This window comes from Quercus lobata, chromosome 11, assembly GCF_001633185.2.
Source record: "Quercus lobata isolate SW786 chromosome 11, ValleyOak3.0 Primary Assembly, whole genome shotgun sequence".
NCBI classification, from domain to species: Eukaryota; Viridiplantae; Streptophyta; class Magnoliopsida; order Fagales; family Fagaceae; genus Quercus; species Quercus lobata.
In genome coordinates, this window is record NC_044914.1 from 35,400,188 (window position 1) to 35,472,276 (window position 72,089).

At 34.3% G+C, this 72,089-nt stretch overlaps 4 protein-coding genes, 1 non-coding gene and 2 pseudogenes across 6 annotated transcripts; 5 read left to right on the forward strand and 2 right to left on the reverse strand.

Moving 5' to 3' along the window:
• The first annotated feature begins 630 nt into the window (after positions 1–630).
• TRNAE-CUC lies at positions 631–703 on the forward strand. The gene has a single exon. It is a non-coding gene; the product is annotated as a tRNA-Glu (tRNA).
• Positions 704–2,100: 1,397 nt separating this feature from the next.
• LOC115967911 (protein DJ-1 homolog C) lies at positions 2,101–8,054 on the reverse strand. Its single transcript, XM_031087068.1, has 8 exons — positions 7,666–8,054; positions 7,274–7,474; positions 5,798–5,947; positions 5,523–5,702; positions 4,388–4,465; positions 3,378–3,578; positions 2,676–2,813; positions 2,101–2,596 (listed from the first exon to the last, which is right to left on the reverse strand). Exons 1-8 carry the CDS (start codon positions 7,933–7,935, stop codon positions 2,387–2,389), a joined length of 1,428 nt encoding a protein of 475 aa, XP_030942928.1. The 5' UTR covers positions 7,936–8,054; the 3' UTR covers positions 2,101–2,386.
• A 13,074-nt stretch (positions 8,055–21,128) lies between these two features.
• LOC115967912 (methylcrotonoyl-CoA carboxylase beta chain, mitochondrial) lies at positions 21,129–27,209 on the forward strand. Its single transcript, XM_031087069.1, has 10 exons — positions 21,129–21,459; positions 21,530–21,649; positions 23,510–23,944; positions 24,169–24,259; positions 24,648–24,889; positions 24,982–25,146; positions 25,950–26,024; positions 26,315–26,446; positions 26,562–26,618; positions 26,730–27,209. The coding sequence occupies exons 1-10, from the start codon at positions 21,265–21,267 to the stop codon at positions 26,931–26,933; spliced, it is 1,716 nt and encodes a 571-aa protein (XP_030942929.1). The 5' UTR covers positions 21,129–21,264; the 3' UTR covers positions 26,934–27,209.
• Positions 27,210–36,556: 9,347 nt separating this feature from the next.
• LOC115966773 (protein FAR1-RELATED SEQUENCE 5-like) lies at positions 36,557–38,799 on the reverse strand. The gene is made up of 5 exons (XM_031085933.1): positions 37,638–38,799; positions 37,423–37,562; positions 37,046–37,129; positions 36,689–36,757; positions 36,557–36,586 (listed from the first exon to the last, which is right to left on the reverse strand). The coding sequence occupies exons 1-5, from the start codon at positions 38,797–38,799 to the stop codon at positions 36,557–36,559; spliced, it is 1,485 nt and encodes a 494-aa protein (XP_030941793.1).
• A 2,546-nt stretch (positions 38,800–41,345) lies between these two features.
• On the forward strand, positions 41,346–48,917 carry LOC115966774 (annotated as a pseudogene).
• A 1,495-nt stretch (positions 48,918–50,412) lies between these two features.
• On the forward strand, positions 50,413–52,213 carry LOC115967913 (scopoletin glucosyltransferase-like). The gene has a single exon (XM_031087070.1). The coding sequence runs from the start codon at positions 50,526–50,528 to the stop codon at positions 51,951–51,953; it is 1,428 nt and encodes a 475-aa protein (XP_030942930.1). The 5' UTR covers positions 50,413–50,525; the 3' UTR covers positions 51,954–52,213.
• A 1,439-nt stretch (positions 52,214–53,652) lies between these two features.
• LOC115967249 lies at positions 53,653–55,337 on the forward strand (annotated as a pseudogene). Its single transcript, XR_004086410.1, has one exon. The product of XR_004086410.1 is annotated as a scopoletin glucosyltransferase-like (transcript).
• The last annotated feature ends 16,752 nt before the right edge of the window (positions 55,338–72,089 follow it).

Consider the following 72,089-nt stretch of genomic DNA (forward strand, 5'->3'; position numbering starts at 1 on the left):
TCCCAACCAAGCACTCTTGCATCAACTAGTGGACACCCCTATGGCTCAAGTAAAGCCTTTTTAACCCAAAGCCCTATGGGGTCTCAGATTAGGCTCCCTCCACTGACCCTCCCCGGATTGCCCAAAGAAGAGACATTTGTGTTGAGTTTTATACTAGCCAAATTTGGGGTTATACCTAACCTAAAATTAACTAAATAATTTGAATGCATTTTTTTTTATCTGCATAATTGAATGTATTTATAGCGTGGTGAGGATTGTTCTATCATATACGTATCGATTTGTATGTGCTAATTCAAAAGAAAAACTAATAACAATGAGAAATGATATGTTCACAATATTTTCACAACAAATTATAAGCGGTAGGTTGTTACTGGTTGTTATTGTTGAGGCAAAAATGTAATCTTAGTGTTAGGTTCAAATTTGAACCAATAACAAGACTAACAATTAACCACTTATGATTTGTTATGAAAATATTGTGAACGTAGCACTTCTCAATAACAAATTGATATAAAAAAAACACCTGGGTTGGAAACTGCACCTTGGTAAGGTACAACGGATGCTAAAATGTAGAACCCCTTTTTGAGGATATGTAAGCATTAAATATAAAACACGTTGTGCAATGACCAAGTCTCCGTTGTAGTCTAGTTGGTTAGGATGCTCGGCTCTCACCCGAGTGACCCGGGTTCAAGTCCCGGCAACGGAAATATTTTTTTAACTCTTCCACTATGAAACCTCTTTGTAACATTGACATCCTTTTTGTTTCTCTAAAAAAAAAAAAAAAAAAAACATTGACATCCTTTTTAGCCTAGCTCACGCTAGCAAAATGAGATTTTATGCAAAAATTATTATTATTTTTGCATTTTTTTGAGTGCGAAGAGAGTGGATAGTGATTGTTATATGTAAAGAAAGAATGTAAGCTCATGTAGAGTAGTATAAAGCCTAAAATATAGCTAATAAAGCCCAAAAATCACTTATATCATATTATGAATTGGTCATGCAAAATGAGATTTTGCTATCATATATGTGCAAATATACAAGTCAATGAAGCTTATGCAAAACAATTTTGGGTAAATTACAAAGTTGGTCATATCCTTTATATCATATTTGAATTTGGTTTCTAACCTTTCAGTCAGGTCAATTTGGTACCTACTGTTATCTTTTAGATGGAAAAAACTGATGTGTCAAATGGAATAATATAAAATTTTTTTTCCATACCACATTAGCTAACAACTGCAATGCCACGTCAAATTTTTTTAATTTTTTTTAAATCAAATCAAATTTAAAAATGAGACATGTGAGATCCCACCAACCAAACACTATATATTCTCTTCTTTTTTTGCATCACCTCCTTTTTCATAGCTTAATCAGGCCCATCAAAAGCCTACCGTCCATGGATACTGACTCTAATATAGCCATACTTAGAATAATCGCTGCTACAAATACTAATGTTGCTTTTATTAGATTTGTTTGTAGCCCAGGCAGCTCAAACTCTTCTTTTTCCAATAGTTGCCATAAGGTATAATTGAGTGGTTTTCCACAATCAAATGGGCTTGGCAGATGCTGTACTACAAAGCTTGTTCACACTTCACATACATATCCTAGTATTTTGAACAAGTTTTCCTTGATCCGCCGCTCCGGTACAGCAAACCACCAAATGGAGAACCCAATCCATAAGCAAGTTACAAGAACAAATCTTAGGTCCTGGAGATTTGTTTTGTGGTGTAAGCTTTCCATGGTCCAATTGAACAGATAATGTTGCGATTGCTTCTTGCCATCCTAAACAATTTTTTCTCCACCCACACTTTTTTAAATCTCGCCCAAAGCAGTCGTTGACTCTTGAATCCATGATTAGTGATTTTGGGCAAGCAGGTCTCTCTCTCTTCTGGCGGCATTGGTGTCTCAGTTTTTTCTTTTTATTAAAATCTGGCATGGCCATACAACTGGCAGCTAATATGACATGGAAAATAATTTTTTATTATTTTTTTTAACACGTCAACTTTTTCCATCAAAAGGTTAAAGACTAAATTGAAATACGGTCTAAAGCTTTTAATCTCAATGCATTCTATTTGACATTAGACTAAAAATCGGAGTTTGAGAACAAATTCACAAAATTTGCAGATATTTGACATATAAATCATGACCAAAAAAGTATCTTATGTATTAGTTACATGCAACATCACTTTTACATGGTGACCAGTCTTCTAGTAAAGGATAAAGCAACCATGACTTCGTAGATGTTCTGTAGAGACTCTTTAACACTGAAATAGAGTAATGCACTTACGAAGAATTTTCTACTCGTGTTGATTTGAGTAGGGGATAAACTCTTCATTTCTTATGGCAGACATAAAAAGTTGCCTTCAACCACCAAAGATTTGACATAGATCCCCTAACTCCTTGGATACTCAAAAACAAGACCTTCTGCAACACTTCTTGCTCTTCCATAACCAAAAAGCTTGCCTACAATAGTCAACGCAAAATCTACTACTGTAGCAAGTCCCCTGCTTGTAATCAGTTTACCGTCAATGACCACTTTGGCACCATCCACTACTTTTGTAAGCGTGTCTACGACAGATGGATGGGCAGTAGCTCTTTTATCCTGTATCTTGGCAGAGGAATGGCAAAGCTTTAACACATGAAGGTTCAAAGCAGGATGATAACAATTGGTTTTGAATTACCTTCAGTAAACCCTGTCGTTGCAGGACTGTGGGGGAAGAGCAGACTGCTCCATATATTCTTCCAGCTGAATCTTGTTCTTTGATCAGCTTCTTGAGAATCTTAGATTTGTGTATCCGCTCAGCCCCAGCAGTTCCTCCCTGAAATTTTACAATAGAAAAATCTTAATGGGTGTAGTGTGGAAAAGAAACAATTTTATTTTTAAGAGTATATCACGCATAAAGAGTGAATTCTGACAACAAAGCATGGGTCAATAATAAGCAGAATAAACACTAAAATTTAAAAGAGACAAGGGGGTGATGGATGGGAAAAGGTGCATCATGTCAAAAGAAAAAAGAGAGGGAAAAATATACAAAAAATCTTAGTGCATACTGCATCTTGGGAAATGGAGCATACAGCCAACCAAATATAGAAGAGAAAATGAAGGTAGCAAGAATGAACCAAGTACCAATACGTTAACTTCAACATGGTGAATTATAATGAAGCCTGTGCTGACTCAACCAATTAATACAAAGAACTTCTAAGACTTCATATTTCATTTGATCTTGGCCACACAAAGATATAATCTATCTGACCAATACCGATTCTGAAGTGAAAATTCAAGATATTTAAAAAAAAAAAAAAAAAAAAAAAAAAAAACTACTATTAAGAAAGGAGCAAGAATGCTGCTTGTATTATCAAAAAGAGATGCTTGTTTATCTTACTGGAAGAATGATTATATCATATATTGACTCAGCAGCATCGCCGATTAACTTGTCAGCAACAATTTTTGTGCCTTGAGATGCCAAAATTTGCACAGATTTTTCAAGTGAAGCAATGATGACATCTACTTTTGCTCGCCGTAGAATATCTGCAATAGTTACTACTTCAATTGCTTCGGAGCCATTTGCAACTGGAATGAGGACCTGCATAACCATGAGTGATGAGAAAATATCCTACACACACACAATGAAAAAACATCCATAGGCGTTGGATGAACCTACATCAAGGGTGCAGGTATGCGTCAGTACATGTCAAGTGTAGATAAAACTTGTATCTAAACATATGCTACATAGCATGTAAAACATGAAGGGCAAGCAAAAGAACAAACAATGTGATAAAAAAAACTTTCAAGTCATGGCAATCAGTCTCAACCCTTATGTGCCCATCTTATTCAGCTAACAGATACAACGAGGAAAGCAACTCCTTAGCAGCATATTTATATGATTAAAAAAAAAAAAAAACCTATTGAAGTTTTCTGGGGTAAGAACCATAATGGAAAGATAATAATTCTGTGTTGAAAATTTCTTCCCTAATCACAGATCTGTTGCTAACCGTTCCTTTAAAGAGGGAAACGAGGATTGTAACTTACTAGTGCTGTTAATAGTTGAGAGTTCAGACTACAAAGTACCCATTGACTGCAATTATCAAATGACTTACTGCTTTCCCATAAAAGGTTTTTGAATTATTTCTAGAAATACTTTATGCCAAGAAATGATCATTTGGAGGTTAACAATGGCAAGGAAATGATAAATAAGAACTATAAGCAGAATTTAAGTATCTCCTTTTGTTCATCCATAAAAGAAAGGGACATTATCTATTAGAATATAGAAGAATCAATGTAGTAGTAGGAGGTAGAAGAGTAGTAGTAAATAAATAGAAAAAAATCATTAACCAAGTCGCACATCTGAACACAAAAGGCTTTCTCAATTAAGGAAAAAGAGAAGCAACTTACACGAGGGGTGTGATCAACAGACCATTCAACTTTGTTGAACTCTTCCTTTGTTAGATTATCATCAGCAGAAGACACCAACTAATATAACAGAACCAGAGTGTTAGCTCAAGCAAATTAGGCAAAATATATAAGACAAACTCTGATGAGAGTGAAATGATAAATTTGTTATTCAACTACAAAGAAAAGAATGACATGTTTAGTTTTGGGATATCAGAAGTGTGGGGACTCAGCACATTCACCACTTTGCCTTCTTTTTACCTGTGTCTTGAATATACTTTACATCAAGATTTAGAATTTTGTACGTGAGTGTGTGTGTTACTTTAAAAACAAAAAAAAAACTATAACGTGTTGAACATCTCTCTCTTTACTATCAACAATAATGAGCCCATCAACCTTCAACGGTTTTGATGGAAAGAGGCCTTTGCGATTGTTTGATTTCTGTAGAATATCACCTTTTTCCTTACTAGTGTTATTAATGGGTATCTAAAATACTCCTTATTGTCCATTTTTCATTATGCTTTTGTTACTATGCATTTTCCATTTTGACCAAGCCATAAACAATCTTAGTGCAAGTTTTGGAGCAGTGGCAGAAGAGAGGGGAGAGTGGATAGAACATACTCCCTCTTCTCCCCCTATCCAAACTAGGGTTAGCACCACAGAGACACCCTAGTTGAATTCTTTTATGCTTCTGATCCATATTTCAGAATCCAAAGAATTTAAAAAATGCAAGTATCTTGAACCTCAATTAAGCCAAGCGTCTGAAAAAGGGACACCTTCAACCTCTACAGTACTTATCCTTTGGTATGCTAATTTACAGTATAAATATATAATTTAATCAAATGAGATCTGGTAAGTTGCATAATGTATTCAAATCCTGCTAGACTCTCTCTCAAGCAAAAATTGCTCTTTTATTTTTTATACTATTGATTACCATCTATATGAATCTACCTTTACCGCTTCAGCAGATTGTATCAGAGAGAAAGATTGCATCAATTGCATGACAATCCACATGCTTTGTTACAGAAAATAGAAAAAACTCTAACTTGTATCATGAAATTCCTTCCATGACAAATGTGAAAATAACCATCAAAGGATAAAGTCTAAGCTGCAAACCCAACTAGAGTAGAGGCCTTACCAACCCTTGTCCAACCTCTTTGGCAATTGACTCTCCAAACAGCTGCTCCACCAAGGAAAGAGAAAACTCAAAAGTAGTTCCGGGACCACGGCTTGTTGTAAGCTCTCCTGAAACTTGAATACTAGATTTAACAGCCCAGAAGGTTGGAAGCTTGTCCATGAATGCAGGGTGACAGGTCGTCTTGCAGGACAAACTACACCACAATTAGCCAACCATGATACATTTATATGCATGTATCCATTAAATTTCAATCAAAATCAACCCAAGGTAGCCACCTGCTTTTTCTTCAGAAGACCCCAAGGCTTCAGCGTGACTGCAGGGGCAGCACAGATAGCCCCATATAGCCTTTTTTCCTCAGCTTGTTTGCTCATTATTTTCTGCAGAACTTCACAGTCTCTTAACCGTGCCGAGCCGGGCATTCCTCCCTTAAAACAATGCAGATTACATTAATCACCAAACAAATTAATTGTCAAACCTATTTGCACAACTTGTTAGTCTACAACCAGATTCCCACATAAATTGATTGATGGGTCAGTAAGGATGCAATTGAAGAATTATGATGCCAAACCCCCCGCTCAACCAAACTACATGAGGAGTATACAATGGAACACCCAAAAGAAAAGGAAAAAGAAAAAAGGAAAAAAAAAAAAAAAAAAAGTACAGGACTAACAATTTAACATACAAAATCAATATCATCAATGAAAGCTGATAAAATCGAAGAAGAAAAAGATGAACTAGCAGCCAACTCCCATGCGTGTAAAGACTGCAGGAACAAAGTACTACTGTGAGCTTATGGCCTTCAAAAGAGAGTGCTTTCCTTCTCTCCAAATAATTCACATTAAGCATAATGCAACAGCCCTCCAAATTTCAGACTTGACTTTTTTTCCTTTCCAAAACAATATTTCCAGCAAGCCAATTCAGTCACCGACTCACTGTCCTTGGCATTACCCAACTAATCCTGAATAAGCTCAAAATAGGCATCCATAAATCTGTAGCTACCACGCAATGAAGAAAAATATGATCCACAGACTCCCCATTAGATTTTCACATTCATCCCCAATGAATAAATAATTTACTTGCTTCCTCAAATTATCCTTTGTTAAAATTTTAGTTATTTTACCCTTTGATGCTGTCTAACAGTTCAATCAAAGATTGACATACAAGGTGTGCAACCCTCATGCGCTATTTCACATTACCCACCCCCCCCCCCCCCCTTTTTTTCTTTTTCTTTTTCTCAAAGCCTTATAGTAAGTGTTTACAAAAAAACTATGATTTTTAAAAAGGGACCAGATCATCCTATCCTCTTCAGATATAGGGAGGGTTCCATAGGTTCCCTCCATAAGGACCCCTCCCTATATCTGAACACCATCCACCCCATGAATTCCCATGTTTATTTTCTATCATTCTCCTCCAAGGGAATCTGTCTCCACCGCATAAAGCCACGACCATTTACCAAGTAAAGCTTGATTAACAACTAATTATCTCCTAACCCAATCCTTCAAGTTGGATAGATAGAAGTGCAAACAGAATTTCTATTAACTAAATGGAATTTAATCTCACATCTCATTGTTCATTTCATTTCAATAATGCCCTTGACTACAATTCTTGGCTTTAACACAGTGCCTTGTTTACCAAATGACTAAACTTTATCATGGCCACACGCAGCTACAATTCTTTGCTTCTAAACTATAATGAAAAGAACTTGTAATTTTTAAGGTTATGCAATAATTTAACAAGCATAAAATTTGTACCGGCAATGCGACCAGATCGAAAACTTGATCAGAACAAGTCGAGATGGAGGTATCAGCAACCAGTTTGGAACCGCTAGAAGCTTCAATCTGAAGCTGTGGCTCCACCGAGGCCACGGTCACATCCGCACCAGCTCGGCGTAGAACATCAACTATAATAACAGCTTCCATTTCCTCTGTACCAAATCCAATAGGAACCAGAACCTGCCCACACAAACACACGCAAATAACAAAACTTTAATCTTTCTAAAACAGTAAAGTTTCTCAGCTAAGCACTTAAGTTCCGTTTGGTTGCCGAGGAAATACAAAATTATATAAAGTTCATTTCTTTCATCATATTTCTCAGCAATTTAAACTTTTCTAACGAAATGGAGAAGTGGGTGTTGTAGAAAAACCTTCTTTGGAGGAAGAGTGGTGGTGGTTGTTGTTGTTGTTGAGATTGTGGGTGTTGGTATTGTTGGAGAGAGGGTTTTAGTGGGTTTTGAAGTGCGTTTTGGAGTGGAAGTTCGTTGGTGTTGGGAGGGCATGGATGCAAATGATAAGGAAGAAAAAGTAGTTGCAGAGGCAACCATTGGAGAGAGCTTGTGAGAAGAGAAGTTGAGAGGCGTTGGTGAGAGAAAAGACGAGAGAGACTCCATGGGAATGGATGCTTGTTTGCAAAGCATCAACTCCAACCCGCAGAACCAGACTGTTGTGACTTGTGAGAGATCCTTATCCGGGGTTTAGTTCGTTTTCAAACTCTTCGCTCTTTGAACATCTCACACCATTTCGTGGCCAAAATGGGAAACCAGCCATAATTTTCCCTAGTTAGAAATTCTTGTTTCCAAACTATATTATTTACTAGCATTTCTAATCTCTGCGACTCAATTTAAGACTCGAGATTTTGGCCTATAAATCAAGTCTCAGAGACTCGATTTTTATGGTCTAATCACGTCCAATGTGGCATATTTTTCTACATGGCGACCACATGAAAATCGAGTTTCTAAGACTTGATTTATAACCCTTATAAACAACAAATCAAAGACCAAAACATATCAGAGAAAAAAAAAAAAAAAACCAGAAACAGAAAGAGAGAAGAACACAGGCAGTGCGGCGGTGCACGACCCAGGCTAGGTAGCGCGCACCATGCGCGACCTAGGCTAGGCGGTGACCTAAGCCAGGCAGTGTGGTGCACGGCGACCTAGGCCAAGCAGTGCGCGACCGACCTAGGCAGCGCGCGGCTTGGGTTCTTCTCTGATGTTCTGGTTTTTTTTTTTTTTTTTTGATATGTTCTGGGCAGGTCTCCTATCTGATCTGAGTCTCTAGATTCTTTCTCCTTTTGATCTGATTGTTGCGTTTCTGGATTTCTTAAAAAAAAAATTTGTGTATTTCGGATTGTATGAGAGACTTGAGACTTAGAATTTTTTTAAAATTTTTTTGGTTTATAAATCGAGTCTTAGAGACTCGATTTCCAGGTAGGAAAAAAATGCCACCAGACAATGGAAATCGAGTCTTTGAGACTCGATTTATAGGCCAAAATCGAGTCTCAAAGACTCGAGATGCTAGTAAATAATATAGTTTGAGAACCAGAACTACTAACTATATAGTTAGAAAATTATAGCTAGTTATCCATTTCGGCCCCATTTCGTTTGCAAATAAAAAATGAGAGATTCTACGTCTATAACATTTTTATAACAAATCATAGGTGGTTAGTTGTTAGTGCATCCTCATCAGCTCTCTCATAAAAAATGCCATTTTGATACACTAAAAACCTACTTTATCATTTTAGCACATCATTTTACAATACCCCATTTATCATATGTTTTATTCTTTAATTTTATACATTAAAATAATATTTACTACACATTAAAATAATATATTTACCTAAAACCCGACAAATATACAAATGCACAGCTAGTGGCAATTGCCACCACCCAAGAACCAATAGCCACCACTACAACCACCGCTGCAAATTACAACCACAATCACCGGATCCTTCAACAAATTCCAAATCCAAAAACCTCAACCAAAAAAAAAAAAAAAAAAACTCAAAATCTTTAACAAAACCCCAACCTAACAGATCAATCAATGACCAAACTCAACCAACTATTGGCGGCGAAATTAGCAATGAGAGCTGTGGAGGACGACGAGCAAGGATCGGCGACTGCCCCTAGGTGAGTAGAGCTTCAGATCAACAAGCAGAGGTTCAGATTGGCGAGCTTCAATCGGCGAGCTCTACTTCAAATCAGAATCGCCTTCTTCTTCGTGACAAGAAAAGAAAGAGAGTGAGAAAAAAAAAAAGAGAGAGAGAGAGAGAGAAAGAGGCGTAGAGACGATAATACTGAAATGCAGAAGAGAGGAAGATAGTGAGAGATAAAAAAAATGAAAGTGAGAAAGAAATAGGAAGCAACGGAGAGATGGAGACTAGAAAGGAGAGAGAGAGAGAGTTGTGTTGCAGACGAAGAGAGATATGTGTTGGGAGGAGAGAGAAAAGTAAATAAAATAACCAAAAGAATTATAGCATTTATGTCCGTATGCTCTCATATTTGAGAGCGTACTGTAGCATGTCTCATAATTTTGAGACATTTAGCACATCTCATGAGGGGCTATTTTTGGTGTGCCAAATGCCAAATATTTGGCATTTAGCACACCTGATGAGAATGCTCTTATTGGTTTAAATTTCAAACTAACACTAAGATTACTTTTTTGCCCAACAATAACAACTAGTAATAATTTGCCACTTAGAATTTGTTGTAAAAATGTTGTAGACATATCATTTCTCATAACAAATAAAATAAAATGAAAAGAAAGCTAAAATAATACAATTGTTTTTAATTTTTTAATCAATGTTATACATCTCAAATAATTTTCTTTACTATCTTGAGTTTTTTTTTTTTAATGACTCAATAACTTTCTATTAATCAATTTACTTATAATACCTTATATTAAATGATAATAAATTATTAACTATTTTGTTTATAAAATATGTACAATTATGTTAAATTATACTTTCTAAATTTAACATGTTTTCAATTAAGTTATTTAATTTTTTTTTTTAATTTCGATTTTTTAACATTACCTTGTTTTTAGTTTCATCATTATGTCTAATTGCACATGCAATATGTATGCTCATTTTTTTTATAATTTTTTTATAATAAATTTCAAAACTATTATTTTTATGTGTGTGGATGTGTTGTTTTTATTTTTTACCACTATTTTCTTTTAAAAAAATTTCATCAACACATACATTAATTATGAATTCTATCCCTCATTAAAAACAACTTATTTTAGACACCATTTTCATGTGATCAAAGCATATAAAATAATATTGTTGTAGCTTAATCACTCCACCCTCAATTATTAAATTATCCAAAAGAAATATCAATCTATTTTCAATATAAATTTTCATATGAAATATTGGAGGAAATTAAAGATCTGCTTAATTAAATGTTCTATAGAAGTACTGAAAGCTGTTTATTGCAAACTTATAGATACTCCAACCTTCATATGAGGTATCCAATTTTGATCTTTTTGTTTGGCTATTCATCACCCTTCACTTTCTTAAAAATGATTTTAACCTATCAAAAAAGTAGAATTCAGTCATTAATGAGGTGAGTACACCACTTTTGATTCTTTGTAGATCACCCCGAATCCTAGTTCATCCTGAATTCTAGTAGTAGATTCAATAAACTAAATCCTCTTCTTCACTTTTATAATTACTCTCTTCCACCACTGCCACAAACACCATGGCTGCCACCACCACCACCACCACCACCCACAAAACCACCACAAAACCTACCATAAACCACCAACAACAAAAAGAAACCCCACCACCAAACCTACCATTACTGCACCGTCATCAACCCTAGCCACCACTGCCACCGCCAAGCTTACCACCCCACCACACACACCTCCACCAGCACCACCAGCAACCCACAAAAGCATCACCACCACCACCACCAAACCCACCTTAAACCACCCAAAAATTAAATAAAAAACCATCGCCAAACCCACCATTACTACACCGTCATCATCCGTGGCTCACAAAACCTACTCTCTCATGATGCAAGAAACCTACAAGTGGCGAAACACGCATGAACACAATTGCTTCTTACTTTTCAGAATTTTACCTAGTATGTTTTGTGCTTTAAATAGAAATGGTTAGGTGTGCTGTTTGCAAGTATAGGCGGAAACAGGAATGCAATGAAGGCTATAGGTTCGGTGAAATTTTTCCTGAGAATGACACGAATTTCAAAACAATGGCAGATGTTTAGGGTATAAATTGTGTGAAAAGACAAGTTCTTTCTATGGAGGCCCATGAAAGACTGGAGTTGGTTCACTTTTTGATGTTTGAAGTGAATCACAGATTAAGGGATCGGGTCCATGGTGTTCATGGCTATGTCCAACAGCTAGAGCAACAAGTGGCACAATTACAAGGTCGACTTCAACTTGGGCCAAATCCCTACCCATTTCCAGACTATTAGCCATTTCCAACCAAGTCCTCTGCCTCTACCTTTTGATGGTTAAAGGGCTGGGGTTGTGGGTCAATGTCATCCACTGTTACATCTGCCTCTTCCTCCTCTACCTCTGTTATCTTTGCTGCCTGTGCCACTGTTGCCTCAGCCTCCTCCACATCCTCAGCCTCTACCACTGGATGGTTAAAGGGCTGGGGCTGCGGGTCAATGTCATCCACTATTACATCTGCCACTTCCTCCTTTGTTACCTCCAGTGGCAAAGGCATAGGATATGGAGTTGAGACAACAGTGGCAGAGATAATAGAGGTAGAGGTAGCAGAGATAACAGAGGTAGAGGAGGAAGAGGCAGATGTAGCAGTGGATGACATTGACCCACAGCCCCAGCCCTTCAACCATCAAAAGGTAGAGGTAGAGGGGGTGGAGGAGGCTGAGGCACCAGTGACAGAGGTGGTTAAGGTAGAGGAGGAAGAGGCAAATGTAACAGTGGATGACATTGACCCACAACTTCAGCCCTTCTGTTTTGTTTGTTTCAACATTATTGTTTTCTAGAAAATGGTTCATTTTTCGAAAAGTTGTGAGAGATCGCGCCCCCAGCCCATTTTTGTAGGATATTGGGCTAAACCCACGTGAATGGGTGGAGTCGTGTTATTACCTCTCAAAATGAAGGTTCGACTAGTTATATTTTCCCCTCTAGATTAAGGGTTTTACAATGGAGTCGCTATTTATTTAATTATTGAGATAAATACGAAAACCAAAATTGAAAAATTCCTTATTTTATTAATTTGAAATTGAATTTACATTGATCATAGGAAATTACATGGCTTTGGTCCTAGATACAATCTAAGATAAAGTACATGACTTTGTTTCCTAGTTACAATCTAAAAATTGAAAATTACATGGATAAGCATTCGATTTACTAACCCTTGATCTAAGCTCAGAGGCTATGTTACAAGGTGGGAAGGTGTTAGGCACCCCACCTTTTCCGGCGAAACCGGTCTTCTAGACTATGGTGACTAACATTCATATTACATCATCCAATATGTTATCAATTTATTTGTATGTTGAATTTATTGTGTGTGCATGTAATAAACCCTAATTCCATTTATTAAGCATTTCATTTGAATTGAAAAATAAATTCTAGTGAATGTGTGTGGATGGTGATATCCTAGATTTAAGAATTTAAAAGAATTATTAAATAAACATATTTTTCATGTTTTTGATGTGGATTTAAGATCAAAACTAGTGTCATGTATGAACATGTGATGAACAGTCAAGAACATGTGAAGAACATATAAGAACAATTAAGAACATTCAAATATATTCAAAGGAATTTAAATGATTATTATCATACTTTAATCTTAAACTCTCATCATGAAAACACCAAAATTAGGGAAAATGATTATATCTTCATGCAAGATCCATATGGTGGAGGAGGAGACTCTTGAGGGAGGTCCTAAGAGTGGAGGAAAAGAAGAGTTAAGAGAGGAAGAATGAGTCTCACTCAATACCTTGAGTCTCAAGAAGACTAAGATATGACAAGATTACTCAACTTCTTAGAACTTAAGAGAGGAGAAAAGAGGGGGGTTTTCGTGTGTCTTTGGAATGAAGGAAAGGGAGGGTTTATATAGTAGTGGTGGAGGAAATATGAATGAAATGCCATTTAATGAGGGTTGAAAAAGAATATGAACTTAGACCTCATTTTAGTTTTGGGGAAAATCTGGTGCATTAAATGGAGAGATTGGTGGGACTGAGGAGTAAGCCAAAATTCTGTTTTCCCGTAGTTGTTATAACAGCCTGTAGAGCCAATTTCGAAAAATTATATTTGACTTAATTCTGATCGGAATTGTCTCATTCTTGTGCTCAAATTGAAGCCTTAAATGTCTAGTTTTTGGGAAAATTAATCTTATTCATAGATTTAAAATATTCTAAGAGATATCGATGAAATGGTGAGCAAATGTCATTTGTTAGAAAACAATTTCAGCACAATTAATATTAATAAGTCCCAAATTGGTTTCCAGTTAACATTAATAGGCTCCAATTACTCCCATTTCAGACCTAATTAGTTCCAAATTTACCTTAATTAAAAGATACTTGTACAAATTACTCATTAAATGATTAATGTTTAATTATCTAGTTAATTAGGTGTGTGCGATCCTACCATAAAATGTAGTTCTAACCAATCAAATTATGACACATCATCGTTCTCAAATTGATTATACTTTTAACCAATTGAAATCAATTATTCATAATCACATATAGTTGGACTCAATTTGTGATAGTGCATCTCGGCCATTAGAACTTGATTTGATGATAACTTTCAATCTGATGGTCCGATTAAGGTTATGACCAGTTGATTTGATCATTATAATATCAAGATCATTTTGGTGAAATGAGATTAATGATCTAGTGACTAGAATAAAGATGCATATTTCCAAGGAAAAAAATATCCTTTTACCCTTCAGGTGAGGTTAAATGCGGGTTGCAAAATGGGGTGTCAATAAAAGCATTTTCTAGAAAACTATTTCATTTTCCGGTGTTTGGTAACAACCTTGAAAATGAACTTAAGAATATTTTCTGGTGTTTGGTATGCAATTTTTTTATTTATATTTCTTGTATAATTTAAAACATGTACACATACACACACACATATATAAATTGATAGGGGAATATATTTTCAATAAGTACAAATAACAATAACTTTTAATTGTCTACTATTTTTACTAGTACACTAATTGTTTACAATGGTCAACTACAAGTTTTCAATATTACTCTAAATTATGTATTTATGTAATGTATCTGTATAATATATCATCATAGCATAATGTATCCGCCAACAAATGCAATTCCCCTAAACGATTATCATTTATTATATAACAATATTATAAAGGCGTAAATGCACTTTTAGTCCCTACATTTTTGACATTTTTTCATTTTAGTCCCTACATTTTGTTTTTTCCACTTTTAGTCCCTAAACCAATTAACGCGGAACATTTAAGTCCTTGAAACACTATTCCGTCACCAAACTACCGGAGAAACTGACAGATTAATAAAATAATAATAAAAATTCATTGTAGTACTGACATGTCAGCATATAAATTTAAAAAATTAATTTATTAATTTTAACTAAATAAAAAAAATAAAAACAAAATTAAAAGTATTTTGTTATTGTTAGCAACCTAAATCAGCCACCTAAATCACAAATCGGAGATAAAAAATTAGCAAAAGCCAGCCAGCTAGCCACCACAGCCCACCCACTCAGCCACTATCCACAAACCCACCCAGCCACCCACTACAACCCCCAAGCCATCCCAAAAACCTAGATCGTGAAGGAAAAAAAAAAAAACTCCACTCACTCTCACCGATTCCAGGTCAGAGATCTTAGTGACGGCATTTCTAGTGAAACCAGATCTGAGCAACGAGCGACGGAGCGGCGGTGACAAGGCTCACCTCGGCCCTTTCGCAGCAACTTCTTCGACGACAAAACGGGCCAAGATCTGATGGTGGTGCCACCAGAACGAAGGCGAAGGGTGTCGACGGAGTGGAGGTGAAGAGTGGTGAGGGGTGCTGGCGGAGTGGATCGAAGAGTGGCGTCATCGATGGGTGTTATCATTGGTTTGGGCAAGTGTGAGAGAGGATGAGTAAAGTATGAGAAAGGGGGAAAAAGAGTTGGGTATGAAAGACAGTCGGCTGTGATATTTTTGTAAAATACTTTATACTTGTTTTTCTAGTAAAATATTTTACAAGTTTTTACATACAAGGTTTTAGATTTTTTTTTCCAAATAACCTTACTTTGCTAACAATTTCGTTAGTTTACCGGAGAATTTTGGGGGGTTTTGGTTTGTTTTTCTTGTGGGTATCTGACCCGATTTTTTTTTTTTTTTTTTTTATTTTTTTTTTATATTTGTTTCCCAAGTAGATTAATGGGTTTGAAGGTTAAGGTTTACTTTGTTGGAGATCGGTTTGGTTGTTGGGTTTATGGGTTTGGTTATTTTATTGGAGATTTGGGTTTGGTTCTTTGTTGGAGATTGATTTTGCAGGAGATCTGTATTTTTGTGTTTGTTGGTTTTGTTCTCATTTGTAGATTGCTGTGTGTTTTGCATGTTTGGTTACTAAGAAAATGCAAGAAGAGAAACAAAAAAATTGATTTTTTAAATTTCTGGGCAAGGTTTGCTGGGAAGAAAATGAAGAACATGATTAAGGGGAAGAACACATGTTTTTATTCTGGGCAAGGTTTGAACATGATTTTTTAATTCTGTTTTTATTTTTTTTATTTAGTTAAAATTAATAAATTAATTTTTTAAATTTATATGCTGATGTGTCAATGCTATAGTGAATTTTTATTATTATTTTATTAATCTGTCAGTTTCTTCGGTAGTTTGGTGACGGAATAGTGTTTCAAGGATTTAAATGTTCTGCGTTAATTGGTTTAGGAACTAAAAGTGGAAAAAATAAAATGTAGGGACTAAAATGGAAAAAGGTCAAAATGTAGGGACTAAAAGTGCATTTACGCCTATTATAATTTACTGTAAATATTGTCCTATATAAAAGCAATTTAGAGCCATAGAGGCACTATATTTAAAAGTTTATTCTTTTACTTCATTCATTCATTCTTCTTTTTCTTCTTTTTGCACTTCTATATGCAAAAAGGAAGTAACTTCTTACTGAAATCCATTAAATCGAAAATTTCTTAGAGAAAAATAAAATCAAGCTTGAAATTCAAAACAAGGAATTGAAATTTTGGTAGAGAGGAATGAAATAATAAATGCTGCAAATCTATTCTCCTTTGCAAGTCGGAGCTATTGACCAATCAGTGAGGAAAAAAAAATATAATCAGAGAACTGTATTATAGAGGAGAAGAGAAACATGAAGAGAGAGAGAGAGAGAAAGAGAGAGAGAGAGAGAGATCTATGGGAAGAGGGGAGACCATAGCTAGTGATAGTGAGGGTGTGAGGACTAAGGAGAGAAAAAGTGAGAGAACTTATTATGAGAGAGAGAAGACGGCAAAAAATTATGTTTCCCACAGCTATAGATGAATATAATATTTATAGGAGATGCAACACATGAGAGAGAGATTGTTTTCCAAAAAATGTTTTTGGAATATAGCTATAAAAAATGTTTTTGGAAAATAGCTATAAAAAAATGTTTTCTGTTGACCAATTTTTTTTTGTGCTACCAAACACTGGAAAATGTGGAAAACTATCTTTACAGAACGTTTTCCAACGAAACAAACAGAACATTCAACCATCCAAAGGCAGAGGTAGAGGAGGTGGTGGAGGCTGAGGCAGTGGTGACAGAGGTGGCTGAGGTAACAGTGGTAGAGGAGGAAGAGACAGATGTAACAGGGGATGACATTGACTCGCAACTCTAGCCTTTCAACCATCCAGAGCTAGAGGCAGAGGAGGTGGAGGAGGCTGAGGCAACAAAGCATCTGCCAGTATATTGGGACTTGGGAGTAGGTATCCCAGGGTACGTATTGTGGACTAAAATGAAGGTGACCTGTTTGGAAGATAGATGATTTTGATTTTGATTTTGATTTTGATTTAACATTTAATTGGATATATTAACATTTTACCATTTTCTCTAGTAAAATTTGTATAAGCGGGCTAAGATGGTTGCTGACTTGCTGTGGTTATCATCTAGCATTTGGTGCTATGATGATCTAGTGTGATATGGTTTGGGGGTGCTGTATTAGTTTTACTTTTCTAGGGGTGGTTTTTAGTTGTATATTTTGTCTATCATCTCAGCAATTTTCATCCAGGAAATCACAAGACTTTGACCAAAAATCCTCAAACTATCACCGGAAATGAAATCCACCAGATTGTGGTGGTGGTAATTACTGATTTCCATTAAACTACAATAGTACTCTTAGCATTATGAAATATTTACAAGAGACTAGGAAATTCATGCTGGTTATAATTTCTGCTTTCCATTAAAGTACAATACCACTCTAGAGAATATACAAGAGACTAAGAAAATAATAAATTCTTTTCCCATTAATTTTTTTTTAAAATTTTTTATAAGTAAAATTTTCAGTTAAAGATTTGAAACACAAAACAGAACTTGTTATGTAACACATGGATGCCAGATGAATGTCCACTTATCCAAAAAAAAAAAAAAACCCATTAAAACTATCCCATTCCACTTTGGAAATTTGGAAAGTTTGTGACTTCAAAAACCTTTTTGCAATTTTACTTATTAAATTTGTATGTAAAAACATCAGTTATAGAAAAGTTGATAGAGAGAAATAGGAGCTGGATTATATGCAAAACACTTAAAATTTCAAGTGTAATAGGAGATGGCCTCTAAATCCTCTCTACAAAATTTTCACTCATTGAAAATGTTACCTCGGTGAAAAATTAGTCCTGATAAACGCAAGTGCTTTGAAAAGATTCAGAAGTTTCACATGCATACCTATTATGGTGTAAAAATACCTGTTGGTGCAAACACAATAATAATGGAAATAATACACAAAGAGAAACTGAATAGTACTTCTGAATATTATTAATATAAAGAAAGGAAATATACAACACTATTTGGACTGAGGCGCGACACTCGCTCTCTTTAAGGAGATTCAAGTCCTTGGTTGGCTAACTCTTGTAACCGGTGTAGACCTTCTCTGACTTGTCTCTCCCAGGATACAACAGCCCAACAAGTGTTGTATGGCTAGAACAATTAATTTTATATGTAGATAAGTGGAAATATGCTTGTACCAACTTATTAATAATGGAGATATGGTGGTACCAACTCATTATTCATAAAATGTGTTGATTGATGGTTATGAGGATGATTTCAATTGGATGTATTTTAATTGGATTTGTCTTGAATCTATTGTTCTTTCTTAGTTATTAATTTAATCGTCTTTTCACCCCCAAAAAAAAAGTTTTTATTATTATTTATTTTTATAAGTATTGAGAAGTTAAGAAACAATGGAACTCCCATCCTTTTTAAAAAAAATTAATTAAAACAAAACGAAATATAAATGATGAAATGACAAAAATGACCTCAAGAGGTGAGCTTATTACCCAAAGTGCCCTAAAGCCCATTCAATGTGCAGCAATCCATTTTTATTTTCCCCGGTGAATGATGATAATTTAATTTCATTGCTTTGGTGGTATTGAGTAATCAATTCATTTCCATTTTTGATACCTCCACTCTTCACCTCCCCCTTGCGCACGTATCTAACCCAATATCTGAGACAATTCATGTTAGCCCATTAATCACCACAATTAAAAAGAATAAAAAAGTCTCTCTCCTTTTCAATGTGGGATTAAACATTTTTCACAACTCTTCATCTTCCATATTCACTCCACATCTTTACATTTATTTTATAATATTTACTCATTTTAATTATTTAATATTAAAATGTTCCAACAATACCAAAACCTTATTTTATGTGAAACAGATTGTAAGAAAATTATCACAAGTGAAAAATGTTGACTTATTCTGTTTAACGATTCTTAAATATCTTTAATACTACAATTAGTTAAAAATAAATGAAAGTCAATATTTATAATGCGAAAGAAAGATATACATATTTTGAAAAAAAATAACCATATTGTATATTTTTTAAAAAATGAAACATGTAACAACAAAATACAAGAACTTAATGACAAAAGAAAATTTTCTATTACACAAACACGTAGGTAATGGAAGTAAAAATACGAAAAAAGATACACAAACATGGAATATTAAAAAAAAAAAAGAAAAAAAAAGTAATTATGAAAGAGAAATTCATGTAAAATATACCTTGAGGCTTGAAGACGAAAGGCATGTAGAAAAAAAAGAAAAGAAATGATTGAGAAAGGGTAAACCGCATAGAGGGTTTTTGTGTGGTGTATATATATATATATATATATATATATATATATATTAGGTCGGTTTGGTTTAAACCGTTTCACATTGCTAAGTAGATTTTGCTAAGTAGTGGTTTAAAACTCTCATTTTGACATAATAAATAAAGTGATAAAAAATGATGTGTAAAATTGTTGGACTACCAAAGCTTATGTGGTAAAATATTAGAAATTCAACTAATATACATACATAATATATATATATATATATATATAGATTATGTCTAATTTCCTCTGTCTTGTGAGTTTCAGTTAGATCAATTAGTAAAATCTCTTGTTGAATAAAAGATTTAGAGTTCAATTTCTTGATAATAAAGAGCAAGCTGAGGTTGAAACTCTCTCTTTTTTTTAAAAAAAAAGATCTTACAAAATACAAGAACTTAATGACAAAAAATATTTTCCATTACACAAACACATTGGTGATGGAAGTAAAAATACAAAAAAAGATACACAAATGAAGGAATATTTTAAAAAATGAAAAAAAAAAGTAAATACAAAAGAGAAATTCATGTAAAAGATATTTTGAGGCCTGAGGACGAAGGGATTGTAGAAAAAAAAAAGAATAGAAATGACAAAGAAAGGGTAAACCACATAGAGGTTTTTTTTTTTTTTTTTTTTTTTTTTTTTTTTTTTTGGTGATGTTATATATATATATATATATTATGTCTAATTTCTTTCATCGTATGGGTTTCTGTTAGCTCAATTAATAAAATCTTTTGTTGAATAAGAAATTTAAAATTTAATCTCTTGATAATAAAGAGCAAGCTAAGGTTGAAACTCACTTTTGAAAAAAAAAAAAAAGCTTTCATTGTCATTAAATTTTACTTTTTTAGTACTTTTCAAATTGAAATTAATTTTATTAACTTAATGGTGCACAATTATCAAGATAAACGAAAAAATTACATTGAAAATAAATAGAAGTTAAATAACAAAAAAGAAAAAAAAAACTTTATATGGCTAAAATAAAAACAAGTTAATTTTTTATTATAAGAAAGCAGAGGATACCATTTGCCATAAAGTCTTAAAATTCTAAAAGTAAATTTATAGCTCCATGAAGTAAAATAACATCTAAATTACACAAAATTAGAAGTTTGTATTAAGAAAATGATGATGAAGAAAGGCTCTCTAATGTCAAAGATTTTTTTTTTCAAAGAATATTATAGTTCAATTGTACTTATAACTCAATAGATTTAATGTAAGAGAAAGATTTGAATTTTAGATATTTCCATTAAAAAATACATCAGATACTAGATGAGTAATAAAAATTTTAGAAACTGTTGTGAACTTAAAAAAAAAAAAATGTTAAATTGTGTTATTATTATTTTTTAGCTGTATATATGCTAAATTGTGTTAGATTTTTTTTTTTTTTGGTTGAATATATGTTAAATTGTGTTAGAACTTAGAAACTTAGAAGTTGTTCATTAGAAGTTGGAACCCACTTCTTTATCATAAACCCAAAACACATGGGACAAATTGATATACATAATTGAAGAAATCTCTCTGAGAAATCGTTCAAAGGACTTTATTTGCCATTTTTATTATTATTATTATTATAGTATTTTTAATATGGGCAAAGCTGCCTAATTCTGATTCTGATGCAGAACGGATAGGATAGGATAGACACAACACATCAGCTCTTAGAGATAGCAGTGACTCAGACACACACAGAAAGAGAGAGGGAGAGGGAGAAATGCTTAGAGTATTGGCGAGAAGGGCAAGTTGTTGGGGTTCACGTAATCCATGGATGATAGCTCAGCCGAGAAGGGACTTCTGCCTTGGATTCGGAGTCCTTCCCGATTCCATTGACCGGACCTCCGACTCCTTCACTCGCAACTCCAAGGCCATGGATGAACTCATCTCCGACCTCCAATCCCACATAGCCAAGGTCCTTCCTTTCTCTCGCTCTGTGTGTAAATATATATAAATGTTTTAATGGGTTTGTGAAAAAAGTTCAGGTTCTATGTGGAGGAGGAGCAGAGGCTGTGAAGAGGAATAGGAGTAGGAATAAGCTTCTACCCAGGGAAAGAATTGATCGCCTTCTTGATCCTGGTTCTTCATTCCTTGAACTTTCTCAGGTTTTGTCTTTCATTCCCACTTTGTTCACTATCATATTTCTCTTTCTCTGATTATTGACTTTTGGTCTTAATGTACATTGTTATTATAAAAAATTACTCAAAATATTTTGGAACTTCAGGTTGTTTAATGAACTGGGATTTTGTCTAGAGGTACAAAATTTTCAAATTTCTGAGGTGGTAAGTTGTTATTGGTAGATAAATAAGTGATATCAGTGATGGGTCGATATGAAAACCAATAAAAGCTTGCCAATACAACTATTGTGAAAAATGTTGTGCCTGTACATTACTCTTTGAGTATACATCAATTTCCATGAAACTTCTCAAACATAAAGATTTGTGAGGTTTCATTCAAACCATACCGTCTCAAGTTGAGCTCCTTGAGAATAGTCATGATGGATGTAAGGTTGAGTGTAGGTTTGTACAACCTAAAGAGGTGATTGAGAAAAGGACCCAAGCATTTTGAGCCTAAAGGGGTTGTTGAGAGGGAAACGAGCTAACTATATAGGTATGAGTCCATTTGACGTCAAAAGTCTTTTAAATCTTCTCCCACCTTCCCCACTCGTTAAAAAGTATCCGATTCAATAGAAACATACACACATCATGTTTATGAGTGGAGTCTTGTGGTTAGCAAACAATCTCAAGCAAGTGATGATCAATTTAAAAAAAAAAAAATCAAGCTTATTTACTTTATATTGGATTTCCGGTAATGGATTATGTCATGGTTTTAGTTAGGCTTGAATGGTTTCCCCTATGAAGCCATTAGGCAACTGCAAGCCTGTTATGCTGGAATGCTCAAAGTGTTGACATGGGTTGGACCAAATGCATATGTTAATGATTTTTCATTCGATTATGAAAGTAGCTCCCCCTTTAATATTAAGAAACTGGTTACTTATAATTTTTTAAAGCTTCAACTTTTATCTCATATGATACTTTCAATGAGCTTTCCCATGATCCTTTTATAAACCCTGTGACTCATCCAACTCAACCAAACCTTTTTTCAACGTGTAAAGAGCATATTAATGCTATTTTGGATTAGCATATTGTTTCTACCAGGGATAGGAAAAGTTGAGTGCTACCTAATTTGTTGAAAGGGACAACCAGAGTCATATTGCACATGGATCGCCAGAGAAGAGCTGCTACAGTTAGACCCTAATATGCTAGAACACTACTCAGGGATTTCCTCAACAGGGTTGAGTCTCTCCCACCCTGGGAGGGACGATATAGATATGAACATTACTGCTAATTTAAATTTGAATTTCATTAATATAATTTTATCATGATTGTGGATTATGTGATTTTTCTTATGGATGTTTCTTGGAAGCCTATTTAAAAAAAGGCTCCAGTAAAATATAAGGGACATATGAATGAACAAAATTTGATGTTGGAATATCCTTTTTTTTTTTTTTTTCCCTATTCAATTGTCTCCCAAATTTCCCATTGAATTTTGTCATGCGTCACACAGCCTTATTTAGCTGAGATATTCTCTCTCTCTTCTCAACCAAACCAAACCAAACCCTGAGATGATAAGTTGATTTATTTTTTGAGTGTCTTTGTTCCAAAGTAAGTGGATTGCGACATGCAATATAGTCCAGATATAGTTACTGTCTCTTTATGGGGATGGTAGTAGGAATGAAATTTGTACATATTTCTGATACATTGTTCACTAGTACAACTTAAGAACGTTAATCATGTTATTTAATGTATTAGAAATCATGCATTTTGTTCAGATTCAGAATCAGAATCAGAATTCACATGTCAACTGGAAAGCAAATGTTCTGTTTGTCAATTCATTGGACTTGATGCATTTTATAGTAGAATATGCAATGTCTTTGACAGCTAATTGTGTGTTTTATCATAAAGCTTGCAGGCCATGAATTATATGAAGAAGCCTTGCCATCTGCTGGGATTATTACTGGGATAGGTCCGGTGCATGGACGACTTTGTATGTTTGTGGCTAATGACCCGACTGTCAAGGGAGGCACTTACTATCCCATCACCGTTAAGAAACATCTTAGGGCACAAGAGATCGCCACTCAATGTAAATTACCATGCATATATCTCGTTGATAGTGGAGGTGCTTTCCTTCCTAAGCAGGCTGATGTCTTCCCTGACAAGGATAATTTTGGTAGAATTTTCTATAATCAAGCTGTGATGTCTGCTGAAGGCATCCCCCAAATTGCACTGGTATTGGGTTCCTGCACAGCTGGGGGTGCCTATATACCTGCGATGGCTGATGAAAGTGTCATGGTCAAAGGAAATGGTACTATTTTCCTGGCAGGACCCCCACTTGTGAAGGTTAGTTACAGGCCTTCTGGTGTTCCAAAATGCTTCATGGGGTAATTCCCAGATCTGTTCAATGATTTTTTTGGTATCTTTCTATGTTATATGAAATATTAAATTTTGTCCATATGTGTATGTCTGTGCTTGCTTGTGGATTGGTGTGCTTATATGTATGTGTGAATATTGGTTTGTCTATAGTTGTGTCTAAAATCTATAAATTATTCAAAAATTTTCAATAGGCTGCTACAGGAGAAGAAGTCTCTGCAGAAGATTTGGGGGGTGCTGCTGTGCATTGCAAGACATCAGGAGTTTCAGATTATTTTGCTCAAGGTATTTACTTTTGCCATTCTGCCTTTGCATCTAAAAGGCACCTCTTTTGAAAGTTTCTATGATCTTCCCTGTGCTTTCTGCTTCAGTAAGATTCTTTATGCTGGCCATTCCTTGTCAGTTTGCAGAAGTTTGCCTGATGAGTTTCAACTTTCAACATCCAGAACTCAATGAGATTGTGAAACAGTTGTACACTTCCACTGTTCTTGGGTTGTGCCCATTTTCACTTTCTCAATGAGACTATTTACTTATTAAAAAATTTGTGATACTAAAATTTGTTTTTCTTGAGCTATTAGAATAACTCTGTGTGTGTGTGTGTGTGTCGGTGTGCATAATGTACTTTTTTTTTGCCTTTTAGTGATGATATGTGTAATTTTATTTGTTCTTGTAGATGAACTGCATGGACTTGCTCTTGGGAGAAACATCATTAAAAACTTGCACATGGCTGGGAAAGAGGGACTGCTAAGTAGATTGGAAACTGTAAACCATGAATTTAAAGAACCATTATATGATGTAAACGAACTTCGTTCCATTGCACCAACTGACCTTAAGCAGTCCTTTGATATACGGTCAGTCATTGCTCGCATTGTTGATGGAAGCGAATTTGATGAATTCAAGAAATTGTATGGCACTGTGAGGGCATTTGAATCACTTAAGCTTGTTAGAATTTTATGTGTTAGGATTTGATATTTATTAATTTTGTAATCCCAATTGTGTCAATGTAGACTCTTGTAACAGGATTTGCTAGAATTTTCGGACAGCCAGTTGGAATAATTGGAAACAATGGGATATTATTTAATGAATCTGCTCTAAAAGGGGCCCATTTCATTGAACTGTGCACTCAACGAAACATTCCTTTGGTCTTCCTTCAGAACATCACTGGATTTATGGTATGCCATCTCACTGTTCATAAAGCTTTCTAACATCTCTTTGTAATTACATTTGCAAATAAAACAGATTGAAAAGGAGGGAAGGTATGTAATCTGTGATATGCTTGGCAATTTAAAGGGTAAAGTGAACTTATTTTTGATGGATTCAATTTTAAACGAATTTAGAAAGTACCAATAGAAATTCAGTTTTAAAGTAAAAATGTAGGACTAGGAAATAAAAATGGACTGAGTCACACAGATCAGAACAAGGATTTGAAAGCCTTACCCTAGACCTCTAATCTAAGTAATGGTAGTCTCTTCTGTTGATTAAGAGAGAGGAAGCTGTACACAGTTTTAGCTCAATGAAAGCTTCCCTTCTGTTCAAAATTTATTGCATGGATATTTGTAGACTCTCAGAATATTGGTTCTTGATAAGTTAGGTTTTTTCCTTGTATCAATATTTTTTAGATGATTAGTTGAGTGACCTTACATATTTCCTAATTCAGAGTTTCAGTTGTGAAGATTAGTTATGGTTGGAATTCCTTTTGGTTTAAACTGCTGTGGCCATTAGAATCTGCCCCCACCTCTCTAGCATTGCTTGTTAGATGAATGACAATCAATTGTTTTATGTCATCCATTGCTCTTCCTTAAAACTATCCATTTGTCTGTCTGTCTGTGGGCAAAATAGTTTTACTTAAGGAGCTGGATTTGGTAAGCTCTATATTTTTTTTCAATCCACTTTGAGGTATAATATTCATAGAAACGGGAGGTCCATTAAAGTTGGTAAAAGCATGGAACCTTAATGTTTAATATTCATTTAATAGGTTGGCTCAAGATCCGAGGCAAATGGAATAGCAAAATCTGGAGCAAAAATGGTTATGGCAGTTTCATGTGCAAAGGTTGGTGTCTCTCATACTTAATATTAATTTCATTTTGATTATTGAGTAAATTTTAAGATATACCAAGCCTATTGCTGTATGAATGTGCCTTCAGGGTTGTTGTTTAGCTCCTTATTTGTATAACATCATGTTGACTTTATAACTTGAAAATAATCTACTAGCATGGTTCTTTAATGTATATCTAGAAAAAGAACAGCTTATCCAAAAAAAAAAAAAACTAGAAAAAGAACAAAAGAAACATATGAAACAAAAAGATTTACCTCTGCACCTTTTCCAATCAATTGATATAGGTTCCCAAAGTTACTATAATCGTTGGTGGAAGCTTCGGTGCTGGAAATTATGCAATGTGTGGCCGTGCTTATAGTCCGAACTTCATGTTCCTTTGGCCAAATGCCAAAATATCCGTGATGGGTGGTGCCCAGGTAGCTCTTCACTCAACACATTCATGCTTATGACTGAGATGCCAATGAGATAAAGCATAAAGATCTGCCTCTTTTTGTTTTTTCAATTACATATCATTTTGTCTTTGAATATCAGGCTGCTGGTGTGCTAGCTCAAATAGAAAAAGGCAACAAGAAAAAGCAAGGGATTCAGGTAGAAGCTTCGTTTTGTCTCTAAGGAAAGATGACTTATCATATTTCTCCCTACACCAAATTCAGGGTCTTCTTATTTGTCCTAATGTACGCTTTGCACGATGTAATGCAGTGGAACAAGGAAGAAGAGGAAAGATTCAAGGCAAAGGTTGTGGAGGCATATGAGAAAGAAGGAAGTTCTTATTACTCCACAGCAAGGCTCTGGGATGATGGCATTATTGATCCAGCTGACACAAGAAAAATCATAGGTCTCTGCATCTCTGCTTCCATGAATCGTCCCGCAGAAGATACCACATATGGTGTATTTAGAATGTGATGGAATGTCATTTTGTATCAAGGAAAGCACTGGCATCCTAGTGTCCGATGCACATCCTGATCAATTATTTGATACCTTGTATGCTTTTCTGTAAAGTAAACATGGGGGAATAAACTGAAAAGGGTGAGGGGAAAAAGAAGAAGAAAAGAATAAATAGAAGAAAATTATGGAAAGCATACTTTCCTCTCATTGAAACGGTTAGTTTTGCAGCCAGTCAGCTCCTTTTATTTGATTGATGCTAAAGGTATACAAAATTTACTCCATAAATCTTATAAATTGATGTGTCATTAACCATAAAAAAGTAATTTAATATTTACTTAGAAAAATGCTAAACCGACTACAAAATTTGTTACATAACGTATATAAATTGACTTGTCAGTGAACTTGACTTGACTGGTTGATACTTGATATCAACAACATAACAAATGATTATTTTTTATTTTGGTGATTAGTGACACATAAGTTTGTGTAGATTATGTAGTAAAACTTGTAGCATTCATAGTATCACTTATTTATTTGTAGAGAATGCTAAAGATATTATAAATTTTATTGCACAACCTTTACAAATTCATAACAATGAATGTAATTGGGGGATCTCAAAACATGATAAATGAATATTTGAATTATTTTTTAGTGATTGATGACAAATAAGTTTGTAAGCTATATGTTGTAAAATTTATAGTATTCATAGCATCACTCTTTATTTATTACTGTATGTTGTTAAAGTAGTACTAATCACATTTGGCCTTGCGCAAATGGGTTTCCTCTAATTGAGAGGGAAAATAAATATTTGACATAATCATTGTTACAAAAACTAAAACCAGCAATCTGGCTTTTGCTGGAAAAGGGTATCAGAATAGTTTTTATGACTTATGACCCTTGGTTCAGCATAAGATGGAGTGTTCTTATGCTCTAAAGGAGGATCCATCTAGCTTCATGAGAATTGGATCATAGAGAATCAAACCATGCGGCCCTTGTGGACAATTTTATAAGATTGTGACGTCAAGCTTTCATCCACATTGGTTTGGTACTACAGATTTGGAAAGAGGTTCTCTTCTTTTTGCTGTGCATTTCCTCAGCATCAGTTGTGACTATGAGGCTCACAGGGGCTGGTGATTGCTTGGTTGGTGGGAAGCTTGCTTTTTTTTCCTGGTTTAATTTTCTTTTCTTCTTCTTCTTTACTATGTATTCTATAAATTTTTGTTGCTTCCTGATTCTTAATAATTTCATGATGTATGACTAACGTTGTTCTTTTAATCTACACAACTACTTTAGTTGTTGCCCTTCCAATGAAGAAGAGTTTAAAGGAGTTTCGCTGTAAAAATAGGCCAGATTATAACTAGGATAGTTAGCAGAACACAAAAAGTAAATAAAGAAAAAAAAATGACGTGTTGATTTACGAAGATGGAGATCTTTTAAATCACAATTTCATGGAGTAAAAGAGATATTTTTTTAATTCGTTGTTGGACATTTAATGTGAAGTTTTCTAATTATCTGTGGGAAATTTGGTAAGAAGTAAAGTCCTACACTACATGCTGCCAAAGTAGGTAAATTGTGAAGTTTCGAAATCGGTTTGTAACTGCTTTGGTCTAGTTTACTTTAATTCATTGAACAGTTCAGTTCAGCCAGTAAGGAATGTTCTTGAACATACTATGTTCTCCAATCTTCAATGTCTTGTTTCTGGTCCTTTTTTTCCCTCCTTATTTGCTCTCTGTTTTGTTTTGCCAATATTGAAGCCTAATGTTGCATATGTTTTAATTGAAATTAGTGAATATATCTAAGTTCTTTGATGACATTGGGAATCTTTTAATAGGGTATTCATTACTAATAATATTCCTTCTGATTTAAGCTAAAATTACAAATGTATGATTTTTCGGGACTAAACATGTGATTGGCTTAGATGTCATTTAACCAATACCCCCATAGAGCAATTGTGAACTGACAAAAACTCTGGAAGAACGGAACTGAATTAGTATGGTTCTCTTAAATAATATCAAATTTTCACACGTGGTAGACTTATGTGAAGTGTTAAAATTCAACCAAAAGTTTGATACAACGTGGATTTAGGTGTTAGTTGGAGTGTCTCCGTAGCATTACTCAAAACAATTAGCAAATTGAATTTATCTCTGTTCTCACTTATAGTTGTGAGCTACTGAGCTTACAACGACAACAAAACACACACACACACACACACACATATATAAGTTAAATGGTGTTAGAATCCAGTTCAGTATTATAAACCAAAGGCAAAACACATGGGACAAGTTGATATATAATTGAAGAAATCTTTCAGAGTCGTTCAGAGGATCTTGACATATTTTATTTGCCTCCTTTTTTTTTTTTAAATTTTTTTTTTAAAGTATTTAGAAGCTGAACGAATAGCATGACAGATCAAATCCTTCCTGTACAATATACAAATCCAGCAGTAGCAGTGACCCGTACAGAGAGAGAGAGAGAGAGAGAGAGAGAGAGAGAGAAATGCTTAGAGCATTGGCGAGAAGAGTAGGTTGTTGGGGTTCACGGAATCCATGGATGATAGCTCACCCAAGAAGGGACTTCTGCCTCGGACTCGGAGTCCTTCCCGACTCCATTGACCGCAACTCCGACTCCTTCACTCGCAACTCCAAGGCCATGGATGAGCTCATCTCCGACCTCCAATCCCACATTTCCAAGGTCCTCTCTTTTTCTTCCCCCCCCCCCTGTGGAATAAGGCTCTAAATTGTAACGGTAACTAAGCCCCAAACATTAGCCAATAAAAAAAAAAAAAAAAAAAAATTAAAAATACTATAATGTTTACCACTTCCTTTGCACTTTGTCCATATAAACTATGTAAAAGATCAGTTTTTATTAGCTTTGGTTTTGTTCCTTACTTCTCTTTACTTGATGTAAGGATGCACTTTGGGTCCTTAACTCAAAGGATAAATGAATTTAGGCCCAAAAAGTCTAATACAATGAATTTGTAGAGAGTGGGTTGGAAAACTGGATTTTAATGAATCAGACAACAAGTAAAGTGGATTCAGATGACAAGAAAATGAAGATAGACTGGTTTATTCTAAATAAAATTGTCCTCGGCATAGTTCGAGGAAATCGGTTCTTATATATTTCTCTCAAATTTGATTACAAGTCCAATTCTTGATTGCTACAGTGTTTTTCTCTCGATTTCTCGATCCCCATCTCTCATTGCCTTCTTCTTATTTTATACTATCTCTTTGCCTTCATCTCTACCCTGCCTTCATCTTTGCCCTCCACGTGTAGGTTAGATTGTTGGTGTTGATTCTTGTCATATCAACTCCTTCCTGAAGTCTCTGGAGAGTAGCTGTAAGGTTGAAAACTATTGTTCAGGCATCACTTCCTCATTAATGTGGCCAGAGAGTTAGCTGTAGAGCATTTAATGCGGTGGCAGCAGATTTCCCTTAGATATTTCCTAGCTCTCACCCGTACATTTATAATGCATGTCCTTATCAATAAAACCTTTTGGAACGTCACCCTGGATGATAGGACATACATTTTGATCTTTGTTTTGCCTAGACGAGGGGATATTCCTCCTCGGCCCACCTCTCCCAGCTTTTACAGTCATAGCTTGCTCGTGAAGTTCAAAGTCTTACGTCTTCCTTACTATTGATCTATTCTCGGACCATTGAGCCTCCTCGGACAAGGCCTAAGGCCCAATATATGTTTGGGCCTGCGCCCCCACACTTGACATGACAGTTTAGTGGTTTTGTCTCTTTACTTGATCGGACAATTTAGTAATTTTGTCATTATATCATTTGTAGATTAGTGTGAATTTTTCTTCTGGAGACTTGAATCCTACTTCTTACTCCCCACCCTACAAGAATTAGTATTTGTGGAATGACTATCATATTAAGGGTGTGTGGTAGTATCATTAATTATAGCTGAGTTTATAGTAGTTAGGAAAAAAAAGTGTACAATAAGATATTTGGACTTTTTTCCCCTCCAAAAAAAGGTATTTGTACTTTTTTTTTTTGGGTGATAGGCAATTAGGTATTTGTAATGTGTTAACAAAAAAAAAAAAAAAAAAAGTATTTGTGCATTTTAGCACTTATACAAGAAGTACATTTAGAACAAATGTCACTAACACAGGACAACTTGACTGAAGAATAAGAAGACGTAGCTAAATGTAAAACCTTAGCACAATGATGACCAAGCCTATTGTGCCAAAGTAAAGTCTATGGAGACATTGCAGCAAAGCCACTAGAATTGAGATGAGAAGAAGATGAGGAAGGCGTAGTAGAAGAGGGTATAGGATAAACTCCATCCTTACTCAACTCTCTGTAAAGAACCTTCCCCGTAGGTAAATCCTGAATTAAGAACTGATATGCATCAAAATAACAAAAGACATTATTTTGAAGGCATTATTTGTGAATAGATAGCAAGTTTGAAGCAATTTGAGGGACTAAGAATATTGTTCAAACAAAAATTATGAGATGAAGTAATGAGCTTACCATTGCCTATATGTGTCACTGGTAAATCTTGCCCATTGCCAACTGTTACAGACTCACCAGTTGCAGGTTGTTGAGCAAGAGAAAGCTGAGACAAATCTGGTGTGATGTGATTGGAGGCACTAGTGTCTGTCAACCAATTCTAATTCTGATTAGCACCTTAAGTTGCAACCTTTGATCTTGCAGCCATGGAAGCAAGCTTTGTTGGAGCATGCCTACCTTGGTAAGCAAAGTTCATATGATGATAACAGTCCAAAGCAGAATAGCCATTCTTGCCACAAATCTGACAAGCAACCTTCTGTCCTTGAGAAAAAGAAGACTTGTTCTGTGGAAGGAATTGAGGATCCAACACTAGATTATTGGTATTATGAAACTGACCATTACCAGAGAACTGATTATGATGAAACTGACTGCCACCAGAGAACTGATTACCACCTCTGCCATTGCCACGACCTCTATTATTTCCATTCTTGCCTCTTCCTTTTGTAAAGCTTTGATTGAATTGATTGGTTGCCATAGCAAATGATGTAGAATCTCTAAGATTAGAATGAGTGAACCTCTTCTTGATTGACCTTTCTTCTGCATTCAAGAGTGTATTCAACTTTTCAATAGTAAGAATGTCATTCCTAGTTCTGATTGCAGAACAGAATGCATCATACTCTGGAGGCAGGGCTTTAAGAGCTACATGGATTAGCTTTTCCTCATCAACACAGACTGCTACAGCCCCAAGTTTATCCCTAACCTCTTTGATTCTTTGAAAGAAAGAATCCATTGATTCTGAACCCTTCTTGATACTCATTAGCTCATCCCTCAAATTGAGCACATGAGATCGTGATACTAATGCAAACCTTTTCTCAAGCACCTTCCAAACTCCTCCTCTAGACTTTTGACCCACAGTAAGAGCCAAGATTGATGGAGAAAGAGTTGAATTAAGGAAGGTGAATAAGGCTTGCTCGCAACTCTTCCATTGGAAATACTCTGGATTAGCCACAGTTGTAAAATTCCCTGAGCTATCCTTGAGAAATGGATCTGGAGCATGATCATCATCACTAATGAAGTTGATCATTGAATATGCTACCAAGATCACTTCGATCTTATGTCTCCACACCATATAGTTGTTGTAATCAAGCTTCACAGTTGCCATACTTGCCATATTTGACAAGAGTAGCAGCGAAGGATTGACACCATGAGTGATTGAAGAACTCATGGTTGATCCTGTTGTTGTAGAGGATGAAGAAGATGAAGAATTTGTAGAAGACACCATTATAGGCTTTGATACCATGAAAGAGATCTGTAATTCTTAGAGAGAATGTTCGAGAAGAAGAAGAAATGAAAAACTTAATCTTCTATATATCAATAGATTACATCAGATACAACTTATATAGGCTCACCAATCATAACAGATGAGCTAAACTACTCTAACAATATCTTGTAAAGTCTAACAAAATACATGCACGTGGACAATAGTGTAACTAATCCTATACTCAAAACTCTCATACTAAACTACATACAAGTTTACAATATCATGGCTAAACTACAAGCCGTTTATGCAATCTTGTCTATAAAGTAAAGCTCTGTTGGCTGATTCACTTGAGGCAGCACCATTATCCTTTACACTTAGGAAACAAAAAGTATTTGTATTATGCATAAAGCTCTAACTTTAATTATGTTATCTAAGTTTTGGAAAATTAAATAAGCAATTTTTTTAATATTTGCCATTTTCTATTAAATTTCACACATGACCTCGATATTTGATCTTATATACAAAACTAATATTGAATTTGTTAGTGCTAAATTCATCATAATTAATTTTTTCTTGGAGAAAGTTTCTCTGCAAACTGAATTGTAGGAACTCTCTCCAAACCGTGAGGTGTCAAAAGGAGAAAATGACACTTGTCCCACTCACTAAAACTCAAATTCAAGAGAACTCCGTTAACCCAAACGTTAGGCACTCTCCCGTTATATTTTTTTATTAAAACCATCAGTCCTTTGTCTCTCTCTCTCTCTCTCTCTCTCTCTCTCTCTCTCTCTCTCTCTCTCTCTCCTTCAAAGAAAATCGGTTCCCATTTCTTTGTTTTGTTCCAGACCCTTCTCTCTATATTCAATCGTTTTCAGCCCCAAACTCCACCAACCAATGCTACCTCCACCAGTCCCCCCGATTTGTCTCTTGTCTCTGACAATCCCACCCATCCACCACTCTCCACCATTCCACCCATCGAATCCCTCATTCTGCTGTTCCCATCCCTCACCCACACTGTCGCCGTTGAGAACTACCCCTCCAAACCCTTCTTTTTGTGGCAATCCCTCCCTGTGTGATGAAGATGATTATTTTCGTGGTTATAGTAGTGACGAAGATAAAGACGATTCTTTTTCAGTTATCCCCATGACAAAGACAGATGATTTCGTTCGCGGTAATGACTATGACGAAGAGAAAGGCGATTGCTTAACCTTTTTCAAGGTTTGTTTTCCATTAACAGATTTGAGATTTTTATGCGTGGTTTTGTTATTTCTATTGTTGTTCATTGTTTGTGATTGATTTTCAAAGTTTGAATATTGGTGTTTTCCTGATTTTACTTGAGTTTTGTAGCCCCTAGTATCGGTGGAATTGTATCTGAAACTGATGTTGTACTATCTATTTAATTTTCCTATCAGTTTTTGTTGGTGGTGATTATCAGTGGTAGTTGGGTTTGTTGTGGCTAAAATTTTTTTACCGGTGGTAATCGAGTAGGGATACTAGAAGTTGTGAAGGAGGGTGGTAGGATTCTTGGAGGAGGATTTGATGGTGGAGTTCCTTGCTTGCTGGGTGGGGTTTTAGGTAGGATTACAAAGAACATAATGAGAATGAAAATAAAAAATTGACAGGATAATTGAAAGGCCATTACAGACTTGTGTTAAAGCAGAAACAATTAGCCAATACTATCTGTTACTGCATAATTAGAGCAGACTTAGGGGAATGGTTTCAAAGTTCAAACTCATGCTTAAATAATATGTGGATTTTCATAGTTTGTGGGTAGGCATTAAAATTGTGATGTGTTAATTAGTAGTTTGATAATATATATATATATATATATATATATATATATATATATATTTGTATTATATGTAAATGCATTATGCACTTTCTATGCAATGATTGAATGGGTAACCAAAATGCAATAGGCTATTTTGTTTGGATGGCTTAGTTGAAATTCCTAATCATTTATCCGGCAATTTGTGAAGTCTTGTACTTTGTATTTTGAAAGACAAAGTCGCTGCACTTGTTCTTAATAGTAGCTCTTAGGTTTGCAGCCTTTGTTATGGAAAGCAAATACCAAGCTGAGAGATACAAGCTGTTAAGAAAAACATTTTTTAATGTACTGTGATCACAATTGTCAAAGGCTTAAAGGTGCTAAGTCATGTTATTTTGTCTAATCTATTGTTGTAATTGAAATTTTGAAAATTGTTGATGCTAGAGGTCTATAAAGGCTTAAAGGTGGTATAAAGTTCAAACTTTCTTTTTTGCTTCGTAAATGTTAAAATAAGTTTCTTTGAATAGATTAAAGTCTAAATCAAACTAGAGAAAAACACTAATCAAGAACCATAATGTATAAAATGGCATTGCTAGATTTTCCTTTGTGAAATTTTGCACTAAACTTTGTAACGGACTTCATAATGTTACAAATTTGAGTGCTACATGTTCATTTATATATAACTCCCATTATCCAAAAAAAAAAAAAAAAACCATGGGCTATTTGACATGTACATGTGGTTTGAGTACTGTATTTTAGTAGAAAGGGACTGGCTAATACAAGCTTCTATACTATGGTTTAGAAGCTCTCATATTGCTTTTATCCCTTAATAAGTTATGTTTGAAAACTGTATTCACCATTGGCCTTATTATATTTATTATTTTTTATCATATATGTCATATCATGTAATGTTTGCATCTATAAGATGTTTAATTTTTATTTTTTATTTATCATGATTATTTCAACATATAGGGAATGGGATGACGGATGTAAGCAAGGGTAAGCAGGAAAATGAAAAGAAAACCAAGAATTGAAAATGAACTAGAAGACAAAAGTTATTTCAACTTTGCTGTGTGGAGTATATGGAAGAGCAGAAATTCATACGTCTTCAACAGGAAAAATCCAAATCCAAATTTGCCTATGGAGATCCACAACCAAACATTGGAGTTTATGTATTGTGTGACTTCACCATGAAATCCACGAGTTTATGTATGCCTTGCCTTATTGTTGAGTTAGAATAGGCACTGATTTGATAGCTAGAATAGGTGTTGACCAAGAACTAGATTTCATTTTGTTTACAAGTCCAGTTGTGGACTTGGCTAAGGCTTTGGAGGATTTCTATAATGGTGTATTTTTTAACAAACTTTGTATTGAACTAGATGTAGCTTTTTAGTTTAATGTTATTGTCTTTTAACCAAAAAAAAAAAAAAAAAGAAAAATTTCCATTGGACTTTGTATATGGAATGTGCGTTAACTGATATTCTTAGAGATGAGCACAACTTAAGGAATAATGCGGATATCATTGCTAAAAAGTGGGAGATATTTGCTTCAATTTTTCACCTCTACCAATAGTGAATTATGCTAAAAGTGAGAGAAGTTGCTAACAGTGAATTATTCACTTGTTTTGAAGAAGTTGCAAACATAACATGCAATCTAAAAAGTTATGAAGCTTTTATAATATATCAATTTGTTCTAGTTTATAGATTCTGAAGCATGAAATAAAGTCATCTTGAAACATAAAATCCAAAAATGAACACCACTTAGCAATGAAACAAAAAAGGCATATACAAAACTTTTTCATTACATAATATGCAGTTATGCACATATGGATCTTAACATATAGAAATGTATATTTCCATTGCATTTAAAAATATGTCATTTTACACATATCATTAGTGCCTAACTAGAAGCTACTCAAACATGCAAATATAGAACCTAACATGTTTGAGTAGCTTCATTAGTTACAAAAATTGTTAGATATTATTTCTAACAAATTGTCCAATATGTTGTTGTCCACTAACTGTCATTTGTATGTATCATATATTGTCCACTGGCTATACAAAAAATTGTCCAAAAATATGGACTAGCTTGCCAAATAAGACATGCTTTGCAAAAATATAATTCAAAAAGTCTCCAATATGGTGTTTTTCAAGGATTATAAATTATCATCAAGAGCTACTGAAACCTGCAAATATGCCACCAAATATAAATATATGTATAAAAAAAAAAAAAACTTAGGAAAAATATAGGTTCAAGTTGTAGCAAAAATCACAAGGAATATGTATACCTGATTTGTCTCAACAATTTCTCCAACAACATAGTCTTGTCCAACCAAATGACTACAAAAGACAGGTTCCTACATTTTAACAAATTTACGTCAATGACATGTATATCTTATTATTTCAAGTAGTGAGGTGTTCATTTAATATATATATACACACACACATATAAACAAATTCTTATAACTAATTCTCCCACATAGTCAATTAGGCTTTGTTACAGGAAGGAAACATTTCCTTCTCTTTTTTTCCTTCTTAAAGAGAGGGGGGGGGGGAGATGGTAATTATCCAGGAAAAGAAAATGCATAGTGATTATTATCGGTAGGTTGAAAAGTACTTGAAAACTCAAACCCAAAGATTCATACCTGAGTGAAATTATCCACCAACTGTGAAACTTGTTCAACATTACTATTTTCTTCAAAAGAATTAATGTCAAATGAGGAATTGGCCTATAACATGTGCAAAGAATAATTGTCACATAAACTTAAAATAAATTTATAGACATATAGATTCATATATTATAGTGCAATGTAGCATATCTTACTTTATTTAGGCATCCAAGTGATTGAACTTGTCTTGACTCACATGCCTTTTTTCTTTGAGATTTAGGATTTCTTGGCCGTTCTAACACACCTTTCAACCTTGATTTTGGATGTCCAACAGTAGGTTTTGTTTTAATTCCACGTATATCCTGAAAAGTTATGCCCTCATGGGATTAACATCCATTATCACCTTGTAAAACATCCTCAAGAACAACTTCATCATGGACCTTTGTCTGATCCTCCATGCAAAGGGAATAACATTTTTTCCTCATTTCTTGCAAATCCTTCAATAATGTTTCAGAACATTTTTTGGCATAATCATACATTATCTCAGATTCTGCTGTAAGTATGGAAACTTCACGAAAATTGTGACATAATTGAGAGTAACGCTTTCCCAATGACTCTTAAGCATTACCTTTAATATCAACAACATGATAGTTCTTGATAGAACCAACCTTTGCATCTTGTGTCCATCTTTTCAATATATAATGAGTTGGAAGTATCTGAATGTTTTTTTTGTCAAGAACCTTCAAAGCATGGATACAAAGAATTCCTACAAAACTGAACTTCATGCAACTACACTGAACATTAGTTGTTGAGGCTTCATATTTAACAAGGTGCTCTTGAGTTTTTTGCCTATATTTAACTTTGTATTTAATGATAGTATCAGATTTATTAACCTTGAAAATTGTACAATCCCCCATCTTCATATATTCATCTTGAAACATTTTGAACATTTTTGGGGTGTACAACTTTACAGCATGTCTCAACATCTCCACATCAAGTTGTAAAACTGGTGTTGTCTGCCTCATTTTGAACTCAGCTTGTAGTTTTTGACGTCTTCTATCAGCCAAGACTCTAGAGTAATGTTCCAAAAAAGGCAAAAAATTATATTTCGATTTCAAATATTTTTTCAATACATTGTTCATTGACTCACTACGTTGGGTGCTTTTCATATCAGCAGTAAACATATATCGACCATATACCATGACCCATTTTTCTTTTAGATCAAATATCCCACACAACCATTTATTATTAGTAAGATCATATTTCTCAAGCATATTATTCCATGCAACTAGCCATTCATCTTCATCTTCATAATCATACATATAAGTGCTCAAATCAGCTGCAAAGTGCTTTGATGAATGAAATACATGACTTAGTTTCTTAGCAGCATTTTGATAAATATGCCATACACATAAACGATGATTCGATTCAACAAATACCTCTGCTATTGCCTTAGCCATTGCAGCAGACTGATCTGTAAGTATAGTTTTTGGCTGTTTCCTTAACATTGCACTAAAAAAAGTTTTAAACAACCACTTAAATGACTCTATGGTTTCATCATAAAGTAAAGCTGCACTGAAGATGGTTGTTTGTTTGTGATGATTAACCCCGATAAATGGAGCAAAGGATCGATCATATTGATTTGTCCTATAAGTTGTATCAAAACACAAAACATCTCCAAAGTGGCCATAATCAACTATTGATCTAGCATCAGCCCAAAATATGTTCAATATTAGACCATCATCATCAACTTGTACTGAATAAAAGTAAGATGGATCTTCTAATTGCATATTATGAAAATATTCCATCATAGCACGAGCATCACCTTTCTACAAAGCCTTTCTCCTTTCACAATGTACATGATTTTTATAGTTATAATCCAAAAAACCAAGATTTTCATGACCACCAACTTGCATGCTCAATAAATCTATAGTTTGTTTTATTGATATTCCAGACTTCTCTGCATCATTTGCAATAGCTTTTTGAGCAGGTGCAATTTTTCTTTTTGATCTTAACATATGTTTCATTGGTGAAGGAGCAAACTCATGATTATGTTGTTCATGAAAAGAAACAACTTCTAACATACCATCTTTTTGAAGTTGACATGTCATTTGTGCTAAACAACCTACTCGTGAGATTGGGCGATGAAAATGTACCTGTTCTTGGCGTTTGTCAACACCTCGTTCACCCTCTTTTGAGCAACAAAATGTTCTCCTTATGACTTGTCCCATATTTCCTCTCTTTATAAATTGTTTCCGTACACTGAAGCCAATTTGGTGGGCATAATCTTTGTAAAATTCATATGCACTATCATCACAATCAAATTTCATGCCAATTTTTGGAGTGTCTATTGCAATGCTTGATTTTTTTGGGCTTCCATGAGTAGGTACTACTTGAGCCTTCTTTTGAATTAAAAAAAAAAAAAAAAAAAGTAAATGAGCTGATGCACAACAACAGATTAAGTAAAGGAAACATATACTTCAACAAAGATACAAAACTAACATTTTCATGTAGTTAACATAACTCCAAATAACAAAGAAAGCCTCAAATCTATGCTGAAATCAGTATCTATTTTAGTAAGTATATACATTTGTTTCCTAGATACCCAGTTACAAAAAAGAACAAAACTTAGATACACCTAGTTCAATGTTATACCTTATGTTCTCCAATTAAATTTAACTATGTATTTGCCCCTAAATAGCTGAATTTAATTAGTAAACTATTAAAAGTGAAAGCAACATCCCATAGCAGAGTTGCATAACCCAAGCCAGAGGTAGCAAGTGGTGTAGCAGCTACTGATGAGTGATGCACTAGCCAAGCCACAAAAGTAGCAGGCAATGCAGCAATTGCTGATGCTAGATGCACTGGTCAAGCCAAGAGGGCAGCAAGCAGTGCAGCATTTGCTGATGAGGAATGCATTGCTCAGACCACAAAGCTTGCATCAGATGCCTTAATTAGCACAGAAGTATTGGAACTGATTGAGGCAGTGCCACATCATGAATTCTTCATCCAAGAGCATTGAAGGAGTTTTTTTTTTTTTTTGATAAACTGCATATTCATTCAAACAAACTAAACAGAAGAACAACAGGAGGCATCTCCCTTACAAACCGACTCTAAGCTTGGTGGGAGATTGCCATTAGAAAAACAAAAATGGTCCCTAGAGTTCAAAGCAAATTTTGTAGATACATGGGCTGCATAATTGCTATCCCTCCGAACCCAGTAGAAAGAACAAGACAAGAAAAAGGAAGATAAACTACGGATAATTCACTTAGCATTGAAGGAGTTAGTTCCGTGAATCAAGGAGGTTGTTACACAAAGACTAACACAAGTACAGTTTCTAGAAGTTTCAAATAACTGTTTTTTTTTTTTTTTTGGGCGCCTTTAGGGAGTTAGTTATATTTTCCTGTGTATATAAAACAGAGCACCTATTAATTTCATTCATTCTTTTCCCAATTCTTGTAATTCTCGTAATTCTCTCTCAATCAATGAAATCCTCTCAATTCTATTTAGATTTCTCAGTTTTTACATGAACCTAAGTAAAATTGTACCTAAGTTTTTTCAACCCAAAATTCGAAGCTACAAAACTCAACTAAGATCAGGCAAGCTCCAATATTCAAACTTTGAAAATCAATCACAAACAATGAACAGCAATAGAAATAACAAACCAATGCATAAAAATCTCAAATTTGCTAATGGAAAACAAACCTTGAAAAAGGTTAAGCAATCGTCCTTGTTTTCGTCATAAAGATTATTGTGAAAGGAATCGTCGTCTTTGTGTTCGTCACAGAGATTACCACCAAAAGAATCATCTTTGTCTTAATCACAGAGATAACCGCGAAAATAACCGTCTTCATCACTAAGATTGCCACAGAAAGAAGGGTATGGAGAGGTGGTTCTCGGCGGGGACAAGTTGGGTGGGGGATGGGGAAGGCAGAGAGAGAGAAGGGGGAAGGGAGTGGGAATGGCAGAATGAGAGAGGTTTGGAAGGAGTGGCACCAACTGAGAGGGAAGGGATTGGATGAGTGGAACGGTGAAGAGTGGTGGATGGGTGGGACTATCGGAAAAAATGGAATGATCGGGGGAGACAGGCGGAGGGAGCATTGGTTGAGTGTGGCTGAGATCAATTGAAGAGAGAAAGGGAAAAGAACGAAAGAAAGAGATGGAGAAGGGATTTGAGCTGTATGAGGCTGAAGGAAAGAGACAGAGAGAGTGTGAGTGACTGGTGTGGTTTATGGATTGAGCATTTTCATTTGCAGAAGTTTTGGTTATGGTGGGAAATAATTACTGTTTTGATAAAAAAAGAGGGGGAAATATAGCTCAGTCCATTAACGGGAGAATGCCTAACGTTTGGGTTAATGGAGTTCTCTTGAATTTGAGTTTTGGTGAGTGGGACAGGTGTCATTTTCTCCTTTTGACATCTCAGGGTTTGGAGAGAGTTCCTGCAACTCAGTTTGCAGAGAAACTTTCTCCTTTTTTCTTCATTTTTGTATGTCGAGACTGCTAGATACTTATATTGTTAAGTGAAGTTTCAAAATCAAGATTCATTGCTCTTTACTTGAAAATTTATTTTATTCTAGTCATTATAGATAGTATTTATTTTGAGAATACATGTAGTCAATTTGAGAATATATGGTCAACCGTAAATAAATTTGTGATTAAGACTTTATTGTTGTTATTTTTGTAGATAGCTTTTTTTTTATTATTTTTTTTTCTATTTGTAAATATTTTTATAATAAATGTCTATTAAATATTTTTTCTTATAAATGTCTACTAGACTAAAATAAAATGTGCATCGGGATATGAAAAATTTAGGAAAAAAAATTTATAGTCTCAAGAAGAATTATTAGATAAATTTGTTATTAACAATAAACAAAATATAATAAAAAATTTAAATATAAGGGAAAAGAGAAGACTCAATTTTGTTGTTGCCTTAGCCCAAAATGTATAGGACTTACCCTACAGACTACTAAAAAAACGTGCATATCCAACTTAAAAAGAGGAGAAAAAAAAAAAAAAAAATTGACCCTCAAGAAGATCATTAGATAAATTTTTTTTTTTTTATCTAAAGGAAAAAAAAAGTCCTCATTTTTGTTGTCCCATTAGGCCCCAGAATGTATATATATATATATAAATGTTTTAATGGGTTTGTGAAAAGTTTAGGTTTTAAGGGGAGGTGAAGCAGAGGCGGTGAAGAGAAGTAGAAGTAGGAATAAGCTTCTACCCAGAGAAAGAATTGATCGCCTTCTTGACCCTGGTTCTTCATTCCTTGAACTTTCTCAGGTTTTTGTCTTTCATTTCCACTTTATTCACAATCAGATTTCTCTCTCTGCAAATATCTTTAAACTGATTATTGCCTTTTTAGTCTTAATGGATATTATAAAAAATTACTCAAAATATATTGGAACCTTAGGTTGTTTATGAACTGGGATTTAGTCTAGAGGCATAAAATTTTTGGCAAGTTGTTATTGGTAGATTAAAAAAAAAAAAGTGATGTGAATGGTGATTGGTGAGTCGAGATGGAAACTAGTAAAAGCTTGTCAACTCAATTATTTTGAAAATTGTTGTGCCCGTAACGTTACTCTTTGAGTATACATAAATCTCCACGAAACTGATTAAACATAACGATTTGTGGGATTGCATTTAAACTGTACTGTCTCAAGTTGAGCTCCCCGAGAATAGTCTTGGTAGATGTAAGGTTGAGTGTAGGTTTGTACAACCTAAAGAGGTGATTGGGAGAAGGACCCAAGCATTTTGAGCCTAAACGGAGTTGAGAGGGAAATGAGATAACTATATAGGTATGAGTCCATTTGAAGTCAAACATAGGAAAGTCTTTTAGATCTTCTCCCACTTTCACCACATGTTAAAAAGTATCCGACCAATAAAAACATGTACACATCATGTTCATGATTGGAATCATGAGGTTAGCAAGCAATCTCAAGCAGGTGATGATCAACTAAAAAAAAAGAATAGAAGCTAATTCACATTATATGGGATTTCCGGTAATGGATTATGTCATGGTTTTAGGCTTGAACGGTTTCCCCTATGAAGCCATTAGGCAACTACAAGCCTATTATGCTGGAATGCTCAAAGTGTTGACATGGGTTGGACCAAATGCATATGAAGATTTTTCATTTGATTGTGAAAGTATCTCCCCCTTTAATCTTAAGGATCTGGTTACTTAAATTTTATAAAGGTTCAATAGTTATCCCATATGATACTTTCAATGAGCTTTCCCTCGATCCTTTTATAAACCCTGTGACTCATTCAACTCAACCAAACCTTTTGCCAACGTGTAAAGAGCATATTAATGTTATTTTGGATTAGCAGCTTGTTTCTATCAGGGATAGGAAAAGTTGAGTGCTACCTAATTCGTTGAAAGGGAAAACTAGAGTCATATTGCACATGGATCACCAGAGATGAGCTGCTACAGTTAGACCCTAATATACCAGAATACTATCTGGGGCTATACTCAACAGGGCTTAGTCTGTCCCACCCCGGGTGAGTTGATGTAGATATGAAAATTACTACTAATTTAATTTTGAATTTCATTAATGTAATTTTGTCATGATTGAGGTTTATGTGGGATTGTGTTTATGGTTTTTCTTATGGATGTTTCTTGGAAGCCTATTTAGAAAAAGGCTCCAGTAAAATGTAAGGGACATATGAATGAATGAAATTTAATGTGGAATTCTCCAATAATTAAGTGCTAATTCCTAGGGTCTATTCTTTTTTCCCCTATTCAATTGTCTCCCTCAAAATTTCTATTGAATTTTATCACGCAGCACACACAGCCTTATTTAGCTTAGATATTCTCTCTTTCTCTCTCAACCGAACCAAACCCTTTGTGGGGATGGTAGTGGATTACGATGTGCAATATTGATCAGAAATAGTTGCTGCCTTTGTGGGGATGGTAGTTAGGAATGAAATTTGTACAAATATCTGTGCATTGATCATTAGCACAACTTAAGAACATTAATCATGTTATGTAATGTATTAGAATTAGAAATCATGCATTTTGCTTAGATTCAGAATCAGAATCATAATTCACATGTTAACTGGAAAGCAAATGTTCCATTTGTCAATTCATTGGACTTGATGCATTTTATAGTAAAATATGCAATGTCTTTCACATCTAATTGTGTTTTATCATAAAGCTTGCTGGCCATGAATTATATGAAGAAGCCTTGCCATCTGCTGGGATTATTACTGGGATAGGTCCGGTTCATGGGCGACTTTGTATGCTTGTGGCTAATGACCCGACTGTCAAGGGAGGCACTTACTATCCCATCACCGTTAAGAAACATCTTAGGGCACAAGAGATTGCCTCTCAATGTAAATTACCATGCATATATCTCGTTGATAGTGGAGGTGCTTACCTTCGCAAGCAGGCCGATGTTTTCCCTGACAAGGATAATTTTGGTAGAATTTTCTACAATCAAGCTGTGATGTCTGCTGAAGGCATCCCCCAAATTGCACTGGTATTGGATTTCTGCACAGCTGGGGGTGCCTATATACCCGCGATGGCTGATGAAAGTGTCATGGTCAAAGGAAATGGTACTGTTTTCCTGGCAGGACCACCACTCGCTAAGGTTAGTTACAAGCCTTCTGGTGTTCCAAAATGCTTCATGGGGGGTAATTCCCATAACTGTTCCATGATTTTTTGGGTATCTTTCTATGTTATATGAAATATTATAGTGAGTTCATGTGTATGTCTGTGCTTGCTTGTCGATTGGTGTGCTTATATGTGAATGAATGAATATTACTTTGTCTATAGTTGTGTCTAAAATCTATATCTTATTTGAAAATTTTCAATAGGCTGCTACAGGAGAAGAAGTCTCTAAAGAAGATTTGGGGGTGCTACTGTGCATTGCAAGACATCAGGAGTTTTAGATTATATTGCTCATGGTATTTGCTTTTACCATTCTGCCTTTGCATCTTAAAGGCACCTCTTTTGAAAGTTACTATGATCTTCCCAGTGCTTTCTGCTTCAGTAAGAATCTTTATGCTGGCCATGCCATGTCAGTTTGCAGAGTTGTCTTGATGAGTTTCAACATCCAGAACTCAATGAGATTGTGTTTACACTTGGGGGGTGCTACTGTGCATTGCAAGACATCAGGAGTTTTAGATTATATTGCTCATGGTATTTACTTTTACCATTCTGCCTTTGCATCTTAAAGGCACCACTTTTGAAAGTTACTATGATCTTCCCAGTGCTTTCTGCTTCAGTAAGAATCTTTATGCTGGCCATACCATGTCAGTTTGCAGAGTTGTCTTGATGAGTTTCAACATCCAGAACTCAATGAGATTGTGTTTACACTTGTATATTTCCCGTGGCCTTGGGTTGTGCCCTTTTTCACTTTCTCAATGAGACTATCTACTTATCAAAAAATTTATAATTCTAAAATCTGTTTTCTCATGTTATTAGAATAACTCTGTGTATGTGGGTGTGCACACACTTGCGTCTAAGAAATAAGACATAAGGTACTCTTTTTTCCTTTTAGTGATCATATATGTAATTTTATGTGTTCTTGTAGATGAACTGCATGGACTTGCTCTTGGGAGGAACATCATTAAAAACTTGCACATGCCTGGGAAAGAGGGAGTGTTAAGTAGATTGGAAACTGTAAACCATGAATTTAAAGAACCATTATATGATGTAAAGGAACTTCATTCCATTGCCCCAACTGACCTTAAGCAGTCCTTTGATATACGGTCAGTCATTGCTCGCATTGTTGATGGAAGTGAATTTGATGAATTCAAGAAATTGTATGGCACTGTGAGGGCGTTTGAATCACTTAAGCTTGTTAGGCTTTTATGTGATAGCATTTGATATTTATTACTTTTGTAATTCCAATTGTGTCAATGCAGACTCTTGTAACAGGTTTTGCTAGAATTTTTGGACAGCCAGTTGGAATAATTGGAAACAATGGGATATTATTTAATGAATCTGCTCTAAAAGGAGTCCATTTCATTGAACTTTGCACTCAACGAAACATTCCTTTGGTCTTCCTTTAGAACATCACTGGATTTATGGTATGCCCCTCACTGTTAATAAAGCTTTCTAACATCTCTGTGTCATTACATTTGCAAAGAAAACGGATTGAAAAGGGGGGAACATATGTAATCTGTGATGTGCTTGGCAATAAAGTGTAAAGTGAACTCATGCTTGACAGATTCGAGTTTAAATGAATTTTTCTCTTTGTTCACTATCGTGAACCTTGTGTATTTTTTCATGCTATTCCTTTTTCAATAAAATTTTTTCTTACCTATCAAAAAAAAGAAAGTACCAATAGAAATTCAATTTTAAAGTAAAAATGTTGGACTAGGAATTAAAAATGGACTGAGTCACACAGATCAGAACAAGGTTTTGAAGCCATACCCTAGACCTCAAATCTAAGTAATGGTAGTCTCTTCTGCTGATTAAGATTGTCGAAGTTATACATGGTTTTTGCTCAATAAAAGCTTCCCTTTTGTTCAAAATTTATTGCATGGATATTTGTAGACTCTGAAGTCTCAAAATATTGGTTCTTGATAAATTAGGTTTTTTTCTTATATCAATTTTTTATAGATGATAAGTTGAGTGAGCTTACATATTTTCTAATTCAGAGTTTCAGTTGTGAAGATTTGTTATGGTTGGAATTCCTTTTGTTTTAAACTGCCATGGTCATTAAATTTATTCCATTAAAGTTAGCAAAAGCATGGAACCTTAATGTTTAACATTTATTTAATAGGTTGGCTCAAGATCTGAGGCAAATGGAATTGCAAAATCTGGAGCGAAAATGGTTATGGCAGTTTCTTGTGCAAAGGTTGGTGTCTCTCATACCTAATTTTATTTTGGTTATTGAGTAACTTTTGAGATATACCAAGCCCCCGTATCACTGTATGAATGTTTCTTCAGGGTTGGTATTCAGTTCCTTATTTGTATAACATCATATTAACTTTATAGCTTGAAAATAATCTACTAATATGGTTCTTTTATGTAAAACTAGAAAAAGAACATCTTATCAAAAGATTAAAAAAAATTAGAAGAAGAACAAAAGAAACATATGAAACAAAAGGATTAACCTCTGCACCTTTCTCAATCAATGAATTAGGTTCCCAAAGTTACTATAATTGTTGGTGGAAGCTTCGGTGTTGGAAATTATGCAATGTGTGATCGTGCTTATAGTCCCAACTTCATGTTCCTTTGGCCAAATGCCCGAATATCTGTGATGGGTAGTGCCCAGGTAGCTTTTCACTCAACACATTCATGCATATGACTGAGATGTCAATGAGATAAAGCATAAAGATCTGCCTCCTTTTGATTTGTCAGTTACATATTATTTTGGCTTTGAATATCAGGCTGCTGGTGTGCTAGCTCAAATAGAAAAAGCAAGGGATTCAGGTAGAAGCTTCTTTTTTTTTGAAGAGAAAATGTGTAATATCATTAACACATGAAAAGGATTACAACAGGGCCTCAGCCTACAACATACAACATTCAGCCCAGACCAGAATGAAACAGAAAATCTAAGAAAGGCGGAGAAACACCTTTCCAAACACATCTGACATTGTTACATTTTGCATATTGGGCAAGCTCATGGGCAGCCCTGTTGGAGTCCCTTTTCACATGTCGAAATGAGCAGCTCAAGAAGTTCAATTTTGTGTTTTGTATTCCTTGGATCAGGTGGCCAGATTCACCACCACAGAGGTCCTGAGAAATGGCTTGAATGACAGAGGAAGCATCGGATTCAAAGATGGCCTGCTGAACAGCCATTTCCCGAGCCAAAAGAACACCCTGCTCCATAGCAAAGAGCTCAGTCCATTCAGCCGGATAGTGCATAGGCAAAGCTTTACTAAGAGCAGCAACCACACCACCTTTAGCATCACGAATGATCACTCCCACTCCCGACACCCCCTGACCATCCAAGGACGACGCACCATCTACATTAATTTTGAAAAAACCTGGGGGAGGCGCTACCCAGCCACCCTTTGATGGTTGTATCGAGGACAAATGCATCGGGTTAGCTTCCTGGAAGTCCTCAACAACTCTCTTCGCCATTTCCCAGACTTGCAGAGGGGAAAGACCACTCTCATTATGAACTATCTGATTTCGGTTATGCCATATGGACCAGGAAATTGCAAAAAAATATTCCAATGAAACCCCATCAGAGTTTGAACAAATTTGGTGCACTAGACCTGTAAAGTCTTTTGCATTCAACAGAAAATTTAAATGGCAGTCTTGACAAAGCGACCACTCCGATAGAGCAAAGTCACAGGAAACTAAAGCATGTAAAAGGCTTTCTGGCTCTTCCCCACAAACGGGACAATCAAAGTCAGATTTAATACCCCTCTCCACCATCTTTACATTCACCGGGAGCCCATCCACACAAGCTCTCCAAGAGAATATTTTGATTTTTGCAGGAAGTTTCAGCTTCCACAAATTTTTCCAAAGATAAGCATTTGAGTCTTCGGAAGAACATTCCCCGACATCAGTACCATCCTGGAGATTGGCAGCTATGTGATAAGCACTCTTGACAGTGAAAACACCCATTTTATTTCCAATCCAAATAAGATTGTCCTCCGGTAAATTCTGACTTAGAGGAATTTTCAGAATAATGTCCGCTTCAAAAGGCAAAAAGAGCGCCTGGACAACACTAGTTTTCCACCATTTAGTCTCTTGATCAATGAGAGAGGAGACCATGGGAAGCTTCTTTTTGTTTGTAAGGAAAAGATGACTTATCATATTTCTCCATATACCAAGTCAGGGTCTTCTTATTTGTATTTACATGCACTTTGCATGATGTAATGCAGTGGAACAATAAGGAAGAAGAAGAAAGATTCAAGGCAAAGGTTGTGGAGGCATATGAGAAAGAAGGAAGTTCTTATTACTCCACAGCAAGGCTCTGGGATGATGGCATTATTGATCCAGCTGACACAAGAAAAATCATAGGTCTCTGCATCTCTACTTCCTTGAATTGTCCCGCAGAAGATACCAGATATGGTGTATTTAGAATGTTACAAGCACTGGCGTCCAAGTGTCTGATTCATATTAATCCAGATGCATTATTTTGATATCTTGTATGCTTTTGTGTTTAAGTAATTAGGGGGAATAAACTTATTCCCCCTTTTTTTTGGCCAGCTCCTTTTATTTGAGTGATGCTAAATATATTAAAAATTTACTTCATAAGTTTTAAAAACTAATCTCTTATCAACCATGAAAAAAGTAATTTAATATTTATTTAGAAAAATGCTAAAGCTACTATAAAATTTATTACATGCAATTTGACTTGACAGTGAAATTACTAAAGGTACTACTAATTTTATTGCATAACCTTTACAAACTTATGTAACAAAAAATGTAATTGAAAAATTTCAAAACACAATAAATAAATGTTTGAATTACTTTTTAGTGATCGGTGACAAATCATTTTGGATACTATATATTGTAAATTTATAGTATTCTTAGATTTGTTTGAGATTTACTTATTTTGTTGAAACTGAAAACTTTTTACTGAAAGTACCGTAAATAAATGTAAAAGTTAGTTGAAATGGTATAGTAGGACTTATGAATAGTACCAAAAAGTGTAGTGGGTCCATGAATAATAAAAAAAATAAGCTGTATAGTAAACTGAAAATTTTTTACTGAAAGTACCGTAAATAAATGTAAAAATTAGTTGAAATGGTATAGTAGGACCTATGAATAGTACCAAAAAATGTAGTGGGTCCATGAATAATAATAAAAATAAGCTGTATAGTAAAATAAGCTGGCTTTTTAATTTTTGTCAAATATACTCTTAGGGTCTATTTGGATACCGTTTATTTTGATGAAAATGAAAACTTATTGTTGAAAGTACGGTAAATAAAGGTAAAAGTTAGCTGAAATAATATAGTGTGGCCCATGAAAAGGTCCAAAAAGTGCAATGAGTTCATGAATAGTAGCAAAAATAAGCTAAATAGTGAAATAATTTTCATTTTTCATTGGTATCCAAACGGAGGCTTAGCGGGTGTTTGCGAGTTGATGAAGTTGCGTTTTGCATTTTTGGTTGGCTCCTGCGGCATTGTTCACGACCCAACCAAACCACCAAAAATGCAGATTTCTAGGTAAATCCTGGGTCTCACAACACTATTTACAATTTAAAAATTATTTTATTACAGTGTTTTCAATAATAAGTTTTTAGTTTTCAGCAAATAAGCAGTATCCAAACAGACTCTTAACATCATTTTTTATTAATTTCTAAATAGTACTAATCACATTTATTATTTATCCGTTTGTAATTTTTTTCATCCAGTCAATTATGGACAAGAAGTTAAGGGACAAACGAGTTTATGTGCTTAGAAGTGCGCAAGAACTTGTGGTGAGAATAATTGCTTTAACTTCAGCACCATGAGGAAAAAAATTTTACTTCTCAAGTCCTTGCGTGGGCTAGTAGCTAGCCTACCATACACCATGTTCATATCTAACAAAGTTCTCATACCAACACTGAAAAATATAGCCTAGCCTTAACCTCTCTATTTACGCTGTTCAGGGTTTTAAGTTATGGGTAGCAAAAATCGTCAGCTTCACATATTCTTCTTCCCTTTCATGGGCCATGGCCATCTGATACCGACCATGGACATGGCCAAGCTATTCACAACGCGAGGTTTGAAGGCAACGATTGTCACTACTCCTCGCAACGTGCCTTTATTCTCCAAAACTAGCGACATCAACATTGATATCCAAATCATCAAGTTCCCTGCTGTAGAGGCTGGTTTGCCCGAAGGATGTGAGAATATTGACTCACTCAATTCCCCAGAAATGGCTCACAATTTTCTCAAAGCCACTAAGATGCTTCAACAACCACTTGAGCAACTACTACAAGATTTCCAACCTAGTTGCCTTGTTGCCGACATGTTCTTTCCTTGGGCAACTGATGTTGCAGCTAAATTTGGTATTCCAAGGCTTGTTTTCCATGGGATCAGTTTTTTTTCTCTGTCTGTAGACCATAGTTTGAGACTATATGAACCTCACAAGAAAGTTTTTTCTGATTCTGAACCTTTTGTCCTACCGAATTTTCCGGGGGATATAAAGTTGACAAGGATGCAACTTCCCGACTTCATTAAGCATGAAGTTGAAACAGATTTTTCCAAGTTGTTGCAAGAAGTTATGGAATCAGAGTTGAGGAGCTATGGGGTAGTTGTTAACAGCTTCTATGAGCTCGAGCCAGCTTATGCAGAGCATTACAAGAATGTTATGGGAAGAAAGGCATGGCATATAGGTCCAGTCTCACTATGCAACAAGGGTGCTGAAGATAAAACCCAAAGGGGAAAGGAAGCCTCCATTGATGAACATGAGTGTTTAAAGTGGCTTGCCACAAAGAAACCCAATTCAGTTGTTTATATTTGTTTTGGGAGTATAGCACACTTTAGTGACTCTCAGCTCATGGAGATTGCAATGGGTCTTGAGGCTTCTGGACAGCAATTCATTTGGGTTGTGAGGAAAGCCAAAAATGAGAAAGAAGAGGAAGATTGGTTACCTAAAGGATTTGAGAAAAGAATGGAAGGTAAGGGCCTAATTATAAGAGGTTGGGCACCCCAAGTGTTGATCCTTGAGCATGAAGCAGTTGGAGGATTTGTGACTCATTGTGGGTGGAACTCGACCTTGGAAGGAGTGAGTGCAGGGGTACCCATGGTCACGTGGCCTATGGGTGCTGAGCAGTTTTACAATGAAAAGTTAGTGACTCAAATATTGAAAATTGGGGTTGATGTTTGTGCTCGACAATGGTCAAGAGTATTGATGGGAGATGGTATCAAGTGGGAAGCAATAGAGAAGGCAGTGAGGCAAATTATGGTTGGTGAAGAAGCAGAGGAAATGAGAGGTAGAGCCAAGGCACTTGGGAAGATGGCAAGGAGGGCTATTGAAGAAGGGGGATCATCCTATTCTGATTTGATTGCTTTAATTGAAGAATTAAGGTCGTATTGCCCTTGACATTTGACACAAGAAATCCTGACTTCAAATCACAATTTCAGTGTAAAGAAGGTGTGTAATAACAAGTGTGTACTAGTATTTTCTTTTACAAATTATCTCCCATGCTTCTTAAATGTGTGTGATGGGAACTCTATGTCAATTTTTGTTTATTATATTGATGTAGGTTGTGTCATGATAGCCAAAGTCCAATCAAATCAGTATAATAAAAACTTTCTAATTGAAAACTAATGACCATGCTTAAATTGGATTGTATTTGGGCACAATTACCTTCTTCATGAGTCCAAATCTTTTGAAGTATTTTCTTTGCTCCACTTTATACTCCATAAATAAATTGATGTTAAATATTTACCCGTCTATTACTCTCTCTCTCTCCCTCTCTCTCTCTCTCTCTCTCTATATATATATATATATATATATTATTTTTTAACATAAAAATAGGTAGGAAGACGATTTGAGTTGGCGTCTTTCACCTGGCATGATCATAGTGACACTTTACCCGCTGAGCTAGGCTTGCGGGAGTGGGGGATCCGAATGAGTCATAACTATGCACTCAGCTCTATCGAGAATGCTAATGAGCATGAGTCGAGAGCATGAAGTTATTTCCCGGCTGTTTTCTATTGCAGGAAATAACTCTATATATGCTCTATAAAACTTTATCTTGGTTTACGTGTGTAGTGCCTACAAAAAGCACTACAGAGAAAGTGAAAGTGTTGTTTGTGGGTATAGGTGGATGTATGTAATTAATTGCAACCTATCCCCACTGTAGGGCATTTATTTCTCTCTCCTATTCTTTCTCTCTCTCTCTCTCTCTCTCTCTCATCACGGTAGGACAATTTCTTAACTTTTCCTATTGACTAACAAGCAAGATACACGTTAGATGCATAAATTGCTTATTTCTCATACATGTCTAAACAATGTGATTCAGAAAGAAGGGGGGGGGGGGGGGGGGGGGAAGGGGGAACAAACAAACTTAAACAATGTGATACAAGTTAAAAATGTTACTCTATATGTACAATTCAAATTTTTGTTGAATAAAAATGACATTTATTCATATTGGTTAACCTGGTTTGTGTCAAAAAGGGCCTCAACCTGTTTCAAAACAAAAATTGAATAGGGTCATTTAAAGTTAATTATGAATTAAGCAGATTAACACATAATTGATCTATTTATTAATTGTGTAAAAAAACTCATGATTTAACTAAACACCAACCCCCAAAAAAATGATATCAATTTCTCATACCCTTTGTACAATTCCTACCTGAAGATGCATTGTCATTCCAAAATCAATTAGCTAGTTTATGCTAGTAATACTAGTTACTCGCATAAGCTTTCAAACCCAGGTCTGATATTGGGGAAAGCGTCCCAACTATTGGTAGCTCCAGTTGCATTGCATGCAGCATAATTTGTGGTCAACAAGGAGCAAACAAGTTAATGACACTAATTAAATATGCATAGGTTTCATAAACAAAAAGTTAATGTGCATAGAAATGCGCAACTATACGTTGGGCAGTTGAGATTTGAGAATGCAACTTTGCATTTAACAACGTTGGGCAGTGATTATACACTACCACCACAGTTGAGTCTCTACTTATTACCACATGAGCCTTAGGAAGAAAGGCATTACAAGAAGGTTATAGGAAGAAATGCAAGGGGTTATAGGAAGAAAGGCATTGTGATTGTCGCTGGCTTTCAGGGTGTCATGGCTTGAGAAAGTTGTCAACTTCACATATTCTTCTTCCCTCTCACGGCCCATGGTCACCAGATACCAACCATGGACATGGCCAAGCTATTTGCAGAGCGTGGCGTGAGGGCAACCATTGTCACTACTCCTCGCAACTGCCTTTATTCTCCAAAACTCACAACATCAACAATGTTGATATCCAAATAAGCAAGTTCTTTGCTGTAGAGGCTGGCTTGCTAGAAGGATGTGAGAATGTTGACTCACTGAATTTCCCAGACATGGTTCCAGCTTTCACTAAAGCCACTCAGATGCTTCGACAACCATTCGAGCAACTAGTACAAGATCACCAACCTAGTTGCCTTGTTGCCGATATGTTCTTTCCATGGGCAATTGATATTGCTGCTAAATTTGCTATTCCAAGGCTTATTTTCCACGGGACCTGTTTTTTCTCTCTTTGTGCAAACCATAGTATGGGGCTATATGAACCTTACAAGAAAGTTTCATCTGATTTTGAAACTTTTGTCATTCCTAATTTTCCGGGGGAGATCAAGTTTACAAGGATGCAACTTCCAGACTTTACTCGCCAAGATGTTGAAACAGACTTTTCCAAGTTGTTTAAAGAAGTTATGGAATCAGAGTTGAGGAGCTATGGGGTAGTTGTTAACAACTTCTATGAGCTTGAGCCGGCTTATGCAGAGCATTACAAGAAGGTTATAGGAAGAAAGGCATGGCATATAGGTCTAGTTTCACTATGCAACAAGGAAGTTGAAGATAAAGCCAAGAGGGGAAAGGAAGCGTCCATTGATGAACATGAATGTTTGAAGTGGCTTGCTACAAGGAAACCAAATTCGGTTGTTTACGTTTGTTTTGGGAGTATAGCAAACTTCATGATTCTCAGCTCATGGAGATTGCAATGGGTCTTGAGGCTTCTGGACAACAATTCATTTGGGTTGTGAGGAAAGGCAAAAATGAGAAAGAAGAAGAAGATTGGTTACCTAAAGGATTTGATAAAAGAATGGAAAGTAAGAGACTGATTATAAGAGGTTGGGCACCCCAAATGTTGATTCTTGATCAAGAAGCAGTTGGAGGATTTGTGACTCATTGTGGGTGGAACTCAACCTTGGAAGGAGTGATTGCAGGGGTACCCATGGTCACATGGCCTATGGGTGCTGAGCAATTTTTCAATGAGAAGATAGTGACTCATGTACTTAAACTTGGGGTTGATGTATGTGTTTACCAATGGACAAGTATGGTGGGAGATGGTATCAAGAGGGAAGCATTAGAGAAGGCAATGAGGCAAATTATGGTTGGTGAAGAAGCAGATGAAATGAGAGGCAGAGACAAGACATTTGGGAAGATGGCAAGGAACTGAAGAAGGCGGATCATCCTACTCTGATTTGAATGCTTTAATTGAAGAATTAAGTTTGCATTGCCCTTGACCTTTGATCCAAGAAATTTCCAATATGATTCTTTCATTATTAAAAAATAAAAGGGGATTTATCTTTGTTGGTGTGTGTGAGTTTTACTCACTTAATTATTCTTCAATAATTGTAGGTTGTGGTCCTAATATGGTTCTTTTTGTTAGGGTTTGTGCCCTAAAATCCAATTTATTGGCATGTTATAAATAATTAAATTGTTTAATTATACGAGACTCTTTGTATATGTACTAATTGGATATTATCATATAGTTCTTGAGATATATTGTATGTGATTTAGTTACAGAAGATATAAATTATAAGTTCCTTGTAAACTCAAAAAAGTAGTTTGTAATCGGTTATGAAATTTGGCATTTCATCTGTGAAGGCTATAACATGTCATCTACGAGGATTTGTCTTGATCATGGAATTGGAAACTTTTAATTGATGTGTTGGTGTGTCTTAAGTGTGTAAGAAACATTGAACTGGACCACTGTGAGATTAATTATTCAATTAACAACTGTCACTTAAATATTAAATCTCACAACTTTTATTCTCATGGTTTCTCAATCTTAAAAGGATTGTGAACCTGATCATGAAATGTAGATTGCTTTGATATATTAGGAGTGAGATTTAATTTAACGATCAAAATCTCAGTATGTTGGGTAACCGCATATAGTGTTGAGAGAACACATATTCTCAAGATGGAATCTATAATCTTTTTCTATAGAGACACGAAATATCCCATTGAGATAAGTTTAATGGGAACTGGTTATTCAAGGTGTTGGGCCCCGCCACTTTAGTAAAGTGTTACTAAAGTTTATATTTAATGAAATTAGATTTCATAAAAGGTAAATTACAAAGTTGGTCCCTATTCTTTATACTGTATTTCAATTTGGTCCCTACCGTTATCTTTTGGATGAAATTTGCTGACATGGCAAACAGCCCAAATAAAAAATAATATTTTTCCACCTCAACAAACACCTATACTGCCATCTCAAATTTTTTATTTAAAAAACTAAACTAACTTAAACACTCTGAAACATTTTTTGAAACTAAACCAAGTTGGAACTTGGAAGCCCTCTCTCGCAATTTGACTGAACCAAACCTCCATGGCTAAACCTTCAATACTCCAGTCTTTTCTCCTGTCTCCACTGCCACCATGGTGGTGACCTTGAACTCGTCGTCCCTAGCTTTTTTACACTCCCTTTATTCTTACCGTTTCTCTCTCTTCACTCAACCTTGAGAAGTACTTGATTGGACCATTGTTGTTGCTACTACTTTATCACTCTGTTATCAAAGGTTAGTAGCAAGTCAACAACACTCCTGATTCTGTAATCTTCTATTTGTTTTTTATCCTCTGTTTTGTTATTATCCTAGACACGTCAAACCTGGGCTGGTTTTGTGTCTTTAAGACTTTTGTATACTCATGATTCAATTTTAATAAAAATCATATTATTTACTCAAAAAATCATTGTATCTTTTCAATCCAAGCTCGCCTAATTGAAAACAACTAATAAATTCCCATATTCAATTTAGAATATCATATTTAAAATATTCGTATTCTTGCACACAATTTTGATACAAACCTAAATTGGCAAATCCCAATACCAACAAGGAATTGTTAAACAACCCAATACAATTGGTGTGCAATTGTACACCACATACCAATTAAAAAGCCCACAACAAAAACAAACCCAGTTACATAACCAACCACAAAACAAAAACCTGCCTTATTTGATTGAGTTAACCCGAATTCTGATACAAACCCAAAACCTAATGCTAACAAAAAATAAGAGCAAACAACGATGGTTCTAGCTGAGTCCTTCCTCGGTTTGCGAGGTGAGAGAATTTGGCCGGATTAACTAATTTGGGTTTGAGAGAGAGAGAGAGAGAGAGAGAGAGAGAGAGGTGGAAATAGAGGGAGTGACAAAGGGATGACATGTAATGCCCCAAAATCATAAACAATAAAAGTGTATTTAATTTGAATAATCCATAAAAAAATATTAAATAAAAGAAACCAACAACCTAAAATCTTATCACAAATGTCTAAGCTCTAATCCACCAAAGACAAAACATCCTTAAAATAATTCTCCAGTACAATGTTTAATACCATGAAAATAATAATAAAATCCTTAGTTCCACAAAATAATTCGTAACTATTGTCTTCCAAGAATCTCTACTCCAATAATTCATCTAATGTATCTGTAAGGGAAAATAAAGGGGGGGGGGGTGAGATAACTCAATAAGTGGAATTCACTAACATTAGGGTTTGGGAACAAACTTTTCAAATAAATAATTCTTACAACAAATTCATAACTTGTAACTCATCAATATTTTATTATCAAATATTTCATATATAAAAAGAAAATATATTTATATTGTGAGCCATCACAATTTCCTAGGCTTTTCTCGTGGTCAACGTTTACGCCTTATTGATAGGGTTGTGCTGTCCCCTTTTAGGACTAGAACCTCATTTTCATCAATTTTCTTAAGGATGGCTCGTTTGGAACCTAAAAGTGCACTCCCTTGCTAAGGAGATTTCTTTTTGGATCCTCAATAGTATACTCCCCTGCTAAGGAGCTATCAAATATGCACTGACCCCTTTTTTAGGACTATTCCTTGCTAAGGACTAGTTTCAGTATGATTGCCCCTTACTAAGGACAAAATACAATATTGAGCTTTTAATCACGACTTGCCATAAGTTTTCAAAACATATTCAAGATGCTCACAAAAATAATCCATTCATAATTCTCAAAAATATAAGGATATATTCTCACATACAAGTTTAAATAAATTTAGGTTGTCCCACAAGTTTTTCATAAAACGAATAGTTAATGTGCACATCAAACATTTATAAAATATCAATTTATAGATAGAATATCAACATATTTCTTTGATATAAAATAGTTTAATAATTAACATTGTTTGGGAAAACTCCCAAAATTATAAACACCACTTACCTCTTATTCGCAAAAATATGAAATCAACTACCCTTGAGTCACACAAAATTAGTAGAATTAGAACCTAGCAATACCTAAGATAGGTCCATCAATACACAATTTCCTGCTTAAAAATCTGCTTTCACGCTTAAACAATTTTATCCTAGACAATACTGATATATCCAAAATTTTTCATTTATTCACTTAACTATCCAATTCACTTTCAGTCTTTGATTAGCTTGTTCTATTTCACATATTCTCATTATCTATTAATTGGCATGTTTGTACTACAACTCTATGGAACTTTAGGATTTTATTACGTGTCTAGCCATCATATAGACTACTACAATTCTTAGAATACACATAATATAACCTTGATTGATCAATCCAAACTAATGGCAGAGTCACAAGTATGGAATAGATTCAAGTAAAATAAAACTTCAATATAGGCCGAATGATGGATATCTGATCCATCTAATAATAGAAGCCATATATATATATATATATATATATATATATTTATATCTTAGTTCATCAACCCAATGACCCATAATTCTCTTGATGCCACAAAACATAAGGAAATTGTTGGACACGTATATGGACAATGACAATGGCGGTGAATTAGTGAGACTATAAACAATTATATATAAACCATAAAGCACCCATGTTCTAATATAATAATCTTAGCTTTAGATCTATAACATCAACCCCTATTTTTTTCTATTAGGTATGCCAATAACAGATGCTATAAGAGTGGGAACAAAAACTAGTCATTGAGTATTCCAACCTTTCTAAGTTTAAAGCAGAAGAGAGCTATACCTGCAGTCTCCACTCACAGCTACAATGAAGCACAGCAAGGTTCAATAGTGTGTTGCTGCTGAAGAAAAAAGGAAGCCCCAAGTATTTATCTTATTTTTAATATCTTAGGCCCAAATCAATTAAATCCATTTAATTGTGGGCCTCTTTTTTAATTTACGTATAAGAATTAAATTAGTATCAAAATTATGGAGTGTTACATGACAAGTTCAAGGCCACCATCAGGAAGGCTATGGCAAGCGGTGAAAGCATTGCATGTTTGGCCATGGAGGTATGATTCGATCAAGTTGTTAGAGATGATAAACTTCATCTAGGTTTTAGGGTTGTTTTTAAGTTAATTTAGTTTATTTATTATTATTATTTTTATTTTTTATTTAGGACACGTGGCAGTCCATGTGGCAGTTTGGATGGCATAAAAATAATTTTTTACTAGTCGCTAACCCGTGTGATGTACGGGAAAACTATTGATAACTTCCTTAATATGAAAAAAAAAAAAAAATCAATATCATGGTATAATTTATATACCAAACCAATAAAATCTATCACTTACAAAGTAATAAAATCTATCACATGCACTAAGATATTGTGATAACCAAGAACTTGAGATCATATTTAAAAAATATATAATTGAAATAAGTACACTCCAATACAATTAATTACACAAATATAGTTAACTCCATACTCATTCAATCATATATTTTTCATGAAATATATTAATCATTCTTGATGTCCAAGATGTATCTAAATTCTAACATTGCCAGTAAACAAAGATGCTAGACCTTAATGGGATTGAAAAGGCAACATAATGCCAATTTAGACAATTGCTAAAATCATCACTTTCCACTATTGAGAGAGAGAGAGAGAGAGATAGAGAGAGAGAGAGGCGAATATTGCGTTGCATCTCTTAAGAAGAATCTACCCTCTACATTTCTTTTGATGTAAGCGACCTATAAAAAAATAGATGTACCACGTTTAGAGAACATTTGGGAGATTAAAAGTAAAGGAAAACGAACCCATCTAAAGTTTTTTGCTTTTCCTCTTGATGTTGAATTTTCCAGCATCATCCAGAATCAAATTTATGTACTTCTCAAAACTCTGTAAAGCATAAAAATTAACATTTGAATAAATTTACATGTATTCACTTAAAATTGTGAAAGATGCTAAAAATTAGATTGATATAAACCTTTTAACCAAAATTCAACATTTTAATGATGTACATCAATCAGCAATTTTGTCATTGTTAGTTGCAACATATATCTTTTTATTTGTGATAAATATGGTGCAATTTTGGCCATCAAATTTTACTCAAAAGCCAAGATTAGACAAACAAAAAAATTACATGTTCACAAAGATTTCAAAGTTCTCAAGATGTAAATTTGACAATATCACCACTAAACTTGCTTAATATACATAACATATAGCAAAAATACTCATCATAAATGTGATTAAAAAACTCAAACAGTAAATTACAACCCTTTGCATAATATATATATATTTTTAAAAAGACTATCCTTAACATTTTATCTTCAAAACATTATTACAAGGAATGTTGCAAAAATTTGGAATTATTTACCTATATATAGCTTAACCATACTTGCTACTCCATATAATTCAAATAAAGACGTTTGATTTTCCCCCCTCATCACTCAAACAGATTATCAATTAAAATTTTAAGCATAGCATTACATACAAAACCCAGAAAAGCCCAACATTGAAAAGGATGGAATCAATAATTAAAAGTCTTTAAAAAACATTACCACTATCATGCAATATCCAATACAACCACTTTTAATAAGCACTATGAAAAGCAAATATAAAAAAAAAAAAAACATAATCTACAAAAATTTGTAAAACCAAATCAAACACAAAGTCAATAATTTATCTAAATTTTTTTAATCTAGCCAAATAATTAGACAAAGACGTAACACATCCTTAGAAGCATAGACAATTGAAAGAGAAATCATCACTTCAAAATTAAATTCAATCCTAAACAATGAAAAGAACATGAGACCTAAGATTAAGATTTAAAACCCATTTTCTTTTTCCCTTAGTCCCAATATCAACAAATCTATATTAATCATTAAACCATTTACTAATGCAAAGTTAATCAAAATTAAATAACCTGATAAAATATTTTAACATAAAAAACAAAGAGAAGATATCATACCTGAAGGTCAGATGTCGTTTCCAAACTTTTCAAAGGCTTCATACTTTTTCATCTCCACCTCTACCTCTACCTCTACTTTTTCCACCAGTTCTACACCTACCAAAATAACCAAACCTCCTAAAATGAAGTTGTTTAATGCAATCTTTTTAAAATTAAGTCATTAAAATTATAGCAAATGATTAACAACAAGATCCTTTAGAATACCAATTCTAAATAGTTCAAGGCTTCCAAAAATTGAGACTTTCAAGTTTCTTCTAGATTAGATAACTATAAGTTAGGCTGATTATACTCTTTTGGTAGTATTGCCTGGTAGATCTACTGTTCAAACATTACAATGGTTCCAAATCAACCCTTCAATATTCTATCATCAAAGTGGAATTTGGCTGGTAGCTTCGAAAAGAATTTGATTTGCAAAGGAGACCACCTACCATTATTCGGGTCTCCTTCAAATACAGAAATCAGTCAAGAGCATTTATGAATATAATAAGTCTAGAGGATAATTCAGTGTTATAAAAATAGGGGAAGCGGTAGCATAAATAACATCCAAATGCATCTCATAGGGAGTAACAATTAGGATAGCTACTCCTTTTGGAATTTGGATCAAACATATCTTTGCAGCTCTCCAAACCATTTTAAATCATAATCATAACATTGAAAAAATTATAACACTATAAGAAGAAACTCAAGTTGTTATACTTACACACCCAATGGTATTTGTCCACTCATTGAAATAGGATCCAAATACCATAGACAGATAAAAAAGAAACGAATATCGCTCAAAATATCAATGTAATAACAAATTTGTGAAAAATAAAAATTATGCAATAAACAAAAAAAAAGCACCAAATTACCAAACAAAGCAAGATGCTTATCCTATCAAAAAAAGAAAAAAAAAGAAAAAAGAAAAAAAAGGGAAAAAAAGAGAAGCAAGATGCTTATCCACAAATCTATTGGATTGAATAATTTGTAGAAAAGATAAGCAATGAAAATCAAATAGAATACCATAGGGCATAGACATATCTTAGTAGAAAGAACATAAAGAAAACGGTTATTAGAAGAAAAAAAAAATAATAACAGCAAAGTTATAGTTCATTGCTTTGTTAAGTCTCTACCTAAAAAAATATCAACCATAACCTATAAAATAATTCACAATTGGCAAATTAACAAATCAAAACTCACTCTTTTTTTGGATAGGTAATTAAAGATTTATTGCATAAAAAAGGATATCATATTCAAAACAGTGAACACTCTGAACATTAACAAAGCAAAACTCACAGTTCGCCAACGTATCTAAAAAACCCCTTCATAATTGATTGTGCTTCAATTTACTTTTGCTTCATTGTTTTTTTCCTCAACACCCAAACAGATGCTCAATTAAAATTTTGAGAATATAATCCAACATGCCAAACCCAGACTTTACAGTGGAACTTTAAACAAAAGAATAACTCAATGTGTGGCTTTTTGAAAGGCCACACATTTATAAACAGTTGTTACTTATCTAACTCTCTCATGGGAATCTCTATTTTTAATAAGATCATCAAGTGACATATCCAATACAGTAGCCATAAAGTCAGTAGCCAAACTAATAGTCTTTGAGAATAATTATTAACAATGTTACTATAAAAAATTAGGGACCTGAGGATTGAAGTGTAATGTGTGTGTATATTGCCAAGACACAAAGAAAACAAAGGCAACAACACAAATCACTTCACTACCATTTCATTACACATATCCAATATTCATCATTTGCACACCATGAATATTGAAGTTTCAAGGGAACCATCATAGTAATAGATTAGCGTGAATTGGATAGACCAATTTCATTACTGATTCATGTGCTTGTTAAAGTCTATTTATTAACCATGGTGGAACATACATCCCATTCACCTCAAGATTTTTAATGAGATCCCACCCATCTACGGTAGGTTATTCCAGCTTCTTAGTGAGTCCATCCCTCACTCCAATGTCAATTATCTCTACAAAACCTAATGAATATATCAAAAATTCTAAAACCAAAACATTCCCATAAAACCATAATGCATAGTTTGGTTGCAAACAAAATGTAATAAACCATTTAAAAACAAAAACCCAATACAAAATTTTCTCAATTGAGTCTAATTTTACAAATTTTGAAAACCGAAACGACATAAAAAGCATATTAAGATCCATTTAACAGACAAAAAATCAATTGAAAGATCTAAACTTATATGTATGTATATTATAACTCAAACCCAAAGAGACAACAAAAATAGGGTTAGCTATATAAGAGAGAGAATTAGATCAAACATGTATTTCTATTTTTGCTTACTTTGAGATTGAATTCCAAGATTGAAACTTAAAATCCAAAATTCCAACAACAAAAACACACAAAAACCTCTTTATCTAACAGATTAGAAAATAAAAAATCAAAATTTTTGTATATAAAATTAGAATTTTTGTTTTTTTATAGAGCAGGGTTTTGATTGCTTACCGTTGCGGGGAAGAGATTGTCTCAAATGGGAATGGCGTCCAAGGAGAAGGATTTGTGTCTAGGGTTTTCAGTTTTGGGGTTTCCTGCGTATTTTCTTGCAAACTCCAATCGTGTTTCCAAGCTGAGCTTGTGTTTGTGTCTAACGCTTTATTTTATTTTATTTTATTTTTTTAAGATAAGCATCCAGTCAGATGGGAGTGGAGACAAAGAAGAAGGATTTGGGTCTAGGGTTTTCAGTTTTGGGGTTTTTACGTATTCTCTTGCAGACTCCAATCGTGTTTCCAAAGCTGAGTTTTTGTTTGTGTCTAACGCTTTTTTTTTTTTTTTTTTTTTTTTTTTTTTTAAGATAAGCATTTGATTTTGTTTTTGAGTGAAAAGATTTTTTAATTTTATTTTTTAAATTTATCAAAGGAAATTAGTTTTTGAGTGAAAAGAGTTTTTAATTTTATTTATCAAAAAAGTTTTATTTTTTAAATATTGTGCTGATGTGAAAAATTGTGAGAACTTCAAAGACATCGGTTTTATATATACTAGTGTTTAGCCCGCGCAATGCGCGGGATCATTTTACATATTAATGATCTTTGCATCCAACATAAACTTAGTTCTCATAATTTAATATATTTAAGCATATAGTATCCAATATCCACTATAATTTTTAAACATTACTCTCTTCAAATCACATCATGTATGTACTTCCATTCTCCAATAGACCACTTGGAGGAACATATAAAATGAGCAACCACCACTTGTATTACTTTCAATACGTTCAAATGAGTTTGAATGAAGGAATTCTGTAGAGTGCTTCTCTATTTTGCATGCAAAAATGCAATATCTTCAAAACCATCCAATATCTTCAAAGCAATTAAAACTTGACTTACTTTGAGCAAGAATGACATAAAAATCTAAACTTGGTGTACTTGTCATCAACTAACAGACATTATAACTTACTTAGAAATAAGAAGAAACAAATAATAACAATTTATTACAGTGGAAATCATTTAGAAAATAGTGCAAATATATCCAATGAATTGGTATAACATCGTTGTCTAAACATTTGGGACTAATCTTCAAAGTCGAGTTAGTACATTGAGGAGGATATTCATCAAGGGTTTGTTGTAAATGATAATTTGATGGGACATTTGTTCTTAATATCTAGGGGCCAATATCTAATAAGCTACCTACAAATTAAGCGAATTCAAAATATCACTGTAAGAAACAGATATAGCACCAAATTTGTCAAGAGTTTGATGAAACCTAACACAAAAAATGAACACAATAATTACATAATGGCAAGATAATAGGTCTATAACTTAGATAATATATAGACCATGAAGAAAATATATTAAAAGGCAACCTTTATAAAGAATAGTCCCTTTAACTCATCTTTATTCAATATTAATAGTAACATTACAAAATCATATAATGTGTCCTCTCCTATAATTCCAATTCACATGAAAATTGCTCTAGGTATTATAAGTTCTATTGCAATTTGGTTACAAACCAATTTGGAAGCTGAATTATGGTGCCATGCATAACCAGTTGGCAAGTCCACATCAATTCACAACAAAAATGTACTCAATGTCTAGTAGTATAGATAATTGTGAATTAAGTTCAATGCATAATTAACCATTATTCCTCATTGAAACAACCATAATAAAAAGGACCCAAAAAGATCTAACCTTGGCAGCTAAATCCAATACAATTGACACAAAAAAGTGTAGATAACATTAGATATCCATGCCCATCATTGTAAATTTAGTTCAATGTATAATTAAACAAATACCCATTAATAATTATTCCTCACATAAACAAACCCAACAAAATACAAAATACAAAAAAAAAAAGAAAAAGAAAAAAACCCAATAGCAGTACCAACTTCCCAAACTCCCCAAAAATTCAATACCTTTCACCTCAGTTCACCTTGGCCTCCTTCTTCCCAATCCCATTTGCTTCCACCTTCTCCCCTGAATATATTTTGATAGTTGATAATTTAAAAAAAAAAAAAAATGAAAAGGCCTTCACAAAACTTTTTTTTAAACAAAACAATAGTGGTATTTATTGAGAACTTATAAAACTTGTACATTAGTAGCTATTGAATCTGAAATACATTTACAAATCATTCAAATAATGGTTTTTGGTAGTAACAATTGTATCCTTCCAAGGTCCAATCCTAGCCACATAGTTTTTCATGAAATCAAGATAACTATCTGAAGTAATATCATAGTATGTCTGCACAAAACATTTATTCAATCAAGAACACAATTAGAAAAGTTACTGTATGGAACAGATAATTAAAAAAAAGTGTCTGCATCAGAAGTACACTTTTGGAGTTAATAGATGATATGGAACAAAATTCTTTATTGTTCTGAAACTATATTGAAAAATATTTTCTATTATAGTACATATTAATGAATTTTGCATCTAACATAAACTTAGTTATCATACTTCTACTACATGTATTCAAACTTTAATAACGTAGTGTATTTAAGCATATAGTGTCCAATATTCCCTAAAAATTTTAAAAATTAGTTTCTTCAAATCACTTCTTGTGTGTGCTTCCTTGCTATGAGAGACTAAAAACAAATCAGAATTTAAGCAATTAAAACTTACATGACAATTTCAAATAGCAAATCTGCTATTCCTAGGAACCCCAATAAATCACACCGATCTAAAACTTGCAAGACAATTTCAATTTTACTACCAAAATGTTTAAAAGGAAATAATGGCTACAGGTTTATGAAAGCCATTCACCAAAACTAATGTCTAGAGTGAAGTTGCAATATCATAACCAACTAAAAATTTGTTTCTTCAAATCACTTCTTGTGTGTACTGCCCTGCTGTGAGAGACTAAAAAAAGAAAATCTGACTTTAAGCAAGCAAAATTTACATGATAATTTCAAATAGCAAGTCAGAAAAATATTAGTCAAATAATAATGCATAATTAATAGTACTTGGGAATTTCAAATTGTAAAACCAAAGCAATGCATAACCCTTAAAAGGGACATTGAATCCAACTTTTTAATCATAAAAGAAAAAAAGAAAAGCTGTAGTGAATTTAACGTTTATACCTATAGGCCATTGCAAACGTAGTAAATAAATCTTATACAGTAGAACTGTAGAAGGAATCAAGTTTCAGTAATATTACAATCAACCAAAAGCAACTATTATAGTTAAATAATTATAGTTCAATCAGGGCTAAACTCCAAATATAACAATTATGTACAAACATATATATATATATATATATATATATAAGCCACCTTTGTAGAAAGTATTCACACAGTATATATAACTGCACTTCTGCAATATTGTTACTACAGTACACATCTGGCAATCAAAGAATTTTACACACTAAAAACTTTAAACTTAATAACGTTGTTACACCGAAACCCAATCACAACACTACAATAGTAATAGGAATCTTACCGATGCATTAGCCGCAACCATCATCAATATTAGCACTTACATCGGTTACCACAAACCGTAACAGGCAATACCATATTATCAGATATTAGTGTACTACTGCGAACATTAAAGTTCACATTACAATGCTAAGACTTTCATTCTATGTCGAACTTCATATTACATTAAAGTTCAAAACCTGAATGCAATCCAATCCAATCCAATCAAAATACTTAGATCTAAATCATATTTAAACCCAGATTTAAAGAACCAGAAAACAGAGACTAACCGGTAGAGGATATGGATTTGATGGTGGCAGAGGCCTGACTTCTTCTCAGATTTTTTCTCTCTCTCTCTCTCTCTCTCCACTCTATGCCTGACCAAATCTCTCTCTATTGTTCTTTTTCTCCCCGTCTCTCTGTTTAATAATTCAACATTACATATCTCCTTGAAGGGCTAATTGAGGGCAAGATTCTCAAAATCCTTATACTGGTGTAATGATCGGGCTTTCAATCGGTGTATTAATCAAGCTTTTGGTTGGGTTTAACTGTAAACATGGCGGTTGTCAAAGTCCGGTGATGGAACAAACGGTGGTCTCTCTGTGTCATAATTTTTTTTTCCTCCTTCTCTATCTTAGTATCATAGGTTTTTTATTTTCCTCCTATTGCAAGTTTTTCTCTTGGACCTTTCATTGTGACCCGTGGTGGTTCTCTCTGTCTCCTCTGTATGGCATGCGTTTTTTCTTCTTCTTCCCCTTTTCTGTATTGCTAGGTTTTTTTTAGTTGCTAAGTCTTTTTTTTTAATATTTTATTTTATACACAACCACAATCAAATGGTGTTAACTTGGTAAAACAATATAATGTATCACTTTTTAAAGTTACACATGTCTGAATTTTAAATAGGGACTTTTCCTATTTGTCATTACCTCCTTAATTCTAGGAACTCATTTTCTCTCAGCTTCTGCTATTATATATATATAGATATATATATATTATAACCGTTAGTTACGCCAGCATTTTTTATCCATCACTTGATGGCAATGACTATTTTGGCATAATATCAAAAGGGAAAGGACTAAATTGACATATTTGAAACGTTAGGGACTACATTAACATACACAGTAAAGGTTAGGGACCAAATATGTAGTTTATCCTTTGATAAAATATATGAATAATTAAAAGATTAAATCGGGACTTAGAATAAAATAGTGATTTACAAAATGACAGTTTATTATAACTTTGTACACTATGGATATTTCATGGAGAGGTCAAATGATATTATATTAGAGTTTTGAGATATAATTTATTAATAAGGCTTAGAGTGCAATTATATTTCTATAGTGGTACTTGTTATATAATTAATGGTAACTTTGGGCTTGTCAAGAGTTGATAGAAGCCTAAAGTCCATTGGAGCTAGAGCCTTATTTGTCCATTTGGTCTCATCCCGAGCCACACACTAAAGCCCAATCTCAATTAAATAATCAATTGTTTATTTGATAAGATTTATTAAATAAAGTAACTACAATAAGAAAAAGTATGTATGTAAGAATTGATTGAGAGACTGCACATCTTGGGCACTATGTGGAATTTGGATGAAAATTGAAGGTTTTCCCAGGATACTATCGACTTGTTGTTTTTGTTTTTCACTACATCAAGGTATGTAGAAATGGCAACAGGTCGGGTTTGGAGTAGGTTTATTTATGCCTGAACTCGCCCCGTAGGTCTACCCCCATTACTCGGATCTGGCCCTTTTAATAAATAGGTTTTTTTTTTTTTTTTAAACCTCCAAACCTGTCCCGTTGGGCCTTGTCTAGCCATGTCAAGTTTAGGCCCAATTTGCGGCCCAAATTGTTTCCCAATCCTATGAGCACGGTCTTGTGCTTGCAAATCAACTTGTGGATTCCTAAGAAAACCACAAACATCAACAAAACACAGATAGAAAGATTAAAAAAAATTCAAAATCATAATTTGTGTACCAAAATTAAAAGCAAGAAAAAACAAATCCAAAGGCCGACTGATTTAAACCTAACCCATCAACAATCCAAATGCAATTTAAAACAATAAACATTTTCATCAGAACACAATACCCAAAGATTTCATCAACATTCAACAAGTAATGATTTCATCTAAAAAAAAAAAAACATGTTCAGAAGGCCGGTGATGAGGCGTGACAGAGCCTGAGGGCTAGCTGTGACAGATTTCCTCAACAAGTTACAAACCCAAAGTTATTAAAAAAAAAGTAACGACAAACCTGTGACAATTGGTGAGGTGGTGACAGAGCCTGAGAGCTGGTGGTGAGAGTGAGTGAGGGTGGGACTTGAGAGTGAGTGAGAGTGGGTGAGGAGAGTAAGGGGTAGGGGCGATGCAATGGGCGGCGGGCTGTTGACTATTGTGCTATGAAATGAGAGTGGGTGAGGAGAGTGTAGGGAGATGGGGGGTGGCTGAGGAGAGTGAAGGGAGATGAGGGTTAGGGAAATTAGGTTTATATATATATATATAGGTTTTTTTTAGTAATTTTGCTTTTAAGCGGGTCGGGTTCGGGTCTGGGTTCGGGTTTGGGTTTGGGTTTGGGGCGCATATCACTAAAACCCACACCTGACTTGAACCCGCTTCGGGTTTTATTTTAAGAACCTAGACTTGACCCTAATATTTTGCGAGTCGGGTAAAATCCGGCCATTTGTTGGAAAAACTGGTTTTGCATCTCATACAAAACACATAGCGGAAGCAACAATCACGGATCTACTTTATTCATGAGAGATAACATGTAACCTTGAATTCTAGAACAAAGAATAGAAAGCGTACCTTGATGCAATAAAATTCAAAACCAAGACTTGAGAATACCTTTAATCTTCGTCTCAATTCCACATGGTACCCAAGAAGTGTGGTATCTCAATCAGTCTTTTTGTATGTTGATTCTCAAAGAAAGTTCTTCTTCTCATTATAGAGAAAAACTGTTTTCTTTTCTTTTCATCATATGTACATAAAACTATCTTGGTAGTTACTTTATTTAATAACTCTTATTAAATAAAAATTGATTATCTAATTGGGTTAGCCTTTTAGGCCTACCCAATTGGGCTTTAGTTTGTGGCTTGAGATTGGACCAAATGGAACAAATAAGACTCTAGCTCCAATGGGCCTTGGGCTTTTCTGTCAACTCTTGATAAGTCCAAAGTTACCATTAATTATGTTTAATACCACTATATACTTATAATTGCACTCTAGGCCTTATTAATAAATTATATCCCAAGACTCTAATGATATCGTTTGACCCCTCTATGAAATATCCATAGCGAACAAAGTCATAATGAACTGTTACTTTGTAAACAACTATTTTATCCTTGAGTACCAAGTTTAATCTTTTAGTTATTCACATTTATTGAAATCTGATTTCAATAAATATAATCTTTAGTAACTCCTTACTAAAGTGGGCGCCCTGAATAACCAGTTCCCATTAAACTTATCTCAAGGGGATATATATTTTGTGTCTCTATGAAAAGAGATTATGGATTTCATCTTGAGAATACGTGTTCCCTTAATACTACGTGTGGTTACCCAACAAACTGAGGTTTTGACTGTGAATATTAGATCTCACTCCTGATATATCAAAGTAACCTACATTTTATGATCGAGTTCACTATCCTCTTAGGATTGAGAGTTTATGAAGTTAGAAGTTGTGAGATTAATTATTCAGGTGACAGTTGTTGATTGAATAATTAATCTCACAGTGGTTTAGTTCAATATGTCTTAACTCTTAAGACACATCAACTAGAAGTCCCTACTTCCATGATCAAGACAAACCATCTTAGTTGATGTGTTTTAGTCTTCGCAGATGAAACGCCCAATTTCATCACCAACTATGAACTATATTTTGAGTTTACAAGGAACTTGTGATTTATATCTTCTGTGACTAAATCACATAAATCACATACAATGCATCTCAAGGACTTTGATAATGTCCCATTAGTTCATAAATAGTTTCATATAATTAAACAACTTAATTATTTATGACATGCCAATAAATTGGATTTTAGGGCATAAACCCCAACAATCTCCCACTTGCCCTCAAAGACAATTTACCATATATTTGACACTTATTTCCCTTTAGAGTAATTCATAATCACCCTAAGGCAAGGTTTGGAAACAAATTTTAGCTAGATTTATTGTATAAATTATCTTTACTACTACTATATCTCACATACGCAAATCTCTCTAATGAAATAATACTTACGCTTAATGTGTACCTTCACCCCCTAGGATGAACACATATCTTGAAGTCCAACTTCATGAATCACAATCAAACTACAAGTCGGTATTTGTACAACTAGTAACCATCAAATCACTACAACTTCATGAATCACAATCAAACTACAAGTCAGTATTTGTACAACTAGTAACCATCAAATCCTTACTTTAGTGGACAAGTATATAATCCTTCATTCTCCTAAGATATTAGAGTATATGCTTTACTCTCACTAAATTAAGTGATCTTAGATTCAATTGATATTTGCTTACTATGCCCACCGCAAAATAGATATTTAGTCTAGTACATAGCTTAGCATAAAGACTTCCTATTGATATAGAATAAGGAATCATCTTAATATGCTCTTCCTTTTATACGTCTTAGGACTATAGTCCTATATAAAGGAACTTCAAACTTAAAAGGAAAGAATCCTTTCTTGAAGTATTACATTCTATACTTGGCTAGAATTTAATATATTTAAGTAGTTTGAGATAGACCCAACATCCTAATTTCTGAATTTTAAAAAAGTTTAATTCTTAGGATATGACCACTCTTTCCCAAGTACTTTATATCAAATTGAACTAGACAACAAAAAAATCTCCATTGATGACAATAACTCTACATCATTTTAAATGATTAGAATGTCATCAACATACATTAAGAAATTTATTAATCTATATAACTTTTACACACATAAGGCCTTTTAATACTTGATCAAAATCAAACAACTTGATTGCTTGATCAAAGATGACATTTTATGATTCAGATGCTTGCTTTAGTCCATAAATGAACTTTAAGCAACTTGCATACTAAACACTACTAGTTCTTTGCTATAAACAAGTCTAGTTACATCATATAGATGTTTTCCTCAAGATTGCTACCAAAAGAAGCTTTCTTGATATCCATTGCCATATTTCATCCAAATGAAATATAATGATTAAGAGAATCTTGATAGAATCAAACTTGACTATTGGTGAAAAAATCTTTTCATAGTTGAATCATTT

Excerpts from the sequence above, each read along its gene's own strand:
- LOC115967911 (XM_031087068.1), bottom strand. The coding sequence starts at position 7,935 with ATGCTTTGCAAACAAGCATCCATTCCCATGGAGTCTCTCTCGTCTTTT. Across the intron at positions 7,475-7,665 it reads CCACTCTTCCTCCAAAGAAG|GTTCTGGTTCCTATTGGATT; the intron begins GTTTTTCTACAA and ends TTGTGTGGGCAG. Across the intron at positions 5,948-7,273 it reads TCGATCTGGTCGCATTGCCG|GGAGGAATGCCCGGCTCGGC; the intron begins GTACAAATTTTA and ends CATTGTTTTAAG.
- LOC115967912 (XM_031087069.1), top strand. The coding sequence starts at position 21,265 with ATGCTTAGAGTATTGGCGAGAAGGGCAAGTTGTTGGGGTTCACGTAAT. Across the intron at positions 21,650-23,509 it reads CATTCCTTGAACTTTCTCAG|CTTGCAGGCCATGAATTATA; the intron begins GTTTTGTCTTTC and ends TTTATCATAAAG. Across the intron at positions 24,890-24,981 it reads TCAAGAAATTGTATGGCACT|ACTCTTGTAACAGGATTTGC; the intron begins GTGAGGGCATTT and ends GTGTCAATGTAG.
- LOC115966773 (XM_031085933.1), bottom strand. The coding sequence starts at position 38,799 with ATGCAATTAGAAGATCCATCTTACTTTTATTCAGTACAAGTTGATGAT. Across the intron at positions 36,758-37,045 it reads TGGTGGATAATTTCACTCAG|GAACCTGTCTTTTGTAGTCA; the intron begins GTATGAATCTTT and ends GTTAAAATGTAG. Across the intron at positions 36,587-36,688 it reads AAATTGTTGAGACAAATCAG|GTTTCAGTAGCTCTTGATGA; the intron begins GTATACATATTC and ends GCATATTTGCAG.
- LOC115967913 (XM_031087070.1), top strand. The coding sequence starts at position 50,526 with ATGGGTAGCAAAAATCGTCAGCTTCACATATTCTTCTTCCCTTTCATG.